Raw genomic sequence first — 64,135 nt, forward strand, 5'->3', positions numbered from 1 at the left:
ACAAACCCACAGCTTGCAATGAGGAGTCGGCTCGCGTCGTTCACGTCAAAGACCCGGCTCTAAGAGCCGATTCATTCGCGACCGACACATCACTACCGCCTGGAGTTCAGAGAAACCACCCGTCATCATCCTCTCCGTCTCCCTGGAATCCTCTCCCGCGGACACTCACCCCTCCCTCCTGTTCCCACGATCCGGTGTTCTGGGAATCCATCCTACCTGGAAAAACATCCTACCCAATGTTTCTGCGCAGATGCGGCGCATGTGCACAACACCAACGCCAAATTAACTACTTTTTCTCTCACCCATCCGGAATACTTCTTAATTAAGCCCCAACTCCCCCTGATACGGGGGCAAAAGGCAGGAGATCAGTTAGGCTTGGGGCTTAAGAGGTTAAGGTTATGGTTAGGGTTATGGTTAGGGGTAAGGTTGGGGGTAGGGTTAGGTTTAGTCGCAAGTCACCGTCAAATTATAATACGGGTAGGATGTTTTGTCAGAGTAGGATGGTTTCTCAGAATAGCTCTACCCCCGTTGTATGCTGTTATCTCCCTGCTCCCCGGTAATTCTCTCCCTTTTCTGCTGCAGCCTCCCACGGTCCTGATCACAGCGTCCCCGAATCCTTTATCTCCCGATCTCTTCTTGTAACACTAAAATAGCGTGTTTTCTTTGGTTATTCCAGGTTACCTTTAGTTAAAAAATAAAGTTTATTTTGCGTGCATTCCTGCGTATTGTGTTTTGCTTCTGGGTCCAGCTTGTGTGTTAGAACTACGGTTCTTGACAACAATGGGTTCATAACATTGCCTTGAATCGCATGAAAGTGTTGTCTCATTAGTCTGTAAACCACAAACACTTTTGGGTGGCGATGTTAAAGTTTAACAAGGACAAACCTTTGTTATTTCTATGGGCATGCTTATATGTGTCTACAGATTATGACCCATCCAGATAAAAGCAGTTGTATAAACTGGTAATTAATCTTGTACAGGAATCTGGCAGAAGTCCAGCACATCCGACAGATGCTCAATTGGATTGAGATCTGGGAAATTTGGAGGCAAAGTCAACACCTCGTTGCTGTGCTCCTGAAACCATTCCTGAACCATTTTTGCTTTGCGGCAGGGAGCATTATCCTGCTCAAAGAGGCCAAAGCCATCAGGGAATACTGTTTCCATGTAAGAGTCTTGTGGTCTGCAACAGTGCTTAGGTAGGTGCTATACGTCAAAGTAAGATCCACATGGATGACAGGATCTAAGGGTTCACAGCAGAACATTACCCAAAGCCTTCCACTGTCCCCCTCTGAGTTGCCTTCTCCCCATAGTGCATCCTAAAGCCAGGTGATCCCAAGGTAAGTGACGGACACACACACAGAGTACATGATGCAAAGAAAACACAATTCATTAAACCAGGCCACCTTCTTCCATTGCTCCATGTTTAAGTTTGGATGATGTGCCCATTGGAGGACACAGTCCAAAACAAACTGTGATGCACTGACACCTTTCTATCAGAACCAGCATGAACTTTTTTGGCATGGGTCGGACCACACAGGCCAGCCTTCACTCCCCATGTGCATCAGTGAGTCTTGTCAATATTAAATAACTTCTTTTTCTTACAGAGTCTGTTGAGAAAGAGTGGCCCGTTAAGGATTTCTGACATGAACTTCATTGTGCTCAATTTGATTGCAGCAACTATATATGTTAAAACCTAATAGAAGCTAACAATGTAAAGTGCTACTATTTAAATCACAGTGGAAACGTGCGTGTGAATAAGCAGCAGCTGGCTGTGGCTCCCAGGGTGCTGCTGCTACAAACTCTCAACAACTGCTCATTTAATGCGTGAAATCAAAATGGCACATTCACAGCAACGTGCTGTTTCTGTGAGTCCCTAATACTTACAGAGAGGTATTTTTACTATATTCAAAACACATAAAAATCCAAAAATAGAACATACAGTTTTGTTTGCAAGATCATGAAAAATCCCAGAGAAAAAAATGTTTATCCCACAAAATGTTCAGAATTCCTATGAAAGCGTAAGTCCAGGGCCCAGGCAGCTGTTCCACATTTATGAGATCTACAGGGAAATACTCATCAATATTTTGATGTTTATATATTATTTTTTATTTGAATGTTGGAATTGTTTCCAACAAACATCATAGCTGATATGAGTTTGGCTGATCTCAAGTTCAAGGTCATATTCTTGTTCGCCTCTGGTGTGTTTTCAGCATCACTGCTATTTTTAGGTCCCTCTGTATCATTCCATTTATGTCCCTTCGGACTCGTGCCTCTGCTGTATGAGGCAAAACACTTATCCTTCAACTTGAATTTCATTTTCAAGAAGTGGAAGAAGTGGCAGGGAGGCAAATCAGGCATGTGGTCCAGGTGGTGAGCAAAGAATTTTCAAAAGCCCCTGAGCTGGCACCTGAAAGGACTTTGCTGCACACCACAGTTCACCCTGTTTTGGCTCAATGTTCTCTCCAGACTCCTCAGGACTCCCCAGAAGTCCACGAAATCAGTCTCACCCCGGGGGGAATAATTCTCTGTGAACAGCTAAATGAAGCCTGGAAAAATCAGACACTGGCTGCTCCTTAGCTGATGTGCTGCCTTTTGGGCTCGGAACCAGTGGCTTCTTTAAAACAACTGGAGGCCCAGCTCTCCAGCTTGAAACAGAAACACACTTGTGACGCAGAAACAGTGAGCATGCTGGACTTTGCCTGGATATGCCTGAGAAGATTACCTTGAATTGGAGATGAGAAATTTGAAACTGTGTTTTTCGAGATGTGCTCCCAGAACTTTCTGATCAGACCTCAATTAAGCATCACTTTTAGCATACATTTGATTCAGATAATATTCCCAGTTTAAAGCAACTCCTTCTGGCCACATTCCTAATTTCCTGCAGATAAATTCTGCACTCTTAAGCTAACATGTAGTTTTCATTTTTGTGATACTGAACATTTTCCACATGGCCGTCCCCACTCTTCGTGTATATGGCAACAAACTTGTGGGGGTGAACTCCCTATAAGCTCTCCTGGAGCACTCTGGTGTTTGGAAACCTGTCCGCATGTGACCTTTTACTGCAGGTAGGAATAAAAATGTCCCTTTATTTGTGGAAAACCTAGATGCTCCACCAGAAATGAGTTTCTTTTTCCATACTGTTTTGCATTGGCCCGTGTGTTTCTGTCTATCATATTTCATTACAGAAGCCTGCTTGGATCAGCTCTCCGTCATCCTGGCTCCAATTCACCCCCCCCCCCCCCCCCCCCCCCTCTCTCCCATGAATTCACTGGGCTGTGCAACTGCAGTTATTAGGAGCACAGATTAAATGGATGGCGCATCCCACGCTGTTTGATCCTATTAATAATTAAGCAGGGCGAATATTATACAGTTCGCATACTTAAAACATAGAGTTCAGTGAGTAGGTCAAGAATGATTACACACTGCAGGCTGACAGGCAGCGAGAAACCATTTGTTCAGCAGTAATTAGCCTAAATGATAAAGTAATATAGCCCCATTAAGGGAGAGAAGATCGAGCATCCAGGAGAAGGGGAAAAAAGCACAGGAACCCACAACAGCCCGTGCAGCTTAAGGGTTTATTTGCTTAAATCTGAGCGTACTCCACTCAGATGCATACATAGTTTGTCATGTGATCTTAGGAAGAAAAACAAACCCTACAGTCAAATCCAAATAAAACTCACAGCGGTCATGTTTAATGTATTTCCCGCCTCAGTATCATGTCTAAACGGTGTCAGAGAGCAGCGAGCAGGCCCTGAGGGCGAGCTGTGACATATCAGAAGCTGAATTTCTGACCTCCAGGTGAAGCGTCTCTACCAGCCTCCCAAAGCTCCGGGGTTCATCAATAATTTACTGCACCGCCGGTCATGTTAACACTATCCTTAAGCGTGCTCATTATGTGCTCTCCCTCTCTCCCCCTCTCTCGCTCTCTCTCTCTCTCTCTCTCTCTCTCTCACACACACACACTCACACACACACACACACACACACACACACACACACACACACACACACACTTTCAATATGTGCGCGCAGACGCTTATGGATACGCACATATATATATCGGTCTGAGGTTATAAAATGATCCTCATTATCTTGTATCATCTTGACAAACCGCAGATAATAACAAACAGGCCGATCGCTCTTGTGAGCGTTTACAGTGAAGCTTGCGGGGTGTGTGTCCCTGTGCGTGTGTGTGGTGGTGGTATATTGAATACTCCCTCATGTGCACAGTTGCCTGCAATGAGCATTTCTGTTTAGCTCTTGGCATTAAACAGCAAGAAAATATGTAGCAGCTGTAAAAAAAAAAAAGGGGGGGGGGGGGATGTCCACCCGTGGACAGGCTGAAGGGGAAAACACAAGAGGGAAAGTTCTTCAGCGGAGATTTACTGTCCCACTTTATGAGCATCGGGCTGCCGCTCAATAAATCCTTTATCGTCCACTTTTTATTGTGAGATTTGATCTCAGCAGACAAAAAAAGTCTGACTTTGTTCTCTTTGTTCTGCTACTGCGTCGTTCGCGCGCGTACTGGCGCACGATCGTACATGGCAGCCCACTCTGATCGTGTCGGTGTGGTTAACACTCACGGCTGAGCGATGCTCACTCATGCGGTGAGCAATCACGGCTGAAGCTGGAGCTTCCCCGTGGACCCCCGTGAGCGCACGACTTAACGCCTGGACTCCGGTGCGCGGCACGGTGTGTCACTGATTGAGACATGTTCACGGGCTTTGTCATAACAACGTCAATAGAATTACACCACGGAGCTCTTTAGTCAGACGTCTGCCCATAAATAGACATCTCGGGGATGAGCTATCATCACTGCTCAGCCACAATTGCACAGCGCTGTTTGCAATGAGAGATCCGTTCCCTCAGAATGAAGGTCGATGTCACGTTGATTGATGAACGCCAAATAAGTGTTTCCCTCTATTGTTTACAGCTGTAAAGGTTAAACAGGGACAGCTGAGGTTTATGTCTCACAATGCACTTTTTTATATCAGCTGGTTCGTGTGAGCCTGGTAACAATGGCAGTGATTATATGTGTGATCTTTACAGCTTATCTTTATTGGGAATCTGCTTATCACAACATTGATCCTCAATGACAGAAAGAAGGGCTGATTTCAATGGTTTAAACACACTGATGTGACCTTTAAGTACCATATAAAGCTTGTCTAACAAGCTGCTGGTCACAATAGCCACCTCACATGAAGAATCCACTGCTCCTCCACCTTTTATTATTATTATTTTTATCATAAAACATTAAAAGATTGGCAGTGGGAGAGGGGAAAGTAGTACATGTTTTAGCTTGTTTTGGTCTGGCCCTCTTATGGAGGTGGGTGGGTTGGCTGTGGGCAGGCTTTAATGTGTACAAAGTGTTGAGTTTTTCATAGGTTTAGACCTGGGCCCTGTGCTTCGTACGTCGCTTACTACATCCAAGATCAAATGAAACATCCAAGACCAAATCATCGCGCTAACTCTGAGCTCGCTATTCCGGTTCCCCGAACACACCTGTTGTTGACGATTAGTATAGCTGGATGAAGTAATGTGAGATCACTGGGTGGCCCAACAGGGGCTACGCATCGATAGTAGAAACATTGATCGGCAACCCTTTGATTGGTCGGCGAAAATGTTGAAGGAGCGCGCTCGGTATTTTTCGGCAGCAGAGCAAGAACTCTTGAGTGAGGGATTTCAGGAGTTTCAGAGTTTAATTAAAACGCAAGGGAACACTGCAAAGGCTGCAAAAGCAAGGAGAGAGGGCTGGCAGAAAGTTGCTGACAAATCAAACTCGTAAGTAATTCAATAATAACAATAATAATGGAGTGGATTGATATAGCGCTTTTCAAGGCACCCAAAGCGCTTTACAATGCCACTATTCATTCACTCTCACATTCACACACTGGTGGAGGCAGCTACGGTTGTAGCCACAGCTGCCCTGGGGCAGACTGACAGAAGCCAGGCTGCCATATTGCGCCATCGGCCCCTCTGGCCAACACCAGTAGGCGGTAGGGTAGATTTATCATATCACACCATATTATCCAATATTATATTACATTATATTATATTATATTATAATATGTTATATTATATCCCCTTTCACATTAGAGCCACAACAGGACCCACTAGAACATGGGAACAAGTAAAAGTGAAATATAAGAATATTCTACAGAATGGTAATATTTATCACTTATATTGCTTGTCGTCTCTTGGAAAGAGACCCTGGAATACTCTGTTTGTTTGTTCATAACAGCAACCAAGAAAAGGGCAGAGCAAAAAAAAAAGACAGGTGGTGGTCCTGCACCCCCTCGTCAACAAGTTGGTTAAGTGAATAATACCCTCACGGGAAAATCGATATCTCTCTATGAGCACACTGTCGCGCTGAGCTAAAGGATCCTGTCTGTCCCGCAATATACGCTGAATTCTGAGGACTCTCCTTATCAATCTTGCACCTTCCGCAATGGGTTGCTCGCGTAAACAGACAGGATATGACTGCGACAGACTTCCCAAATCCACCTTCGCTTTTATAGCCGTGGTCTCTCATCTTGATTACACGAAGTAATTTACAATTACTACTCTGAAATATGAATTACATCTGTAATAATCACATACATGTAATAGAATGTTAATAGTACATTTCCCTTTTTTAGGAAATGACCTGTGTGAAATCAATAAATGGATCAAGTGCTGCATTATCTTCAGTTACATTGATGTTATTTATTTATGGTGAAACAGTGGTGGAATATCGCTGTTGCTTTCGTATGAATGACGCGGGCATACCTGCGTGGCCGCGATCTAATCCTGTTTACATAAAGTAAACCTGCTCCCCAGCAGGTTTACGCTTACGGCTCTGTTGCTATGACAGCAAGTCCCGGATGGGCTTCGGGGAACCGAACGATCCAGGATCACGCGAAATCGTCAACAATCTAATCCAGCTAACTCACTTAGCGCGGTACGAAGCACAGGCCCCTGGACTGGTACCCGAGTGTCTGCTAAATGAGTGCACGTTATCAAATAAAAATGGGTTTCACGTCACAAGTGAGTTCCTCGCTTTCAGTATATACTTACACCTGCCAGATGCTGCGAGGGTAGAGGAAAATATGGTCACATCCCAGCTGCTAATAAGTAATATCCTGTTTAATAAAAGTCTGCTGTAGTATGAACAAACTCAGTAGTGGGTTTATGAATAACTAATCTGGGAACCCATCTGCAAGTCTGCTGATGCTCCTCTGGGCACAATGGCTGATATTGGTGCTTCTGGAGTAGCCAGCTGATATCAACACTTTCAAACCATCATTGTTATGAATTTAGGTACTTTTTGAAAAGCCATTTTATATAGCCATTATATATAACCTGTGATTATGGATGTGATCTCCAAGTGTCATCCTTTTTTGCTCTTTACCTGCATCAGAGTCCATCTGCAAGTAAGCCACCCTTTAGTGCCTTTGGGTGCCTATTTGAATCATCATCTATGCTCACGTTAATTGCAAAAGATTCCCAACACATGAATACATTCACCTTGCTAGTACTTCCACAGCATTTGGGTCCTCTTCATTGCACAAATCTAACATGGAGCTGTAAACATTCCCCCGAGAATTTGGTCTATATTAACACGACAGCATCAGACAGTGCGGCAGATTTGTTAGCTTCATCCAGATTGTGAATCTCCCGTTCCACCACATCCACTGAGGAGTGAAGGCAAAAAAAAAAACTATTATTAACCGATGATTTGAGCTTTGTGACAGAGCAGGTTATCCTACAGCCACCATTAGAAGATGGTGCATGGTGGGCATAAAGGGATGGAGATGTAACAACATTCAGATAGTTTGTAACAATTAAATCCCCCATACCACCAGGAGCAGCCTGGACTGTCGATACAAGGCTGGATGTGTTGTTTTGTCCACTTCTGCCTTTTCAGTCTTTTATCATCTAATTCTGGTTAGTCTGTGTGAACTGCAGCCTCAGTTTCCTTGCCTTAGCTGACAGCACTGGCACCAGGTGAGGTCTTCCGCTGCTGCAGCACATCTGCTTCAATGTTCCGTGTGTTGTGTGCTCAGAGATGCTCTTCTGCATACTCTGCTTGTAAAAAGCGGTTATTTGAGTTACTGTTGCCTTCCTGTAAGCTTGAAGCAGTATGGCTATTATCCTGTTGATCTCTGACATCAACAAGGCACTTTCACTCAGAGAACTGCTGCTCACAGGAAATTTTCACTTCTTTGAACCATTCTCCGGATACTGTAGAGATGATTGTATGGGGAAAATCTCAGTAGATCAGTAGTTTCTGAAATACTCAGACCAACCTGACTGGCACCAACAACCATGGCACATTCAAAGTCCTTAAACTTTAAGTTTAGTTTATGTGAAATAGAACAAAAATCCAACTTTTAATGTGGCTTTTTAAAATACTAGTTTATTTCCCATCCCTGCTTTATTTAGAAACTACTACACTTATTGCACTTAAAGAGGAGAGAAGTGCCAGGCTGGCTGGTGCTACCTGCTGAAATATCCCCCCAAAAAAGGAAAGAAAAATCAATTTCAACAACAGAAGGAACACAACAGAAGTCTGCAAATGTTTTTGTTACCTAACAGTATTCCTGGGGTGTTTGTATTTCATAACTGTGAGCAAGCATACAGCTAAGATGCTTCAGTATCAGGCACAACAGCGGTTACTTGACAAACACGCTGTGGCAACACCCAAAGCATCCACTCAGAAGTTAGCGTCGCCCTCAGAGGCAGGGCAGCGGTGTCCACTTCACGATATCTTTACACAAATTTTACCGGGAGATTTGAAACTTTTGAAGACTCCACTGTGTCAGCAGTGAATCATTCGTTTCTTCATCACTAACATAGATCTCTTTTGTTTGACTGTAAGTGGTGGATCTGCTGTGGCACTTCTGGACAGCTGGACCTCGCTGATAAGGAAGGCGCGGACGGCGTAAATGATAGGGAACCTTTCCTTTCAGCATCGGAAAAAAGCCTAAAAACAGCAAGGTGAGCTGCTTTATCATTTTTATTTCTTTCTTTTTTGGTTTAGTTTTGCTTTGACAAAAAGGGGTCAGTGCTGCCCTTTCACAAGGGTACACCCTGCAGTGTTGAAAACGCACACGCTGACTGGTTATCCACGTGCATGCAAATTTGCATGAACAGGGCTCTGCCCACAGAGCGACCATCATTTTTACCACCACTTGTTGCCAAGGTTTCCGTAGCCTCCGTCAATAAATGTCACATCTTGCCAATCTGCCAGCAAACCCAGACTGGACCTGTGCGAGGACTGTTTAACGTTTTCTAAAGTACTGGGAGAAGTGAACAAGTGGAGCTGAGATTAGAACCAGTAGTAAAGCTCAACTTTCAAAGTGTCACAAATGAGAAGTCCCTGAAGTGTTCAAAACAGTTGGTTCAGCTGGAAACAATGAACCACAGGTGAAAGAGTGAGGGCGGGAAAGTCTAAGAGTAAAACCAAAACAATACATAGAAAAACACTAATGTTCGATTTAAATCAGCAAGAAATAACAGACACGAGTAGACTAACACTGAATATGATGACAGAGGCAGGTGAACGCAGAATACAGTGGAAGAAAAAGAACACAGACTAAGAACAAGGAGGTGCGGCACATTTTATAGGAACTTAGCTAAAGCTCTCATTTGACTCTGCATTGCTGCGTTAGCCATCCGGATACATCTGAAAATGTCTAAAAATGCTCTGTCGTTTTCAATTGTTTTCATCCACGCTGAAAACTCTACGTTCCTGTACTGCGCATGCATGAAACGTAAGACCATTCGACCTGCGTCATTTCCAGCTGCCGTTTATTTACTTTCCGGCTCTTTGAAACGTCGCGGCAAAATGTTAAGGAAAAGCGCCGAGTTTATTTGGAGCTATCTGGAGCATTTACAAATGGATATTAATCTTTAATAGCGCCGTCAAAATTGAGAGTAAACAAAACAGCTGCTGTACAATGCCGTAAATCCCCACTTCCACTTCAGCTATGAAAATAACGCATTTAGAGTCTGGTTTATCTTTAGGGTCTTTGTAGCTAATTATCCATTTGTAACACATGTAGCGAGGACATTTTGGACGTGCATCCACAGGCAGCTGTAGCTGATCGCTGTCTGCTAGGCTACAGTGTTATTACTTGAAAAATAACACAAGTTTCTGTGCAGTACAGACCATCCAAGGCGTCTCTGCTCCAGTTTCGGTGAGTGAAATTCAAGTACTGTATTAGCTTGTAAGTTTTTACTAAAAACAGGCATCCATACAGTTTATATATGCAGCGTGTTTACTAATCTTGTTGGCCTAAATGTGATAACCGTACATCTAGTGTGACTTCTGGTTTAAGAAATGCCAGCATGTCACTGTCGATGCTTTAAATTGTGGAGTCCTGAATCTAGTAGCTCATGCCAGAGTGATTATGTCCATCTTTTATATACAGTTTATGGGTGCTTTGTCAGCTGTTCCTCAGATGATTTTGACAGTTCAACACAGGAAATATTGATTTGTTCGTTCAGCTTGGTTGAAAGATGAAAGTGCAGCAAAGATCAGAACTGCGCGTTTTTCTCTTTCTTAGTGTTGCCTGACAAAAATGCACCAGCACAAGCTTTGACAGCTGTTGGTGCTGGTTACCATCTTCCTGGAAATATTGTAGTTCGAATTTTCCCGTGTAATGCACAACTAGAACCGTACCACACCTGATTCTTGAAATTTTTCAATATCAGTTCAGTGGTGTACAGCTAGAGTAGCGTAGTGAGTAAGAAGTGGGTTGAATGAGTCATTCAAATTTTCCTCTTCCCGACTGCGGCTCAATAAGAATAAACAGCAGTGCACTGAAGTCGTCGATGATGTTGCACAGTTATTTACATCGTCTATTTTCCTGAGTATTTCCGGCACGTGAGCGCAGAAACCACTGTAAACATCTCAGATTCTGTGGTGTGAGAGGAAACATGGCTCGCTTCACCTTCTGGTTCACACATTGCCAGTGTTCTGCACCAGGCGTCTTGATTTCCTTTTCACATAAAAGTGGTTTGCTTATCTGCAGATGTTTAACCCTTCCTCAACATATGGATCTAGTCACAGTATGGCAGTTTGAGCTGGCAGCCGGTTTAAGTCTGCTTGGACCTTGACCTGAATGGAAACAGTTTGAAAGAAGGTCTTTGATCTGAAGCAAAGAAAGAAAGAAAGAAAGACAGAGGGGGATAAATAAGAGCCAAAAAATTAAGACCTAGATTTCTCCACCTCATATTTCTTCTTTTGCTTTCCAGAGAATACACAAATGGATTATTAATATCCTGTCTGCTCTGTTTGGATACATTTTGCAATATGTGAGGGAAAAATCTTCTGAAGCAACATCAAAATAAAGCACATCCCATGTTCACTTTTTGCCCTTGCTGCTTGGGAAGTGACCTCAGAGCAATGTTTTTATTAAATACTCCATTTATCCCTCAAGGGAGTCTTGTTTCCTAAGCATCGCTGGAGCAGGTAGGTTAAGACTCAAGGCTCAAGGATAGATGAGCACATGTAGCTCGTGTATATAGCTTTTTGGTATTGGAAAGAATACCAAAAATCTATCCTGCCTTGGCTGAAGAACTGACACTCTAATCACATTTTATGTCATGAAATTTACTGTCATGAAAAGGCTGAAAAAATCAGGTCATGAAGGAGGTACTAAAAAAATATCAGGTCATAAAAAGCTATCTAGCTACTTCTCCTGGTGCATCCAGCTTCCAGTCTGGCCTTAAACACCCTCTGTACTTTTACATTTTGGGTTATAGTTACGGTTGGATTAGGTTATCCTGAACCACGCACCTTATTTATGTTGCCATGGTCTCCCAGGAGACCTTCCATCATTAACTGAGCTCTTCTCCATTCTGTGTAGTAATAAATGCCACTACTGCATAAACAAATTTCTGATAAACAATGCCTGAGATACAGGTGGAGAAAACAGCTCAGTATGAATGATAGCTCATGGGAAGATCAAAGAGAGAAGTTGTTTTTGTGGCTCTGTGGAAAAAGGTCCAAAAAACCCTAAAAGAAGAAACACCCTTGTTAGTCCAGACTGCATATTTCAAAAATGAGGTTTTCTGTTAAGAAAATCTTTCTAATGGAGTATTTTCATACAAACTGGAAACATAGAAACTAGTGAGGAAGAAACAGCTCTCTTTAGGCACTGGGGCTCGAGGATGATTTTACATACAAAGGTTATAATATTCAGAATTTAAGTGGTCTTGATTAAAGGGACAGGAGCACATGAAAACTGTGATTCTCAAATCTGCTAATGTCACGTTACTCTACGATGCCTCTCGATGATTTATGGTATTTGTTGCTGCATGCAGTAACTGGCTCTATTTGTCTGTGGGTGCCATTACACTTACCAGCTGCTAATTTCATTGTTCATTTGAACTGCCTGCAGCTGAAACATGTCTATTATAATGAGGTGTCCAATTATTAAAAAACAAAGAAAGTAAAAAATTTAAATTTAAAAAAAGAATGAGAGGGTGTTAGTATCATCATGTTGTTCTTAACGATTTCTTAGATAACACTTTATTATATAATCATTTTAAACATTGCCTAATAACACTGGAGTAATAGCAGGACAGCGAGCAGAAGAAATCAGTGGTTGCCTGGTGACTGTATTGCATTTTTTCACTTTAGGCAAAACTGTTGCAAATAGCAGTAGCAACCAAGTGATCGCTCCGAGGTTGAGCATGCAAAACCGTCAGCCTCTGAACAACCACTTTCAACCACAGACTGAGGGAGTCTGTAAATAACTGCCATGTGAATTATAAGTGCAGACAGATTGCCACCATGTTGCACTCAAACTGAGCCATTCAACACTAACGAGGGCAACTCATCTGCAACGCTTCACTTTGCTCAACTGGTTGTGTTCTAGTTATATTCCCATAAACATCACGATTTCAGAGCATTTATGTCATGTGGCAGGTTAATCGCAGTTTTTCAGCAACTACATCGCTACATGTGAGATGCCGACGTGATCCCATTTAATTGTAAGCTGATAGCTGATTGGCTCTGGCTAACTGCTGTCTTCACACACCAAAGACTGTTCGGAGACGATAACTGACTGCATGGTTCCAGACCTGGGCCCCATCTTTGAAGCAACCATTTCAAAGGCAATGAGATCGTAAGTTCACGGGAAACAGTTGCAATCATTTTTTCCATATTGCAGTCTCCAACCATTGTTTTCACCAGTGTGACTGCAGCATAATGCAGATCAGTAAGCCCTCAAACAGAACATTCAATTTGACCCCAGGACAGCAGTAGAAACACTAGAGATTTTTTGTATTATATGAAAACAAACTATTGTAATAAAAAATGAAATTTCATGAAGAGAAAATTAAGTTTTTGAATGTAACTTTTTTTTTTTAACAAAGAAATATTAAGGAACCCAAAAAATTGTAATAACAAAATAATAAGAGATTTTGGACAAACATTGCTCTGCATTACCCAGAGGGAATGAGCCATGTTCCCTTCATGGGTAATCTCATCACCAAAGTGAATCTACCCTTAAAACAAACGTGAGCTATTCACTTCAGCTGACTTTCTTATCTGTACAGATCACCAGCAGTGACAGAGGAAAGCAGTCGTGGGCTGGAGCTTTTAAATGCTACATTAGACGCCTGCTAACCTGCCCCTGGAGGGAGATGGAGATTGAAAGCTGTTGTCAGTATGAGGGCTCCCTCAAGTCATGTGTCGCTACACAGTGGGAGCTGCTTCCTCTCTTACAAACACACACTCCCTGCGACATCTCAATCAATAGTAGCCAACTCTGATCCATATACACGTCCCATTATCTGGCAGAGAGCGCAACTAAAGACATGGACTAAGAAGCACCTGTAAACACAGGGCAGTTTTTTTTTTTTAAAAAAAAGGTGTGTATTACTTTATGCAGTATTCTGTTAGCACACTCTGCCCTGCATTTGCGACATGCAGGTACCCACACGTCAGCAGAAATCCCTGTCCAAACAATGAAACAATGCAGTCATGTGAGCAGGTAAGTACATCCCATAGAAACTGTTTGACATCTCTGAACAGTGTCTACATATAAATATTGATATAGTCAAACAAACAATACAGAGTAGTCAAATTCTCAATACATAAAACAGAGCTGATGTACGTCACGAAAAAAGAAGCAGCAATATCCCCGAATAACATCTCCAAACCTCTGAAATTAGAATCAGACCAGATAGCAACATTGGCAGCGAACGAGGCTGACATCTGCAGTTATCTATGGGTCACATCTGGCCATGACTGTCAGCGCTGGCTCAGAGTCTGGATGCCTCAACTCTGCCACAGATCTACATAATGTAGGCCAGATGTCAGGGGTGTTATGGCATTTAGGGTGATATCAGGCCTATGTAGCATTTGCCATAAAACCCACATTTGGCAGCATCATAACTGAGCTGTAGTTTCCAAAAATAACAGAGTTTAGGCTTAGACTGTCAGGAAGACCCTCTGCAATCCAGTTCATCAACTGATATTGGTTTCGAGTAGAGGGCCAAAGATAATTCACAGACCAGCACGTGTCAATCATGGCCTGCATGAGAGATAAAGGCATGAACGTTCCTCTTCAACTCGGTCTAAACTAAGCTGTCCTGGTAAAGTAAAATAACTAAAACTCATCCTCGTTTCAGTTTAAATGCATTTGTCTGGTCGAACCTCAGCACTGGATAATAACTGTCCTGGGGCAGGCCCACAGGTCATGCTGGGAGGGTCAACAAATGAACCCACATGCTCAGGTGTAGTCCTCCAAATGTCCACCGTTAAGATTAGGGGTTGAGATCCTGTGGTTAGTGGTTAGGATAAGCTGTCAGGTTGGAGTTAGTTTCTAAAGTCTCTGTTTAAGGTTAGGCCTTAAAAAACGGTGCTTAGAGAAGATGACCAGGCTGGATGCCCATAGTCCCCTGTTGCCAGATCCTGAAATTGTTCTGTAGGCTATAACTGATAGTAACGCTCCCAGGAGATCCCGAGACAGCTGCACAAATGTCTACGCTGTTTTTGAAAGACTTTTTGGCTGTTTAGATCAATCAAGTGGAAATGCCATGTGGCTGTGCCGTTACGAAGAAGTGTGACAACCATGAGATGTTCTGTGTCATACTGACTGCTTGGAATTTGTTGTACACCTGCTCAAAATCAGCCACCAGCTCCTTATCTTTTCTCCACGTTTAGCAGCAAGTTTTCCTCAGCAAGACTGTTCTTTCCCGGGAGCTCTCACCGCTGTTTGCAATCCAGTTGCAAAAATCACTGTGATGTTCTCGCTATGTCTGTGGATGCGGTGATTGGTGTGCAGCATGAACAGGAGGGGACTGAGCACACAACACTGGGGAGCTCCAGTTTTGAGCACCACAGTGGGGGAGGTGTGACTGCCAACTGTCACACCAGGAAGTGTGGCACTCAGTTTGCCAATTAGTTTCTTCAGGGAGATTCTATTAAATGTTGGGCTCAAATCACTGTATTCAGAAATAGGTGTTATTTTCAAAGCGCGGGACTATAGATTTGAGGGCAGCGGGAGTTGGATCCTCTGCGGATCGATTGTTTATAAATGCAAAGCGATGAGGGTCCAGGCTGGCTGGGATGCCAGTCAAAACAACTCATCCGAATTGAGGTGATTGCCACAGTGCAGTATTCATTTAGACAAGACACTGCAGACTTTCCAGGTATAGGGATAATGGTGACTGCCTGGAAGCAGGTGAGATGCCGGCAATAGCATCAGCTAGCTGATCGGCACATGTTTTTAGTACACAGCCAGAGATGTTTTCATGCCCAGCAGGTTTGCTCATATTCACACTCAGCGGGATTCTTCTCACATCCACTGCAGATACTGATCATGCCAAGATCCAAAGAGCTCTCTAAGGCCCTCAGAAAAGGCTGCAAATGCCCATGAGATTTTATAAGATCTCAGAATATTTTGAAATAAATAACTTTAAGGAACTACTAGAGGTCAAGATTTCACAAGCGTGACCGTTTTCAGGACTGGTTGGTTGCCGCAACAAATTTAGCCCAATCGCAGACTATAAAAAGAAGTCTGCAACAATCCCAGAATCTCATTAGAGCATCTGCAGATAACTCCTACAGCTGATCTTGGTGGTGATTCATCTACAGTCACAAAGATATTTTTACAGAGTTCAACCACATGAGAGGTGCGCTTAAAAAAGAAAACACAGAAAAGAAACTGAGAAAAAAAACAGATTTGAAGTGAAAACAGCGGTGCATGCTTGAAAATCGTCAGACATATCGCAACTGGTAGGGAGGCACCTACAAGTTACTGCTGTGAACTGGGGCAGAGTTACAAGCTTCTGAAGCCAAGGGTGTATTTTATTTTTCAAACATCACATCATTTGATGTTTTTGACAAAGCAGTAGGTGCGATCAAAACGTTTTAGGATCATCTTCATAAAAATCAAGAACCTAGACTGAAATATATCGGCCCGGTCTCACAGTCAGGGTCACCTTCATGGGCACGTCCAGACGAATTCCAGCACCGCTGCTATTTTTAGGTCTTTTCCTGGAAGAACCGTTTTACCACCACAAACTGCAAACTTGTACAGAGAGGGAATATAAGGTGTGTGCTTAAAACCCACTCGAGTTTCATGTGGAGTTCATGGAAGCGCTGGTCTCCAGTTACGCATGAGCAGTTTTCAGTTTCCAAGCCAGAAGGCAGCACCATCACGTGAGGATGGAGACCAGGAGAATATTTGCGTGTATGTGTTGTATGAAATCATCCCTCAGGCCAAGACTATCAAGCAGATTTCTGCTGTAATATCCTGAAGCATTTAAGGAAGAACATGGGGTCATTGAGGCAGTGTGTGAGTGCATTGGAGTTTCTTGGCCACACCACTGCTACGTTCGCTCTCCTCCTGCTGGACTTGCCAGATTTGCCTCCCTGCAACTTTGTCTGCTTCTTGAAGATAAAAGGAAGCTGGAGGATTCTGAGGCAACGGAGGCGACACTGTGCAGAGGAACAAGTTAACAAGGAAGACGCTGGCTTTCCACAGGCACATCTAAAGATAGCACCAGCACTGAAAACAATGATCTTTAATGGCAGACTGGCCAATGTTTAAGTTTGGTATGGTTAATGACTTTTAGGCTTTTCTCACATTTAAAAATGTGTTCAAAGAGCCAACATTTTTTTTTTGTCCTTTCTCAAGAAATTCCAATCAACTCGATATTGCCACTCTTCAGAGTTTGTAGAGTGCTTTGTTCCCGTCACGTGAACAAACTAAGATCTGCTGACGTTTGCTCAAACGTGCATGAAAGGGTTTTTTTTAATGTCCAGTAAGTAAAAAAACTGAATAATCACTAGATCAGTAAGTAATGTAATGAAATCTGATTACTGACTTAAGGAAAAGCAATGTCGTGCATTTGCTGTAACATAAGCACTGCAACGTGACTACAATGCTTTGTAACCCCGAACACTATACAAAGGACACAGAACAGCCAGAAAATAGATAACTTTAACAATTTTATTTGTGAAAAACTACAAGCAAAATTCATAAATAGACATTTCTATTTGAAGCAGAGGAAAATGATCGGGTTAGCCTATAAGCGCAAAGTCGTGCACATGCCAGAAACATGTATTAGTTCAACATTATAAGCTAGACAAGGAGCTGTGATCTGCTGAAAATGCTGAGTACATTTCCACACCAGGAACATAATGTGACCATTTCACAAGGGAAAACAATGACACATCAGCTATAAGTTTAAAAAAAAGAAAAGAAAGAAAGAAAAGAAGAAAGAAAAAACTAAAACTGGATTAAACAAAGAATGGATTATTGTTCTCTCCCTACTTTTTTTTTTTTAATTTTTCTTTTAAACAGAGCAATAACTTTAAAAGCATTGTACAAGACATCGTTATAGGAAGAAATGAGTTTGTATAATACACGTAAGTGGAATTCACGGTTAAGCTTATACAGTCAGTAAACAAGCATTCTATATTTGGGTCTGACAAACAAAGCTAAAAAATGTAACCATCTTTACACAGTAAATTAAGGTTACTGGTCGCACACAAGAACAGAACTGCTTGCGCGGGAAGGAAACAGGAAACAAAAAAAAAAAAAGACTTCAGCTCCAATGCCAGTATTTATAGTGTTTGCTTTTGCACCTTTTTAAAATTCTATATACAAGCAATAATTCATATACTCAGCAAATGGCCCATTTGTCAATAATTTAACCATGAATCCTTTCTGTTGGGAGTACTCAGTCAAAGTGAATGTGGTTGCAGATAAGGCAGGTGAAAAGATGGCTTTTTAGGCCCATTTCTAACCGATTGCATTACAAAGCAGGGTTTCATTCTCTGTAAAAATTGGACAAAACATTTCCCCTCTGACCAGCAGTCCCACTTTTTTTTTAAAGTTCTATTCACATTGCTTTTCCTCACTTTGAACACTGATTCCATATTTGAATGCAATAAAGTACATAATTACATATTAACCATCGCTCAGAAGCAGAAAAAAATAAACACATCTCCTGGACTGACAACACACATGATTATCATCCCTACGTGTGACTCTGGAAAGCGTTTGAGTGTACACAGATCAAATCCTGCCCCTCACTTCCTAGGAGGGTTTTTTAGTTTTGGGGTGGAGGGGGGGTAAAGGAGGGGACGGTTACCTCTCGTAACCTGGCTTTTAGTTGCTCTGGGAGCGGCTCAGTTTGTGAGCTGGGGCCTCCGTTAGGGGAGCTGCATGTACAATGGTAGTCCAGCAGAGCGAAGAGGGGCTCGCTAAGGCCAAAGTCTTAAGACCCAGAGCTCTTCCCACGCCCACACTGCTTCTCACTGTGTGCACGACGAGGCAACATCCACCACTGCGTGTGGAGCTGTGGTTTTCCCTCGACTCCGCTCACAGCATGATGACCTCTGCCCCAATTTAGCCACGCACAAAGATGAGTGGACAATAAGAACACCATTTACATGGATTATATTAGTCTTTATTTAAACTGTTATTCATCTCACACATTAGATAATTGCATTTCAAATTGTTATTCATCTGTCTATGTATCATGTCATTATGAAATTCCTTTGGTCCTTCAATAAATAAAACTAAGATATCATATACACATTTATTCTTTATACAATTTCATACAGTTAAAAGGAAATTATGTTGGTCTAGTATCAGCTAAGGTGAACGTGAATTAAAACCCTTAAATAAGCCTTGCTGCATTAAAATTGAAAGAACAATTGTCTTCTATTTAACTACTGCAATATTGTTTTGCCTTCAATGACAGGAGTCTTAAATTAATACAAATAAAAACAAGTCAATTGAATTGTCAGTCTTTGTAAATTGTTCTCGTCTCTGCACTCTGTTTTCTGGGTGGACTTCAGGACCACAAAAAAAGAAAAGAAAGAAGGTGGAGGAGGAAAAATAAAATAAAATCGACTCACAACAGCTTGACACAACAGGTCTATTTTTACAGCTCGATATGGTTTTACCAAGTGGAACTGCTTTTAACCATCATTCAGTCACAACAGAAAATGCTCTGGCTCCTCACCAGCTGAGAGGACAGCTCTGCCTGCAGCCAGAAAACTCAATATTTAAGTACCAAATGCAGAAAAATATTGACAGCTTTTAGTGTTTTACACAACAGCCTACACTGTACAGTTAAAGACATAAGATACTGTATAAGAGATCTGCTATAGCATACTAAATCATAGACAATCTAGTTGAAAAAGTCAGGTGTCTGAACTTTAGGTGACCTTCTTCTGATGCACAATGACCTGTACAGAAAAAGTAGACGGACCTGGAGGTCCCGACAGTGTTCAGCGAGACAGTGTTGTTGAGAAAAGTGAATGAGAATTTGATTCATCAGCACTTTGTCACATTGAGCGAATGGGCAATCCCAGATCTGCAAAACCGCTTCACAGTGTATCTAGCACCAGTGTGTGTATGTGTGTGAGTGTATATGTGTGTTGTATCTGACGTGTGTGTGTGTTGTCCTATTGTTTTCAGACTGTAGTAAAAACACTGAAGGAACGATCGATCTGCAGAGCTACACAGCAAAGCTTCAACATAAAAAGGAGAATATCAAAGTATACAGGTGCAACAGGTAATAAATAAAGGTAATAATAGTTTTAAAGTTATTAAAAAAAGTGGTGGTTATTGTGCCCAGCGGAGAATTCTTCTTTACAAAAACAAAACAAAACAAACAAACAAAAAAAAAGTTGACTTGGCCTCACATCCACGTACAAATATAAAACAATACATACAAGTGTCTGGATGCTACTGGGGAGGGGGCTGAGGGGAAGGAATGAGGGTGTTATTCCGTGTAGGCCACCTCTCCTCGCCTGTGCCACAGGTGTAACCACGAGGGATATTCGCCAAGCGGGGGGCGCTTGTTTTCCGTAAAAGATGGCACCTCACTGTTCCTCTTAGCATCCAGGGGAGATCGTGGAATGAAGGCGGGTCGGCGATGGGAAAAGGTGAAATCCCTCCCCCTGTGGGATCCATAGTGTCCAGAAACATGGGGAAAGGGGGGAGCGGTGCAAGGGTGGGTCATAGGTGGTGGAGGATGGCAGCGGGACCTCAGAACGATTCGTCATGCCCCACAGAGAGATCCCCTTTTGGGGTGGAGGCGCGTGACGAGCCCTTGTCCATGCTCTCGGAACCGGAGCTCTGGTGCTGCTGTTCGGAGCCCGCGCTGGATGTGACGGTGGATGAAGATGTGGAGGAGGAGCGGGTCTTCTCCTTAAAGTCTGTTATGATCACCGTGACGTTCCCTACGGTGATAGCCAACTGCTGGGCAGTACTCCGGTCAATGTTCTTCAGTTTGGGCCTGAGGAGAAGAGAAGGAGAAAAACTAAATATTAGTAGTCACAATTGCCAACTACAACATGTGCATCTCAGCAACAACAATGGGAGGCTTCCAGCACTGTGGGGGTGGTTACACTAAATTGCTCAATTCATCGGGTGACACATGCACAGTCAGAACAAGTGCATCAAAAGTAAGAGTGGGCGTTTAGTGTAAAAGATCATTTGTGAATCAGCTGAGCTTTCCCACTAACCTTGTGCTAGATGAGTTTCTCTGACCAGAACTACTGCATAGTCATACAAGTTAAACCACGTGCTCTGTGAAACACATGCAGAGCAGGGGAGTGGGCTACGCACCTGGAAATGTGAGAGTTCTTGTTGGTCTTGGTTGCTGATTTGCCAGACTGTATGCTGTGTTTGTCACTGGGTGAACTCTGATGGCTGTCAGATTTGGGTCTGGAGGAAAACAAACGCACACAAGTGAGGATTGATATCAGCACCACTGCAGGCATGCAGAAACATGCGCTGTGATTCGTACGCTGACCTGGTCTTTTTGCTGCTGGGCTTCTTCGTCAGAGCTGGGCTGATCTCCTTCTCTCTGTCGGGTTTGTCTTTGATTGGCTGCTCCTTGTCGCTCTTTTCCTTCTCAGGAGTGTCTCCCTCTGGCCTCACTCTCTCTGGACGTTCGACCTGTGGGCGTCCTTCTCCGTTGGCTCGCTCTCCTTCACCCTCCGGGCGCTCCTTGTCTATGCGCTCGCTCCTCTCTCTCCGCTCCTTCTTGGGTGGGGGAGGCATCGGGTATTGCTGAGCCACCTGCTGGGCAACCAGCTGGGAGTTGATCCGGGGTTTCCTGTGGAGGAGATCCAAGGCACAAACATGGATTAGCCTTGTAGTAGAGCTGTGAACTGACTTTGGCCACAGACCAACGTGGTCATGCTACAGCTGACGAAGAGAAGCGACTGAACGTGGAGGTCAGCGGGGGGGAAGGCTTGTTGCTCCCAGCTGCTGCACAGGCAGGTTTGTGCAGCCGCTTCCTGGCGGAGCAGCTCTATTTTAGGACTAATCTCATTAGCTCACGGTCATAATAAAATGAATGCACAGGATCACAAGGTGGGACATTTGCAGCACGTCACTTAGGTCCTCTAATCTGATTACTGTAGGGTTGGCCCAATTTGTCACAGATTGAGATTCAGCTGGACGTGGTATTGCTGCTCCCTCTCAGTGAGCTCACCAGCAACCACAGAGCCCTTTTTTTTATAACTCATTTGAAAACACAAATAATCACAAACCGCAATCTGACTGAGCATTCTTATTCAGCAGAGACAATAAACACAAGGAAGATAAATGTCACAAGCAACTTCTAATTAACCAGAGAGGGAGGTTCACATAAAACAATTTGTTCCTGAAAACATCTTTTCTGTGGTCTCACGCCACAGAACTGCTGAATAGGGAAGTTGCGAGGTAACCCAAAGTCGGAGGGACTGAGCCAAAACACACACCTGCTGCATGATGAACATCAGCTGACAGCATCTGGGGGAGGGGGGGGGGGGGGGGGGGCACTCGGGGGAGAGGGAAAGATGCCTGTAGTCTTCCAGAGACTCAGCAGAGACCAAACCGCAGCCAGCAACATGGATAATCACAAGCCAGCACTGGGCAAGCGTGGTGAGGAGTAAACCACAAGTACGATCACACACACACAAACATGCACTCGAAAAGCTTAGCGTGCAAACAAACAGCCGGGCACAGCTTAATGGCTGCTCAGGGGCCCTTTCAACAGGAACAAGTTCTACTAGTTAGATGTGTATACCCAACCTTTCCAAAACCATTTCTAATCTTGGCAGGAAGTTTCTTTCTTTCTTTCTTTCTTTCTTTCTTTCTTTCTTTCTTTCTTTCTTTCTTTCTTCTTTTTTTGCAACAATACTCCAGCAGAGCAGAAGGCAGCCCTCATCCCTTGACCTCTGACTGCTTTAGTAAACCTGTGGTCACGGAGTGAGGCTTGAAAGTTGTAGAAACTCTGCTGGTCCAAGTATCAGTCCAGACAAACAAGGGTTACTGCTGGAAAATGAAGCTGTAGTGTGTCAGACTGTTTTAAGTGGCTTGCAGTAGAGAGTGGTTTTCAGACAGCAGCTTAAGTGGCAGGCCTCAGTGTTTCAATTTAGCAACATCATATTGCCACTCCTGTTACTCTTGTTTCTGCACTTAAATCCTCGCACATCTTTCACAATTGAATCTCCGCTCTCCAAGTCTCCCAACCTTTTAGTGGCCCGCTGCTTATAAACTCAGAGCTGTGTCCATCTTTTCTGTTTTTTTTCTGCTGATTCGCTCCCAATCCTCAACTGCTCCATCAAGCTCGTTTATTCTCCTCCTGCTGTGAACTATTACAGAGTGAGAAGGAGAGGGTGGGGACCCGCAGCTGATCAGAAGACAATCAATTGGGGTATAATAGAGCATCATGTTGTAATGCTTGCACTACATTTCAATCAATACAGCAGCTGTGCTGAATGCTGATGAGCCCTGGGCTGTTGATCCAGGATCCATTAGCTGCTGTGGTTCTCTGGAGCCCGTTTTCTTTCCCCTCCTACCTGCTGCCCCTGTGTGTGGCCTCGTTTTGGGAGTGTTCTGTGGGTGAAAATTAAAGCTGGGAGAAATCTCATCTTTATAATTGCCAACCCTATCCTATTCCCATCAAAGAGATCCCAATTCCACTTTAATTTGGAGTAATTACTTCCTGTGCTGAGTATGAGGTCCTAATTGGAAAAGCCAAACTAAACTCAGCAAAGCTTTTAAATACAAAGTGATGAATTTAGTAACTACAGTAATGGACTGGATGTTGTGTGTCACATCTCCAAGGAGATAAAGCGTAATGTTCGATGACATTAACATGAATTCCTGACATAGGATTTTCCTTGTCCTGTCTCGATGGTTCTCTCTATGGGAATTCAACAGATCTCTGGACCTCATTCAGTATCATCATCATGCTGGAAATATGCACAGCTAACAAAATATGAGAACGTATTGAAGGTTTTAAATCTACTTCTTTAACCCACCGCCACGAGTAAACAGACAGGATCCAACAGGACCAGATATCATTCTTTGTGGCAGCCAGTGCTGTGAGTCAAGGAGGTGGTGAATGAGTGAGTGACTGATAAGCCCATTGCAGAATTGATGCCCTGGTCAGAGCTTGAGATTTGTGTCGACAGCACTGGTGGCAGCAGAAGCCGTCCTGCTGGTTAGCCGGTGATTCAGTGCCAGCTGTAAGTCAGCCATGAGCTGTTGCTGGCATGACAGAGCCACTGCTCTCTTTACCCCATTATTTATTCACTGACCATACATCGTGACTTTGCACACTGCTGCTCTGTGGCTCATTAACACGCCGCTCTGCATGACACTACGGTGTGTGCTACTGGATTTCATGAAATAATAGAGGCCCTGAAAAAGTCTCCTGCTTAAAAACCATTACGGTTCATTACTGAATTATTCCACATTGTTGAACATGGGAGTGTACTAATTAAACTACAACACCGCTAAAATTACTTTTACAAGTGAATATCCAAATCAAATAAGAAGCATCTATATAGCACAAAGGAAAATGGATACTGGGAGTAGGACCAAAAGTAAACCCCAGGGTCCAATTGCAGAAATTGCTCCAACCTCCCACTGCTGCCAATATATTCCTGGTAAAGTGTGTGTGTGTGGGTGCGTAGGTGTCAAGTGTGTAAAGCCTGCTGTTGAATCATTTCCCACTGTGAGGGCTTACAGCATATTACCTCCCCTTCACACAACAATAGGCTGTGATTGACAGCTCCTCCCATGCGTGTCTCCAAATTCCACAGACCGGGGGGGAGGGAGGAATGGGGAGCCTCCCTCTACGGGATGCCCTGAAATAACTATCATCATGCTTAAAAGCTCCTAATTCAGTCAGACTGACACCCATAGTTAGACTGCTCCACTCAGCCTGAACTGTCACAGAGGCAGACACACCTCTGCTCAGCTGGTGCTCTCACTGGTCAGAAGCAGCCGATACTTGCCAGCCAGGAGCAAAAGCTGAGGCTGCTATTTCAGAGGCAACTCTTTCTACAGAAACTAAAAACAATGAGCCTGAGCACTTCACAGAGAGAGACTAATGAAGAGAGGGAATGAGCGATGGAGAGTGCGATATACAGACGGACACAGAGAGTGAGAGAGAGAAGGAGGAAAGCCCTCATTAACACAGCTCTTTTATTTGAAGTGCTGTGGAGGACAAGCAATTATTTCCTGCCAAACTGAGTGAAAGCAGCGGCAGACAGCTGAGCGAAGAGGAGAGAGAGAGTGAGACAACTAAGAGACAACAGAGTTCTTTGGCCAAGGCCAGCCCGCTAAAGAGCCAGGCTATTAAACGTCACCCACTCCCTCATTCAGATATCAGCGCAGCAACAATGGGGGCTTCCTTTTCTTCAGTGATCTACAAAGTTGTTCTGCAACTTGAATCCTGCATACATTCATGGCCAACCTGAGTTTCTCCACTCACAGCTGAAAGACTAGAGAGCCTCAGCCTGGAGCACATGTTTCAGATCCTGCATCTGAGAATGTCACGGGCTTTTAACATCTCGATCAATGGAAATCACACCTTATTTTTAAGTAATCGATTGTCCCACTCTGTTAACCTCATTATTCTAAATGATTCACAAACACAATTAAGAGGCTGATATTTGCTACACGTTAAATCATATTATTCTAGTTATTTTATACATAAATGATAATAGACCCAGAACTAACAAGATGTCGAATGCACATCTTTATGTGCTTTTATAAAAATAAAAACTACATCAACTGGTTATCCCAGCACTATAACCACAGAGTAATAACCAACAGGCTTCATGTCCTGAGCAACAAATTCCAATAATCATCCTGTGACATCACCTTCACGTTTTGATGGGAGAGGAGGCTTCGAACTAGTATGGTTTGAGGATAGCTGCTGCAGCCAAAGCATATTCAAATATGTAAATTACAGGATGTTCACACTCAAAGTAGATGAGTTAGTATACAGGTTTCTGATGATATGACTGTAGCATGCAAATTGCTTGCAAAGTTTTATTCATTAGTTTATTTTTTTTTTTAGACAACCCCTTTTAACAAAATGCAGCCACACTGACAGGAAAAAAAAAAAAATCTTGTGCTCCTCCCAAAATGAAAAGTAACACAATCATCCTGCAAGGCTCCATCCATTTTATTCTTGTGAAAATGAGAAGGACAACTGTCTGACTAATAACAGCTTATGACAGCATACTGCCAAGTAATCAACCCCAAGACCTGGAAATTATAGCCCTACTGATGCTCTACATGCACACATATTTCTCAGCAGTTCCTTTATGCTTGGATCTTTCTGTAGACTCAGTGTTTGCCACCCCTGACTAGAGTAAGCACAGGCCAAGAGGTGACAGTGCTGCCATGAATGTGGTTACTATAAGATGGTGATTTGTCTGCACAGTTTCTCAGTCTGTTGTTTAATGCTCGTCAGTCTCTCTAGACTTTCTATGACAAGCAGCTCATGGGACCTGCCTACTAAACTGTTTGGTCTAACTGCTAATAAGATTTTCTCTGAAATGATGCGTAAAGTGGTATCTTCATGTCTAAGGTGATAAGGTGAAAAAAAGTCATAATTCCTGTGGATTGCATGTTATTCATCTATAGCACATCCCACCATTATATTTAAGGAAAGTTAAAGCAAATTCAAACATAAAATCTATCAGCAAGATTTTTTTTATTTTAATGAACTGTCACTTTGTTTGGCTGGAAAGAATTTACTTTAACTAGCAAATAATTCCTTCAGGCAAAAAAGAAAAAAAAAAAACATTTACAAAAATGTGTAATAAATAAGTAAAAGTACAGGGCGACAGCTTCAGATGTCAGAACAAAACCCAAAGACGTTCACTGCTTAGCACTTATTAAAGTCACCTCATGCTTTATAGTGTTCTTGTTCCGCACAGCTGCCCCCATTGAGCACTGCATGGTACCACATGAACCAGAACCCAACCTGCTACAGGTTAAGACGGGAACTGCAACTCACAGCAAATCTTTCAGAGGTTCTGAAGCAGTGAAGTTTTCAGTAACCAGACAGAGACCGACTGAAGAGGCAGCTGACTAAACACTGATCAGAAAATCTATGCAATCACTAAAAATGGCATTTTCAGTCTAAATAATCACAAGATCTGTCACCAATTGCAAAATATGTAGTTTTCCTTAGTTGCTGTAGTAAATCCAACTGTTGGATCACGCATCCCTGGAAGGCTATTCCAGTGAAGTTTCACAAAGAACGTGACTTTTGACCTTACAGATTTATCAAAAACATGACAGTATCATTTATCAGCAGAAACTGGAAGTGGGCGGCACCTCCCTGCCTGCGAGTACAAGTGAACCTTGGTGCCAAGAACACCTCTCTCAAGGCGTTTCTGAGATATTGCATTGACAAGAATGATCAGCAACCTGAAAAATAATGCCTTCGGCTCACGACACTCTTGCATAAATATGTGAAAGTGGGACACTGAATATAATTTGATTCCTTTTAATATAGCTTCATAGCCCACCATGGTAAAGAATGTGTGAGAAACACTGGCCTTAACTGACCCAAATACAGTACGTACCTTATTTAATGTGAATTTAAATTGAGAAATTACATATACAAATTCCACTGAAGTGCAGAGCTTAGGCTCCCAGTGATGAAATTTTGCACCTGAAGAGACTGGAGCAGTGCTGTCACCTCCAGCCATCCATGGGTAAAGTAATGTGTGTAAGTGAGTGTGCTGCAGAGGCCGAAGCACCTCAAGAAGAGCCTGGGGCTATAGCACTTCTCAAATCATTCTCACTGCCCACCAGAAGCATTAAGCATTCAGCCCTTCATCTGCTCCTTCCACTCAGGATTTTGAGGGCTTAATGTTCGAATCACTTCTTCACTTCTTGTCTCTACCACAAACATCTTAAGAAAAAGCAAGCAGCCAGAAATAGTATTTTTCCCAGTGGTAGCTACCATATAATGCCATATCATGTCAGTTAAACTACAGGCTGCAAACAATCACAAGGAACTCTGATTCAACAACCCACTTGTTTTTCAGTCAGCTTTGACTTGACTCTAGCTTGTGTGTGTGTACACAAGCAAGTGTTCAGATTTGAACATGACTGAATACAGTGAATACCTGTTTTTATTCAGTTTACTTAAAACTACTTTTCAGTTCAACTACTTTTAAATTTCACACTTTGTGTTGGCACATAAAGCATAACTAGTTTTGTTTGATTATATTAGAAAAATAAACACAGAGAAGACAATAAAAAGGGAGGAATAAAACGTTCCTGCAGAACACTGTGATAACTGTTAATAACATGAACACACAAAGAACTGCCCAACATTATTTAGCTAGTGCAATGATATTTTACAGCCTGCAGCTACAATCTGAAATTACACGAAGAGCAGTAGATATGAAATGTTAATTATTGATAGTTAAGCTGGAACATACAGACTTTGCAAACAAATTCTACACAACCCATTAATCTAAATTTTAAAAGCCTCTGATTCACAACTAGGAGATAAATTAGCACAAAAGCCCAATTAGACATGCATTAAGAATAAGGCTGCCTGTTTTTGGCAAAAAAACATAAATGGTATGATATAGCACAATTTTTCATAAACTTAAAATTCAGGCAGTTACTGATGTTTAAACAATTCTCTAAATATAATTAAAATGAAAAGTAAATGAATGGATTATGGTTGCAGAGAGCTTTAGTCCTGGATTAGCAGGTCTTTTTGACAGTAAAGAGCATCTCCTAAGGGCAACTGCCTATCCCACCCAATCTGCTTCTGTTATGGGGAGTCTTGAGGGTAAAGACAGGAATGATGAGAATCCCAGGCTACAAAAGGCTTGTGTTCCTCAGGAGACCTGCACTGTAGCCATGGGGCAAGAGAAAGAGATGAGCCGGCAGCCAACTGCTGCGCACCGCTTAAACTGGACTGCATGAGAGACCCTGAGCGATCCAGACACAAAGACAGCTGCAGGCAGCTACAAATCCTTCCTCGGGTTCAGCTACGAAACCCTGAGAGTTTTACTTCCTCTAGACTCATCTTGTTAACTTTCAGTCAGCCTGACTCAAGCTGTAAATAGAGTACGTTTAGGCTTTTAAGTAGGGGGCAAAGTACACCTCTGTGAAGGAAAGGCATGCACTTGATTTATAACAAGGAAAAAATCAAAAGAGCTTTGCAGAAGAAGAAAATCTGTTACTTGGAAAATCAGAGCAACAGATCAGCGTTTTTTTTCTAGTTTCTTTTAAATTTAATCTATAGCTTAAATTAAAATCAGATTTCTCACCTTACTGAAAACTTTAAAAGTGTCCTGTATTTTCTTTTGCTATAAATACCTGAAGATTTGCCGTTTTCTGTGTATATACACACATATATATGTGTACACACAGTGAAACAAAGAATGCTTTTATTGTGGGTCTGGTCTCAGTTTCAGAACCACAGACATTACCCCCCTAGTTTCTATGAATTAAAAAAATAATCTACTCATGGTCCTCTGTGGATTTGCCACTGTGTTTCTATCAAATTTTATTAGGTGTTCTATATAGACATTGGGTTTCTTGAAAGCACTGACACCTTCATCCTCATACAACAATAGAACAACAAGAAATGACATTCTGAGAAGAATTCACTGAAATCACTCCAAGATGTCTCAACTTTTCTCCAACAAGTGTTTTGCACCATGCTGACTGCTGTGGGCATGCATTTCTGCTTCTCCCAACAGCCCAAAGAGAGTCTGTATACCTTTATGTGTGTTTTAAAAGATAATATAATGGACAAATTTAAAGCACAGAAGTCTAATATGTGCAAATAATGCTTTATCTTCACTTTAACTAGCCTTTCCATGACTGACCTTTCAGGCTATGAACAGCGAGGCATCAAGCAGACTGACAGCAAGACATTGCAAAAGCACTGAGCACATATGAGCTTCCTCCATCAGCAGCACTGTCACATTACCCTGTATCACTCATTTGTTTTCCTCTCCACCACCTCTCAATCATTCTCTCTTTGCTCTTTTCCCCACTTCCTCGTCACTTTCTCCTCGTCCATTATCCCCCTCCCATCCTCTATAAATCCTGCAGCCTTTTAACTACGTCTCTTCCTCACCTCACCTCTCTTCTGTTGCTTTGCCACGACTGTTACCCGTCAACTGGATCACTGTATCATTACTGCTGTCCTATCATATTCTTACCCATTCACTTTAGAGAAAACACAGCCTGGTTTGGAATTTCCTGAGGAAAAAAAAAATCACTGCGCTGCCAAAGGGGACACAACACCTTCACAGCAGGCTTGTGTTCTCCTTGTGTTCTACAAAGGGAACAACAGTTATCAAGCAAACAAAAACAAGATGTGAGGGAAACCCGACATCAAGAGGGCAAAGGTTCTGCCAAGCACGGCAGCCAGGACTCTTTCTGCAGGATTTATTATGCACTATAACCCGTGGCTTGGCAAGACCAAACAATCAACAAGATCAAACCACTAGTAAGGCAGTCGATTCCTAATTCGCTCTCAAACTCGTAAAATTTTGCTGTTCTCTTCCCATGGATGAATAGTGGTGCTAGTGGAAATGGAATAGGCTGTCCAGTCTTTCCCTCCCTGGGAAATGATGCGCTTCACTCTACTTTATCCCCCGGAGACTCTTGGCTCAGTGAGCACATCCCCCTTACAGCCAAACCCCCTCTCTCTTAATACACACACATAAATGTCCAGACATAACGCTCCCCTTCTGTCCCTTTACTGGTCCATTTCTCTCCTGTCCTCTCCTTACTTACACTTAACAACTCCCCCTCTCTTTGTCCTCACATGCTTTCATTCCTGTATTTTCAGAGGACTCCTCGCTCCCTCACTGTCACAGTCATTTGCGTGCCTCGTCTTTTTCCTGAATGGGAGGAGCCCCTGGATTCAACAGCTCTCTCAACATTTCTCCGTTTTGTCAGATTGCCAAATTGGCTATTGTATTTAATCACTCACACTGCCAAATCCCATGAAGTAATTAAGAACTTTTAAATCCGGCAATTAACATGTAAAGATTAGGGCTACCCGCTCATGCTCAGGGCTTTGGTGCAGATGCTGATAATGCTGGATAAGCAAAAGCAGTTTCCTCTGAGTGGGGGCTGCAGTGGGGGCTTGTGCGAGGGAGTGCGGATATAAATTGAGCGCCCTCTTATGTAATTCCATTATTCCAGACAATCTGCCTTAATGTGACAGTGCGAAAATCCACGTTTTATAATAACCATTTCGTCATAGCATAAGACAGACAAAACACACACAGAGACACATGCAAACGCACTGACATAATTATACTATGTGTGTATAACATATACATATACAAACACTGATGGACTTTCCTCATTTTTTAACCCTATATTAAGATTTTAGAGCTAGATATCATTTATATTCCAGCCACTCTGAATCTCCTTGAGGACAATAACTGAGAACATTTGACTTAAATGCAGCATGTTTGCAACAGTCATAAGACACAAGACGAGGTAACATGAAATGCAGCTGACTGGAGAGAATTAGCTTGTTTTCACTTAGAGCCTCACTTGTAAATGTGTGTGTGGGGGTGTGTCATATTTTTAGCTAAATCAAATTAAAAGAAAACAGGAGTGTTCAAAAGAGTTTACATTTTAGGCTAAATACCTGGCTACTAGACTCAAAGATATGTTTTACTTGGAACGCATCACAAAGGATGAAATTTTTAATTACAGTGCTATACTTTCTTTACTTTCATGCTTTAACTTGTCCATCTGCAGTCGCTGCGTTTTAACTAGACTTAACCCAAGTTGAATATTTTCTTTTAAAATGATTCATTAGAGTTTGAGAATTAACTTGTAAGACCTTTGAAAACTACTTTTAAAGGTTCAGGTTCTGCCGCCTTGCTTGAGTCTACGCATCAAATAAGCTGCACATTTGCATTTAAGCTTTTTTAAACCAAAACGCAGTACTGCATTTTGCTTACGTGTCAGAGACACCCATTTATCCTGTTTTATACAAAGCAGAGATGAAAGCTGCTTGAAATGGTTGACTACAGAGTGGAGATAACAGCGCAGCAGTCAGAGACTGAGGTACCTCAAGACTTCCTGTGATCTCCACCATCAATCAACTTTAGAGGGCTCCTAATGGTTTCTCTCTAGGCCCCGGGGCTGCCAGAGGTTCATACCAAACACAACCACAAAGCAAACTGATGCACAGCAACACAGTGTCACATTCACACAGTGATCAGGTTCAGATGCCAGAAACATTTAAATATGATAGCGGCCACCACAAGGGATGCTAATGCAAGACCTACTCCAATTACCAAAGGAGCGGGCACTGAATGCAGAGGCTGAACACCCGGGCTGTTTGGACTTGTAGATTAGCAGAAGGTCAGGTGCAAAAGCAGGGGTGCTTTTTGTTTAAGAGTCAAGAGTGGCAGAGGGTACATTTAGCCTACTTGGGTATCATGTTTCAACACTGAGCTGAACTGGGTCAACAGGTTCGAGTACTCGACTGGGGAAGACGGGGCCTCTCCCTGCATGCTGATGCCACAGTCTTGCTCTTGTTAATGCACATTTTTGTCTCCATTAGCATGAATCACAGGTGAATATCTCACAGCTAACTACGTTTCCTTTCGCTGTCAGGGGACAAAGTGTGATTCAGGTCACCATCTCCAAATCTGCAAGACCCATGTCACTTGTGTGTCTCCCATCAACACCAGAGGGGTGTATAACGAAACATGATTGACACGGCCAGGATTTTTTGTATTAGCCGGTTCAACGAAACCGTAAAACCACATGTGCAATAACATGTATCACAACAGTGACTAATAACTTTGTTAACCCAGGCACTCTTCTTCACTGTCTGTGGGTGCTCACATTAATGGGGCTGTCTTATGCGTCATTTACTCGTCCACAGAAGTAACACAAAATGGATCAACTATGCGTATTGAACAGATTTATAATGAATAGCCTACACCCCCCCCCCAAAAAAAAATGGCAAAAGCCAAGCCAACACTGGTACTGCAAGTAAGGAAAGAAGGCAACAGAGCAGAAAAAAATATTAATACGTAAATATATTTATATCTTCACTCAGTGCACTGTCAGTGCTGGATTTTAATTTGTGATTTGACAGCTGCACATTAGAGCTCTGGCACTTTCAAACTGACACATTTAAACATCAGTGCATTCAGCTCTAACACGGTCTTATAGCTGAATGTTAAGAGATGTAGAAATCACTAAGGTTTTTTTTTTTGCCAGATCGTAGCTAAATAATTTAAAGTGATTTATAAATCCTGCTGATAAATAGCCTATAAACAAACTGATTAATTTCTAATCTGTGTTTTATGAGCTGTAATTCCTGCAGTGTAAAATGGACTTGGCAGCAAATTAAAAATCTACGTAAACACATATATTATCTCTGAATTTTACACTGAAACTCTGAATATAACCTGCATTGGACCAGGTTGCATGCTCAGCATAAGTTGCTATGGTGATCTAAGCAGGCAAAAGGAGAAACACGTGCATGACACTGAAAACTCCCAACATCGATACTGCTTTGTAGTACAGCCCTCTGGTGTCTGGCTTCGTGCACACTGTGAGGATAGGATGCATCAAATTCAACAGAATGAATTTTTCTGATACTGGATTCCCAGACCCCCCAGACTCAATACGTAACTAGGAAATAGATACTTTGTTAGCTGGTTACTACCTGTTGTACCCAAACATATTCAATAACAGAGAGTTTTGTGACTGACCAGATGTTGATGGCCAGGACACAGAAAAGGAACTCTATATCGTGGAAGGAGTGAAAAGAACCAGCTTATGCACAATCACCCTGCGCAGAACAAGCTTTTTCAAACTTGCTTTAAAACACAATCATGTCACACTGACTGAATAAATCAATACCCAGCTTCGCTCATCTTGTAGCAAACACAAACCGGCGATCCAAATCAAACTTCAGCAGCGAGGAGCTCTAATTAGCAAACACGTGTGTCCTCATGCATAAACACACATCCAAAGTAGAGCCCCAGATAAAAGCAGCAAGACAAACATCCACACACAGCCTTAAGTGTAAATCATTTAGCTGAGAGCATTTTGCTTCGTCCCGAGCTTTGCCGGAATACATCAAACAGTGAAGAAAAAGATGGCTAATTAGTACTCATTAGAATAAGAGGCAGCCCCACAACTACACAGCTGCATTAATCAAAGGTTAACTATTCAGATCAAACAGGAATGTGTGACAACCACACCGATGATGTCATGCGCTTTACCAAATAGAGAAAACTGGACTGTTGCCAAATCTTGGTAAATGGGGATGGAACAGGAAGGCTATGACACACTCGTCTCCGCTTCCTGCTTTCATACAGCGTGCTCAGCCTACATCATCAGCTGTGGTCTTAAACTACACGCTGCTGGGAAAAAAAAAGATCAGGGGGGAGGGGAGACTTACAATTAAGATCGGGCTCAATCTTTTGGATTCTCAGCAAACCAGTCTAGTGTTTTCTCCCCATATGTGCCAGGAGTGTCAGACAAGCCGCTTATGGTAAACCACAGCTGTAAAGGTTAGAATGCGAGGGAACTTGTCAACAAACCCACAAATGACTCATCTGTCTCTCCATTACCACCATGCGACTGGTGACATTAGCACACAAACACAGGTCACGGCACACGCAACTTATCATCAAAAACATTCCCCAGAACAGAAAGAGTAGGCGTGAGTATACACAAAAACGAAAGGGAATCCCGTCAAGAAATTCAAGTTACACAATGATTTCATCTCAGTTTCCCATAAAACAATGCCTTCTGCTGACATCACAGATTTTATTCTGAGTTAAACTTAGGGGAAATGTCTGGAACAGTCACACAAACCCGTTACTATAAATGTTGACATTCATCTAGAGCAATATCTGAGAGCAGATTAAGGAGAAATAAAACAAGTTTGACTTCTGGTTAATAATTTACATATTTTAGACTGACAAATATGATTTTCAAGACACAAGGCCATGCTTTGAAATCAGAGTGCCTTAAACTACTTGGCACAGGCAGTAAAAAAAAAGTCTGTTAAGACTTTTGAAATGCCAAAAATTCATGTTTAGTTTGCATCCAAACGCCAATCATAACCACAAAAATAAACTTCCCATCAGTCTCAGGCTCAATAAATCCGACTGTATGAGTGTTAAATGACAATCTGCAATCCTACAGGTAGGTGAAAGGCGCGCAGACACATTCACCTTGTTTGACTCGATGGGGGGTTAACAAGGGAAAAAAACAAAATACAGCTCCTTCGATGTTGTGGATGCATCGTAGCTGTACAGCTATCATCAAGGACGGTCCCTCTTCCCCACCCCACCCCCTTTGGCTAGTGAAGCACGCAGCCTACCTAGACGGATGCATTAAAAAAAAACGCGAAATACAATGTTTAGCACGCATAAGACGAGAAACTACAGATAATCCAGACAGCAGCGGGATGTGTTTGCAAAGACTGTCCATCAACAAGTCCCCATTCACTCACGGACAAATAGGCTGTCGATCAAAGTTGTCATTCCCATAAATTGCGATGCAATGCTGCTGCAGCCAGGCAAGGCAAGGCAAGGGGGGGAGGAGGGGGAGACGAGACGCTCAGACGAGTGGGAGAGCGAGGGAGAACGAGAGCTACGTTACCTTGTGGATGTGCCCTTCCTCACATCGCAGATGCTGCATTTGAAAGCCTCGGCGGTGTTCCTGAAGGTACAGACGCTACAGTCCCAGTAGCCGTCATCAGCGGTTTGTTTGGCTTGTCTTTTTGGCCTTACAAACGACACAAATGTTAAGGTCAAGTTAGTTTCTGAAATACCACAGATATAATTCACGAATAAACAAGAAAGGGGATTGTGACAAACAGAGCGCGTTGTGTAATAAACGAGCTCCTCAGCAAAGCCCGGGGCATGGTGGTGTTGTCATTAATATTGGGTTCGAGTCCCGGCAGTTAGAGCTCCTTGGTTCATAAATCTCCACAGCGGCGGAGCGAGCGACTATCCACAACGTCCGATTGAATCGCCAGCTAGGCTAGCGGGCAGGCAAGCACTGCTAAAAATTTCGGCATCGAAGCTTAGCATGTCGGCTAACAAAACCAATATCAAATAATGCCCATTTCGACATTGACCCTGCAAAAGGCTTCGTCGAGACGCAAGAGCGTTTCAGGGAATGCCAGGCGTATCCTCGGAAAAAATTCCCTTTGTCTGTTAACTGACTGGGCTGTAAAGCAGCGAGTAGCCGCCATAGTGACTGCACTATTCTAGCTAGCTGTGGCATACCAACTGAAAAAGGGAGAAACGATCCCTGTGTGAGAGAAACGCATCCAAATATCGAGCCCAAAACGCGCAAAACAAGTCGAAATCGACAGCGAGCGGTCGCATTACCTGGTAGGGCTCTTTTTGTCACCCATGGTGAAGAACAGTCCTCGAAAATAAGAAGAAAAAGGGCCTCCTTTAATTGTCAGTGAGTGTAGTATGGTCCTGGTAGAGCCGCTGTTGAAGCTGTTGGCAGACAGGCTCCACTCAGTGCTGGCTCGAGGCACGGCACAGCGACTGACTGCACTTCAGCACGTGACCAGCAAACAGCCAATCACATCTTCCATGGGTTTAAAAGTCTGGCTTGGATATTTAGTAGCTATTTTAATAACTACTACAGATATTTGACAGACCGCTCCTTTACCCACACACATACATATCTACAGATTGCAGCGTTGCAGCGCTGATACAGCTTGCAACTCTTGTGATTAAACAAACATACACAGAACTTGTAAAGCGCATTAAAAGCGCTTCAGAAGTTAAATGAGGAAAGAAACAATACAGGGAAACAATAAAGAAACGGAAAGAAACGTTACACTGAAGCTATTCACAGAAAAAAACATATATATACACGACATAGGTTTGCCAAATAGACAAATGTGTGTTTTTTCTTTTTTCTTTTCTTTAATCATGTCAACAATTTGATATTTGCTCCATTTCAATCAGTTTTCACCTTCACCAGGACTGCTTGCTGTTATCTGAATGAAGAAGCCCAGGTACGTGCAGGTGAATCTCCATGGGCACGCAAACATCATCACGTAATTAAGCCCTACACTTAAACTCTATAAAAAGTGTTTTCACATACATTATGTCCACTTAAATATGCACTGTTTGTCACAAAAAGCAATGCTCTTGCATTTAAAATACATCCACTGTGAATAGCCACATTTGATCATTCAGTCTCATGGACCGTATTACTCCTCATCAGAAAATGCCTAAGTGGGAAAGTTACTGTTTACTCATGCAGGCACAAGTAACTCTCTGGGTCTCCTGACTGATTCTAAACTATACAAAGACACAGAATCCTTATACAAGAGAAACTTTTATCCACTGTACCCTCCCGGCTCTAACAGGCTGCATCCTGGAATGTGCTGGAGCAAGTAGTGCACCTCTTGCGCGCCTCCACTCTGCCCAGGACAAGGCTCTCTGTGGGGGAGGCCAAGCGTGAATCATGTAGGCTCATTAGCTGCTCTCCACGACTCCAGGTCCTATTGTGAATCCCTCGCCTTTTCTGTTTGGAGTGAATATCCATTCCTCCACGTTAGTTTGCCCTCCGCCCAGTGATTACCTCTGCTTAGCTCATAGCATGCTGCTCTAATTGAGCTTCATCACGGTGGCCTACTGATAACTACAATTCAGTCAAAACAACATTACGCATTGCCTCGCTGCTTCTGTAATGAGTTCCTGGAAAAAAACTGTTTTTTTTTTGTTTGTTTGTTTTAACTTGCAAGTTATACACCGCTCACTCGCACAGAGTGTAGTGAGTCGAGTTCATTTGTATTCACTGTATGATTCCTTGGAGCAACGTTTTTCTTTTTTTGGGGGGGAAAGACCACAACATTTGTGCAGGCCCAGCTAATTTATTGATACAACACAGATGAAGAGCATCTGTGACAATGACAATAAAGAATATTCATTCATTCATTAACAGAACATCTGGCCTGAAGGTGAGAGAAGTGCTCTTATGATGCAGATTCTTCCCTCCCTACCTGAAGGAGATTAGGAATCTGGAGAACTGGTGCCAGAGGAACAACCTCCTTCTAAACGTCAGTAAGACAAAGGAGCTGATAGTGGACTTCAGCACTAAGCAGGAGAGGAACTACCAGACCCCCGTCATCAACGAGTGCCCAGTGGAGAGAGTGGACAGCTTCAAATACCTCGGAGTTCACATCACGCAGGACCTGTCATGGTCCTGTCACATCAACACCGTGGTGAAAAAGGCCCGACAGCGTCTCTACCACCTCAGACGCTTGAGAGACTTCCAACTGCCCTCCAAGGTGCTCAGGAACTTTTACTCGTGCACCATAGAGAGCATCCTGGCGGGAAACATCTTAACCTGGTTCGGGAACAGCACCATGCAGGACAGACGAGCTCTACAGAGGGTTGTGCGGTCAGCTGAGCGCACCATCCGCTCCGAGCTCCCTGACCTGCACTCAATCTACAGCAGGCGGTGCTGGACCAAGGCCAGGAAGATCGTGAAGGACCTCAGCCATCCCAACAACAGACTGTTCTCTCTGTTGAGGTCAGGAAAGCGATTCCGCTCCCTGAAGACCAACACAGAGAGACTGAGGAGGAGCTTCTTCCCGCAGGCGATACGGTCTCTCAATCACACCACCACACAGTACTGACCCACACATATGGTTCTTACACACACTGGACTTTCTGGACATTGTTTTTGCACAACACTGGTCACTATATTCTTCATTTCCAGTTAATACTTGTACAGCTGCTGTTATTGTGTATATATTTATTTATATTTAGATTTCTTCATACATTCTTATATAGTTCTATATTGTGTATTGTGTATTTTGTTGTACAGTTATTTTATTTTCAACTTTAATTTATATATTTTATCTTATTCTTCCCAGTTAAATTTACCCTTCATTCTAATTTGTGTTGTACAGTTATTTCATTTTTAACCTTAATTTATATTTTATTCCTTCCTAGTTAAATTTACCCTTTTTAATTTTTCATATTTATTTCCTATCTTATTCATAGCCTTTCCTTTTTTTGTTTTCTTTAGGTCACCAGCAGTTGTCCAAGCATTTCACTACATATCGTACTGTGTATGACTGTGTACGTGACAAATAAAATTTGAATTTGAATTTGAATTTCCCTCATCAACTGCAACCTTAAGCAAGGCGCTTGCATTACTCGCAGACGATTTCACAAAACAAACAGTTAGCCCTCATCCATTATTTATGAGAGGTGAGGAGCCGAGTTTGAACAGCATGGCATTAAGGTGGTGAAACAAATCAGGGGTGAGCTACGCAGAAAGAACTTTGAAGGCATTTTATGATGCCGAGGAGGATGACAGTCATGCCAATCACGCCGGTGCAAAACTGCAAGAAATCTAATTCCACCAGGCTCGAAGAAAGTGCGAATCGCTGTCAGATTGTTGGTTTACCTGCAACTCAGAACTGTTGAGACTCGATCTGACTGCATCCCTCATCTCAAACAAGCACTTTGTTTGAAGCGTGAAGCAGCCTTGAATTCCAATAACTCCAGAGAGCTGCAGAGCGTCTGAGAGTAAAAGATTGGGGTTGTACTGCTTCTAGGCATGAATGTGTAAAATCTGAGTAATGTCGGGTGTTTGGAGGAATCACGGGTTCAGTCTCTGCAGCAGCCAACATGCTCATCAAAAATCATTGCTCTGTGACACAATACACAAAGACACATACACGCCCAAACCCCCAAACAACGATGTCCATATTGAAGAATTCCACACCTCTTTGTTTACCTCTAACACTAAGAGTTCTTGCCATGGCTGAAATCAATGTATTCTCTATGTAAAAAGGTGGAATGATAGGTTATGAAAAAGTCACTTGTAAGATTTGATGTTCTACTTTTTTGATGCAAATACTCATCCTTAAAGTGGACTGAATAGCCACGATAGAAAGATGAGGACATGGGATAGAGGGTTAACAGTGCAGTGACCTGTCCACGGTGTACCCGCTCTTTTACACTATAACAGCTTGGATAGGCTTGAGCCCTGCTAGGATCCTAAACTGGATAAATGGTTAAGAAAACGGATGGATGGATAATGGGCACATTTTTGGACCATCCAAAGGGCAAATGGACTGGTTCTTATATAGCACTTTTCCACCTGAGCACTCAAGAGTATTTTATACAACTCACTCATTCACCTCATTCACCCAAGCACTTTTATCTACACCTAAGTGCTTTCTTTCTAACATTCACACGCATTCACACTCCAGCAAAAGCATCGGAGAGCAACTTGGGGTTCAGTATCTTCAAGGATGCTTTGGCATGCAGACTGGAGCAGCCAGGGAGCAAACCACCAACCTTCTGTTTAGTAGATGTCTCTTGTGCTGTTCACAGCAGTGTAAGAGGTTGTAAAAATGGAAAAAGAAAGAAACAGTTGTGTCAATTATGACCAAAAAAAAAGGAAAAAGCTCTGAATCCTGGCTCTTTTCTCACCTATCAGATAGCAGCCAACCGACTTGTTGAAAATGTGGATTTGAGTGTGGTTTAGAAGCTATTCGTCCAACCAGCCATCACTCACGTGAAGCCCAACCCGTTGCCAAACACACTCATCCAGAAAACTCTAGTTTGCACAAACCTGCTGTTCTCGTTTGTCCTTTTTTTCCCCCTCGCCACAGTCGGACCTTAACCCGGTGTTGTGATTGCCTAGCTCTAATCTAATCATCATGCAACAGTTTTCCTTTAACCCTAAAGGTCTCTCCATGTTTGAAGTGAACTACTTTGTACAGTGTGTCATCCGACCGCATCTTAAGAAAAAGATGTTTATAGCTGTTCCAAATGGCTCACAGTCAAAAACAGGGTGAAAACCCTGCTGTCAGAGAGAGTGGTGAGACATGATATGCATTTAAACGGGGATAAAAGCATAAACTGTCAGAAGGTTTTTCTCCTCATAGGCATTCACAATATTCTGCCCATTTGGATATTTGAAAAGTGAAAAACGCTTCAGTTCAAACACCAAAACGGGGGTCAGGGATCTCAGATGTTCCGCTATCCAACAAACACAAGAGGAAAGCCTACGGGACACCAAATAGTAGCTGCTGTGGCCAGATACTGCATATAGAGAGAATAAAAAAACAAACTGGCATGGCTGCAGTAAAACATGTTGAAATCGAATGTAATCCACAGCTTTGCAAAGTGTGTTAGTGGTACCGTTAGGGTGAAGGTGAATGTGTACTATGATGTAATGGTTGGAGCTCTGCATGTCAATTCAAGGCTGGACAAGATATCAGTGCACGAGAGAAAAACAGAACAAGTTCTCACTTGTAAAAGAAATATTGGAGATGAAGTCCTGTTCACTGAATCCTTAGACTATCCTGCGTGTCACGGTGTATTTAAGCTGAAAGATTACACCTTTATTAACAGGACAAAAACAAATCAGATGTCTCCAGGAAACCTGCCCAAAGCTTGAGTAGCAGTAAAACACCATCGCACAACAACTGCAATTGCACTTAGTGAAAAATAAACCTTCTTTTGTCTCAAGCACTTCGGTTTGCATCGAGGATCAGAAACTCCTCTGCAATTTCACCACAGGAGCCCACTGTGCAATTTCAATATGCCACTGAACCGTTTATGTGTGGGCACACAGAAAGACGTGCACGCTGGTGAGCACAGCCACACAGGAAAACACACCAGAAATCAGTTTCTGAAAATCTCTGTATGGGCCATTTCACTCTGTTTACTCATTCCTTGAGAACATTTTGAAAGTGGGAGAAAAGATAAGATTGAGATAGAGGGACAAAGTGGGAGAAATGGCTGATAAAAAAAAAAGGCCATGGGACTGCAGATTAAGGACACCTCTTCTCTTTCTCGCTTTGGCACTGTTCCATTCACATAGAGGAGAAAAGTGACTAATGATCATCTATCACAGAATTCCCTACTAACATTCCTTCAGTCATCCACACCTTGCATCCCTGAAGAGAACTTTATTTTACTCATAATTCAAGAAATTTTATCTAAAAGTTGTTCTCTGTTACCAGTGACTGCTGCCTGATCCACTCTCTGTGTGGGGGAGGGGCCCACATACACACATACGTGTTCAGCTATCGCAGGATGTTCACTTAAATGAAGTTCAAGCCTTTTGTCTTTGCTTTAAACCTAAACTAAACCTAATTCTAATTTCATAACATCAAATACAAGCTTTAGTAATGAGGTTCTTTACATAGCACTTCTGAAGGGGAAGGAAGTCACAAAGTGTTTTACAACAAATACCAGCCAATGCCAAAAAGCAGAGTGGAACCACACAAACTGAGCCAAATGACACAAAACATAAAAATTATACCCGTCTGACCGGGATGACTTTTAAGCTGCGTTAAGCCTTTTAAAAGAGGAAATTGAGCCAAGGGTGCAAAGAGTGAGTGGCCAGTTTTAGCATTTAAACGGGTCTTTGAAGAGGTGTGAAAATATAGGTTTAGAAAATACATATAGGTTTTTATTAGATTGTGCTTAATTGTTTTTATCCTTGGTTTCCTCTGCTAAAAGTCTCGATGCATGCTCAAGAGAAGGAAATCCCAGGAAATTGATTCTGGTAATCTGGACGTAGCGTTTCAAAGCAACTGAAGAAGAAAAAAGTCCAGTCTCAGTCCGACACTGAAGAAACCACTTAGCTGAGTGACGAAACTTTGCTCCCTGTGAACATCCAGATGACCAGAATCAACTTTCTAGTTCAGTCATGAAGTTTGGACGAGAGGCTCTTGAGAAACCTGCAGTTCACAATCTCCTGCACGATCGCACTTAGAAAAAGTACAAACATGCATGCAGTGAGTGTATGCTTCTGGCGGTATTCTTTTCAAAAAACTAACTTCACGTTTTTTGCACGTGATGCGTTTAGGGCGCACCTGTAAATTGTGGCTATACTAAATTAAGCAGATGTAAACTCTCCAAACAGGCTCTGCACTAGTACATAATCATTTAAGTGATTTAAAGCCTTCTTTCTGCTCCCCACCTCCCTTTAGTGCAGATTCCTTAATGGATATCACCACAAGTCCTCTTCCCACTTTGCCATAACAGCTTTTGGACTCCTGTTGTGTCTGTTCCATTTCCACTATGTTACCACGATTGCATGTAGTTGACCCATCACCTGCAGGCAGTTCCCAGGTGAGTCTTGTTTCTGCTTCTGTATTGTTCTCTCTTTAACTCGCCCCATTTATCAAAATTACCGGCAGCACGGCCGTTGTTATTACTGCTTTTACCCAGATCTGCCGTCTGGTTTTAAAGAGCGCTCGTGCGATGTTAAACAAATTTACTCTTGTAACAGGCGCATAACAGCCCTCCAACAGCTCTCTCAGCGCTCTTCAGTGTAATGCTTGCTTTTCTGCGAGCGCTTTCATGGACTACTAATAAAAAAGAAATAAATTTTGAAAAACACATACAGTGGAAGAACCTCTCCAACATCTTACACGCAAGTGGGGTGAATGAGCACACTAAAGAAAAGTTGAGACTCCTGCTCTCAAGCCAAAAAATTGATGTGTGAGCACATGGTGATAAATCATGTGGAATAAGCTTATCACAGATTTCTTTACAACATTAATCTTCAATCCTTCTGGTTAATGCTCTCTCTTTCTCATACATTCCCATGCACATACTCTCTCCCACCCCTCTCATGCATAGTTATGCACATACTCTGTCTCCCACAATTTCTGTTTATCTCTCTCACACACACACACACACACAGATGCATGCACACACCCAGACTTGCAGCCCTCTTCATTTCCATCTCCATGCCTGTGCTGAATGGTTGTAGTCTGTGCCCGCTCTTGTGGTTTTTGTGCTTGTTTGTGTGTGTTTATGTGTGCTGATTGTCAGATGGTCAAGCCCCGGCGGGGCTGTGTGGGTTGTGTGGAAGACTCTTGGTTGGGAGGGGCTGGGAAAAAGGGGAGTGAGAGGGGAGCTGCGGTTGAGGACAGTTTCCCTCAGTGGTGGAATGTCTTCATGTTCCTGTTTGGAGAGGCTGCTCACAGCTCCCAGAAGTTGGCAGGAAACCACATGCTGCTTACACTGGGGCCGATAAGGAGGAGGAGGAGGAGGAGGAGAAGGAGAGAAGAGGGGAGGAAGAGAAGAAGTGGGGTTGTGATGGGAAGGGAGGGAGGGAAGCAGGGGTGCTTTAGCAAACGTTCAGGAAGGTAGATTATCCCACGAAATGCTGGCAGAGCTTCAGCCTTTGTGTGTGTGTGTGTGTGTGTGTGTGTGTGTGTGTGTGTGTGTGTGTGTGTGTGTGTGTGTAGAGGAGAGAATGAGAGTGTGACAAAAAAAAAAGCTCCAGCTCCTTCAGCTCACTCAGCAGTGGAGAGTTTCAATGAATCCGGGGCAGTCTCCACAAAGGGCTGCAGAACAAAAGGCCTGCAAGCTGAGAATGTGCAGCGTGGAGGCACGGCCCAATCTCACGCTTTGTTAACTCTCAAACATAACACTGAATAAAGACTAAGACAGTCACACCTCACTTGTCAATTACCTGCCTGTTGATTAAAAATCTGACAGCTCAACACCTCAGACTGGAGGACACGGCGTCTGGCGGCTGCGCTGCATCCCCTTGAAAGCTTTTTATGAGTTTTACAGCGTTGCGTTCATGTCTCAGTCTTCTGATAACTAAAGGCTGAAAAAGATTTGTGCTTAACTTGCAGACATTATCTTTCATAAAGAAGTTATCTATTAAAGAATAACTATGCCCCCCGTCCTTTTGCCTTGACGTGTCTGCTGTAACTTCATCTTGCTTGCCTCAGAGTGTGCAATCAGAGCTGCAGTGGGTACTTTCTGATTGGCTGTTTTGTTCCAGCAGTTTGAAATGCTCACCGGGGAAATTTCACCTGTGTGCTAGTTTTTGGTTAAAGAAATGCTTTTCTAAATGTGTAAAAGCAACATGGAAATTATCATTGAGGATAAAGCTTCTAAATTATTACACTATTTTAACCTTCTCCTCACATTTGTTTTTCAAATTAGATTGAAAGAAAAAATACTGAATATAAACTTAAAAATTAGTAATGTATTGGGCTTCTGCAAGAAAATAAAGGTATATATTAAATATTATTATTCTGTTTTACTAATGTATTTATTTGACAAGTGACATGTTAACTCGCAGTCTGTGTTTTGTCATTTTAAAGATATTTTAAGTATTTAGAATAACAGATTATTACTGTGTGCATATAGTTTTATTTGCTGTGTGTTTTTTTCAGTAGCTAATTCTTAGTGTCCCCGGGGACTGCAGTCCTTGCATGTTAAATATGTTGGAAGGATGAGCGTTAATGCTGCAGCTGCCTTTGGGGACAATTTTAATTACTTTCTGTAATTTTCCCTGGTGAATCCAGTCTTAAACAATAATAACACGTCTTGCTTTATTGATTCTTTGTATTTTGTATATAAACCTGAATCAGCACAGGAGCTGGTGAAGTACCTAGAAGCAGGAGCTAGATATCTGAGGAATTTTCATTCATCCATCCATCCATCCATCCATATGTCCATCCATCCATCCATTCATCCAAATTCCAATCAAATTCAGAGTCAAAGAAGTTTTTGAGCTTTGGGCAAGAGGCTAGGAACTCCCTGGGCAGGTCACCAGTTAATTACAGAGATTCAGACAATCACTGATGCCTGCAGCACAGCAAGCTCACTGTGGCCAATTTAGAATTACCAGTTAACCTCACATGCACGTCTTTGGGAGAACATGCAAACTCTACACAGAAACAACCAAGCTGGCCGGCAGATTTGAACCAGGAAGTTTCCTGCTGTGAGGCGACGGCGCCAATCACTGCTCCACCGCGCTGCCTCACAAACTGTTTATATGCCCGTAAAAAAAAATACAGACTTTAAACCTGAAATGTGCCACCACACACTCAGGATTGAAAGCCAAATGCCATTCAGCAGTCTATTAAAAGTAAATCAAATGAAAAAGACTTCATAATTGTCATGCAAAAAGATGGCGACAATTGACAAATGACTGATCGGATAAAAAGGTCTTCATGGGTCATTTCTTCTAGCTTTGCTGTGCAGCCTTTGAGAAAGTAGATGGAGCAAGAAAAATTGCAGAGACATGACTGAGTCCACTCTCTGACCAAGCTTATCAGAGTGTACGACCCTTTATACCCCTACAATACAAGCACATGGGTTGAGCCCTACATGTTCAACCACGGGCTATGGTAATTCCCACAAGTGTGCACATACGCATGATCCAAGGGATTATAAATCACAGGCGCCTGGGAAAGGTTTCAGCTGACTATGGCTGGTGTTTATGGTTTTCTATGACTGACTCCAGCTGTTTGGAAGCGCACAGTGCTCTGGGAGGTGAAGTCAATTTGGCAGATTAGTGTATTGACAGATGGTGAGCCATCCATCCAGCAATCAATATGTTTTATTTTAATCCCTTCAATTGTTTTCTCAAGAATCTGGACACTGAACATCTGTCTCATCAGCCTCCTATTGGATGTTTACAGTACCTGCATCCTCCTGTTACACCTCTTCCATCTCTCTCACCTTTTTTCATCTTTGATTTTCTTTCCTCACCTCTTTGGAACGACTTTTCAGCCACTTTTCCACGCAAAAGCAACACTCTCTCCAGAGTGCAATGGGATACGCTCCCCCTTCGTCAAGTAGGGCAGCCAAATCGAGCAATGAGACAAGACATCCATCACTATGTTATAGGGTGGAGTAAATGACCTTGATGCAGTCTTCACACTCAATTTCAGATACCCTTGGGCTCCATTATGGGGAGATTTAAGCAGGAAAAGCGTGGCCGGCCTTCACATTTGATTCTTATGATACTGGATGTGATAAGTGTGCGATGCAGCGAAAGAGAGAAAGAGCAATATAGGAGGCACAGAAGGTGGGGAGGGTAAGGATTGTAAGGTGGAAAGGGTGAGTCAGCAGGTGATGAAAGGAGCAGAAAATTAAGATGGAGTAACAGGACTCCAGGAGATGAGAGGAGGAGATGGTTGAAAATAGCTGCGAGAGCGAGCAGGTAGGAAGGTGGCTGTGAACGGAGGAGGATAAATTGCTTTTCAAGGACTTTCTAACCCCCCTGAATAAGAGCGCTACCTCAAAAACCAACAGTACTCCACGTGGAGTAGACACAATATAAGGGTAATTTTCAGAGGGGGAGGGGGGGGGGGATCTCAAGAGTGATACATCACAGTGGAAGCACATGAGTGATTTCAACTGTGAGTGTAAAAGCCCGGCGCTCTCTTTCTCTGTTTCCGCACTAGCTGGTGGAGAAGAAAGCCAGCCTATGAAAGGGTAAGTATAGTCACACCCCTCCCCCTCTCAGCTGTCTTTACTGCTGGTGGGAGGTGGTGCTGCTGGTGGGGGTATATGCACAGATGAGCGCTCTCCAATGAAAACATGTTATCATGCCACGCAGGAATTCGGTGACATGGTCTCCATTTTGATGGCGCAAACAAAAAAAATCAATAGGGAGCACCCGCTGAGTTTTGATGTAAAATGATTTGGACCGTGCTTTCCCTATAGTTTCACTTTTTGTCCTTTGATTGACTGCGTGTTCCTCCATCCCTTCCTACCAGTCAGGAGCAATGAGCCGCTTTAGTGCGGCAGCCGTGCACGCCGCTCCCCTGAGACTTCATTTGAAAAACACCACCTGCAGCTTTGAGTGGCATCATTAACAAAGGTCAGATGTGCTCACTGTGAAATTATACACACATGAATTTCTCATTGACTTGTTAATACACCTGATTTCCTTGCCCAGGGTGACAGTTTGCCCTTTGCTGTCTGCCAGGGGGGAGAGGTAGTCGAGAGTGCACCACGTGGCTACTGTGGATTTGATTCAATTAAAAGGCTGCTGATAACACTCTGCGCTTGAGTTAATCGTGCATGTAAATAAAACTAACGGCATTAACAAGCCAAGTGGCAAAAACAAATCAATATAGAGAAGATTGTAGTGCTTCAATCCCCATCGGAGGTTGCGTGTTCTTATCCGCCCTTTAGGAATTGGCTCTGCCTTGTCAGACTAATATTAGCTGTAGATTAAAATAACTAATAACTATCTTACAGTAATGTTTGATGTGAACTGATACACGTTTCTTTATGTGTGCACACTCATTAAATAAATGATACGATTTTACCAAATCCAGGCTAAAACAAACCTGTTCACTGCCGTGCAGCAGACCTCTTCAACTACTTCAACGACTCAATTGTTTGCCTACTATAAGCTATTCTGAATCGCTTGCCGGTGTATTAATTGGTAATACTAATAAAAAACTACAAGATAATACACATTTTAGGAGTTTTAGCTCAACAATCTCTTTGACAACAACAGTAGAAGCACTTTAAATCAGTTTCAGAGAACTGATCAAGACAGAAATACTGGGCCACCTACACTTGACGTCTACAAGATCTTCTCAGCCGTGGATACCCGTGCTGTGAAGTCTCTGGTCCACAGTTTTATGTGCTGATTTTAATGAGGCAGTTTGGAACAAACTTGAGTCAGCAGAGCATTGGCTTCTTTTACAGTCTGTAACTTTACGTGGTCTGCCTTCTTATCTGAGTTCCTAAATGTTTCTACTTTGTAATAATACAACTTCCAGCGGATTGTCGAATAACTGACTTTTTACAACAAATTTCATCCTATTACACTTCCACGCTCGAATTCAAAGCTCTAAAGATCGATTCAATCTTTCACAAATGTTCATAAAGTCACATTTCATGGCTAGGTGCTTGATTTTCTACACTTGTGGCTATGGGACTGAGAGAAACTGAATTAAAAGATAACAAGGTGTGGTGTTTACCAGTATATTTGTCCATGTAGCATGTGTTCACTACGTTCTAAACAAGTAAGGCTCATTGTTCAGTTACTCTGTGGGATCCACATGCCTACACGTCTCCCGTTGGCATAAACCTCCTGTGACCAAGGAAGTTATGACTGGATGAAGCCTCACTGAAGAACTGGGCAGCTCAGCTTCGATTCGCTGTTCTTTCTCGAGTTATTGCTTCATGTTGTCAACGTCCAGTGTTGACAACTTGCAGTAGACTTGAGAAGTCTGAACACCCTTTAAAAAAGCTAAACTGTAAGGCCAAAAACCAAAACTGGTAACTCGGTTTCTGAGGCAGCTTCTTGACATTTTGACTCCTGAAATCACACAAGAAATGACTCGGTGAGAGGAAGCTTTGCGTTATTGGCTTTGTCACAGATTTACGTCAAACCTAAATAACTTTTCTTCTGTTCTTCTTCTGTTTGTTTTGTTTTTATTAGAGAAGTTCATTTTGGGGGGAAGAAAATGAGAAATGTTAAATTTACAGGCTCAGAGTAGCAAGCTAGCTAACCAGTACCACCACATTGCAACAAGACTTCTGGTTATATGGAAGCCTTTGGGAAAACAGCCCTTGGCGCCCTTGTACTGTGACCGCTGTAGACATTTTCCTAATAAGTTTATGGCTTTGACTGCTTGCTCCAGGTTATAATGAAGAAAAAATGACATACATTTTGTAAATTATGGTCCTTGGTAGAGTCAGAGAGGAGAGTTATTCAGAGTATGCTTATTGCTGACGACTAGCATCAGTCACAAGAGGTGTCCTCTGTTTCAAAGTAGTTCCCACTTTTTTCTTTTTATACCTTCTTTTAAACCTTCTGTGTCTTAATCGTAGCTTAACATTTGGCTACGGACAAAAAGCCAGTGATGAATTTCAGTGGTTTTCCACTCAACAATCAAACACAATCAATGCCAGCCTCATATTGATGATAGAGATAAGGTGATAGAATCTATCTTATGGGACCTTCACAGTCTAGAAAACCTCCATCATCCAGATCAAAGACTGGACTACAAGGATTCCCACACAGAATAGATTCTTGAGTTTTGTTTCAAGGGGAAAGACATCCATAAGCTTTTTGCACATTTCTGTACATAGCACAAAACATATAGCTTATCACCAGAGAGGTCATTGTGGTAATTCCACATACAGTATGTGTGCATCCCTCTAATGGTCTCACATAACACGAACAATTTGTGGTCATAACATTGTGTGAAGGGCTGTCGCGATGTGAAATGCACCATTAAGATTCAAGCAGCTGTGTCAGATCAGACTTTTACGCTGCCCGCTGCTTTCGTGTACGAGAAGGTTGCAGCTTGTCCTTGTCCACTGAAGCGAGTGTTAGCACAGTGGAAACAGGCCCAGGGCATGCTGCGTGTGCTCCACTCATCCATGTGACTGTAACACATAAAATCCTCCACGGTGCTTCTACTTTTCTGCCCTGTGAGTAAGTGTAAAGCGTGGAGGTTCATGTGGCTGAGATGTAATCGCAGTCTCACGGTGGAACGAGATCTCTGCGTTATCGCCGCGAAGCTTGTGCCGAGCACACGAAGCGTGGCTCGTCCCGCAGACGACACAATCGTCATTTGGATGCAAAGTACGCAATGACATGAGGAAAAATCATTTGATCATTTGAAAGCACAGATATATATACTGCCTTACTGATGTAAGTTAAATCAGACATCTCCTAGCAACTACTCTGAAGGCATCCACCAGTAGGGCTTTATGTCAGGTTAGAGTTCATTAGGGTGAAGATTACGATCTGGCAGGATGACTTTCTTATCAACAAATCCATTGTAAGCTCTGTCAAATAGGAGAGCTGCATGTGTTACAGCACAGAAAGAGAGGTACGGACACTATGCTCCCACTTTCTAAAACTGAATGATGCAACTGGGATGAGGTTTTAGATTCTGTGCTTCTGACATCCTTCCTGTCCAGAGGATGAAATAAAATGTACATGTTGATCCTTTGACTTTTACTCCAGTGTTACAAATGGGTCAAAGCTTTCACTTAACTTAACTTTCACTTGATCTACTGAGCTACGGTCAGCCTGTTCTCACTACAAACCTGTCACACACTGATGCCTGGTTAGGATTCACAATGTAATACAATAATACAATGTTAACAGTGTAAGCTAAAGTGCACTGCTGCTGTTGTCACTGTCACAGAATTTTGACAATCAAGGAAATGGCAAAGATGCTTGTCGCAGATGAGAGATGTTCAACTTATAACACGTGGTTAAAGGTGTGAGGTAGTGCTCTTTTTTGTTTTTGCCCGAGCCTAAAACAAGTACTTGTTGAGCCTAACCGTGTGCTTCTGATGCCTAAACAGTAACAGACAAGTCAAAAGTAAAAATGGAAGTAGAATGGACGCGTAAAAATAGCAGCGGGAGTTCATGTTGTTGTTCTATCTGCACTGACATCTCTGTTGGTATTTGACATCTTCAAAAAGTGACGCTAAAGGTTTACTAACCTGAAAGAAATAAGTATAATAAAACGTGAAAAAAGGGGGTTATGAAGCGTTCTCACAGATAAGTGAGAATGTGTTGTTCTGGTTGATGGTTTGCCACACGTAAGATCAGCTTTGCATTGTGTTTAGTGCAAGTTAGCAAACAAACAGGTGGTGAACACACTGCAGTGACACTGTGGCATGCTCAGTGTATCGCAGTGCCTACAAACCGCTCTAGATGGCTATTGGCTTGTTTAAACATGTCCTTTGCTGTACTTGGTTGCCTCTGACAAGCTCCTGTTGGTGCCCTGAAATCCTTTAATCATGTACCAAGTTTCAGCTAAACAACTTCATCTAAACATAAAATCAAAGTGATGGATGGGTGAAGAAACCATCCGTTCAAAGTCTGCAGAGAGTGTTATGTTTTACTGCACGCTGCTGACACGGTTGAGTCATAATTTTAAAATGTCCAAGTCATAAAGGAAACAGCTTTTCTCGATATTGTTGCTAAGTGATGCTGTCAGGAGAAATGAACCTCCAACACAGTGGCCACACGATATGCTCATAAAGAAGTGCCCACAAGCCAAGCAGCCTACCTGCTTTCTGATAATAATCGTGCTGAACAAACACTAACAAGCTGACACGAGTACAGCGCACTTTCTCCAACAGCCTCTAAATAGAAATCTCACAGTTTGAATGACGAAAAGACGTTTTTTCTTTTTCCACTCAAAACTGTCCAAAATCAGGGTCTGTTCTCAGTTAGAGGCTGTCACGATGCCTTCTGTCACAATCCTGAAACCTCCAGCATACTGGATAAATTTGTCAAGACGTACGTTTCCAAGAACGATCGTGCTAGCAGTAGATTCCCCACTATATGTTGTTCTCCACCTTTCTCCTTCCTTCCCTCAGATAAATACTGAGAATCATCCACTCCCGTGTTTATTCACCGCAGCCTCTTGACCCTTCAGAGTGAAGGAATGCTTCTGGTCGAGTTCAACGCTGAGCACTTATCGAACTCCCCCGCATGTACAGAGAGGAACGTCACACAGGTCTTAAGATCCAAAATGGTGTGGATGGGAGAAATTTCGGTTTTAGTAACACTTAAAGGGTATCGTCCTCTGAGAAACACCTTTGGTGCAAGCAAGCCAGGCTAGCTGTTCCAGCCCTCCTGGCTCTAACGCTGAAAAGCAATAAAAACAAGCGTGTGTCAAACCATTCCTCACCCATTAAATGAGGATAAGTATGTTGACAAGGTAATATTAGCTCATCAGTAGGTCATTCATCAGCTTAATGATTTCATTTGCATAAGTCATTATGTTGTGGTGATTTTGCTGGTTTTTACTGCCATGGAGTTGGCAGCGCACGGTGCCTTTACTTCTGCTCAATAGCAGAAAAGGTCGCCCTGCCGCACTACGCATTTGCATGGATGAGAGAGAGCAGCGGTTTGCTCTAAATAATCAGCATTTGTCGTTAGTTCCACTTGGGGAAGTGACATATTATCTCATATTTGTGGGCTCTTGAGGGAGGTCCTGTTGTCTTCTGATAAGATTCACAGCAGAGTATGCAGTGTGTCCTGATATTACCCCCAGGCTCGGGAGAGGTGTGTGAATGAAAGTGCATGGTTTGTTGGCATCCTAGTAAATCCACGAGTGACGCTAACATCCCACAATACGTGAAGGCTGGAGTCTCCTGAGCTGACAGCGGGGATGAATGGTGGGCGGGTGCCTCATTGATTTTTCTGTTGGTAAGATTAGTGCAGGTTAGCGTTACACACGAGGGCTGGGGTGCATTAAAAAAGGCATATACTTTTAGTTTGAATCCTGCACGCCCATCAGCCTTCCTCTCTGTTCACTGACATCAGAGGCTGGTTGGACCAGGCTGCAAGTAGATGGATTACCAAAAATATACTTTTGAAGTCTTTTGATCAAATAGTGAATGCTAATGTTAGAAAATGTGGGTTGAATTCTCATGTGTCTCATTTAAAATGAGATCCTTTGGGCATGATGCGTTCTCTCTGGCCTTTGCAAAGAGTAAATGTAACAAAATAGGTTAAACAAACATAGACATGATCTCATCCACTGTATATGTTGTATGTATATATATATATATGTTGGATGTAACACTGCATAAAATAATACATTCCCTTAACCACATTACATTTTTTCTAATCCAAGTAAGTAAACAAATAATCAATTCAGTTGCCACATTATGGTTACAACTATGAAAGAAATGAGAAATTAGACAATTAAAAAGGGGAAAAAACTTTAAACATGTCAAGTGTCAACTTTGTCCAGGAAAGAGATAACAGCATTATACTGCTAACACAATACTGGTTAATTGCAAACATCTGCACAGACAGCATGCTAACACAAAGCAGCTTTGAGTGAAGATAAAGCAGAGTGTATGCTGACCGCAGCACGGCAGCCAGAGCCTGAACTTCAACAGGTAACAAAGGCAGTCAGGTTTGCAACACTGTTGCCTCCATTTCTTCTGTAAATGTTTCTCCAGTAGAATCGTACTGTTGATTGTTTCCTTGGGCTGATTTGTTTACTTTGTGTTGTTGTTGTTGTTGTTGTTGTTGTTGTTGTTGTTGTTGTTGTTGTTGTTGTTGTTGGCTTTGTGTTCAAACTGAAACACTTACAGAAAAATCTGTGTGTCCTCATTATGATAAAAAAATTTAACTTATTTTTAAACTATGAAGCTCAGGGTTTATATTGCCAATTGGTAATTATGTCACAGTGCATTTCAGGTCATATTAGGCAATAAAGTAATATGACAAGTAGTGTAATAAATTACTTTCCCATGGAGTATATAGGCAATAAATACTTATTTTGGGTAATAACCCCAGTGCTGGTTGTCATGTCACCCACTGGCCATGGTGTTTATTGAACTCTCAAGTGATAACATTTGGATACGAGTAGCAAGCTGGCTGAACAAGTCGCATCCTGTTTGGGTGCAAAACAGATATTATCACAGCTACTTAGGACACTACACTTTTACTTAGCAGTGTTCAGACCTTTCATTTTATGACCTTCATTTAGCAAATGGTCATTGAAAAGCCGATGAGCACCAGCCAGTAAAATCATATATGGGGAAAAGTTCTAACTCTGTCTTGCATGGATGTTGCTTTATGGTGGTTGTGAATAATTAGGTCGTGGAGTTCTTCCTTACTAGACCTACGCTGAGCCCTAGTAAGTAGTTTTTTTCTAAACAGGAATGGTGGTGTGTTTAACACGCTTCGCATGTTGAATCTAAACAGCTTGCGCTTCCTGGTCGTCAATGCCCTGTTAATATGCCATGGTTTCTATAGATGTTATGGATGACTGGGTAACGCAAAGCCACTTGCACCATCTCAATGAACCCCACTGTTAACCTGGAAGACTGTATACTGTTTTCAAATGGGACATGAAACTTTTGGTCTGGTTCTTACTGAAAACTAATGTTCGCTGCATTTGCTTTCTCATTCACTCTTTTGCCATGATAATAAAAATGGAGTAAAAACAAGGGGGTAAACTAGATTGTGCAGCTGCTGTGGAAATTTCAGTTAGAATTTGGTTTACACAAAATATGATGTTGCTTTTGAAGCAGAATTCTGGCATGTGAGGCAGTGCATCTGTATGACATTCATTATGCTTCAAAAGCGTACGTTTGTATGTAGTCTCATCAAAGACATGCATGTTTTGTAGCTGCTCCACATGCCCACATTTGAACGTGGTGCAAAGAGCTCAACATCACAGATAGGTGTACAGTGGTTCAAAGAGGAGACCCCAAACACAACACACCAGAGGGAGATTAAATACAAAATCAAAAACTTTATTGGCCAAAGGCACAATCAAACACAGTCGGCGAGGCAAACGTGGCAGCCAAAGAGGCAAAAACCAGAAACTGTCCAAAAGTCCAGATTAGCAAAACGCATCAAAAAGTTATCGTCAGAAGAGAGTGAGGAACAAACTGAGGGTATAAACTAGGAAAATAACAAGGACTCAAACTGAGTTAGTGACTGGATAACTTGATTGCAACAAGTTTGATTTCCAGAGACAACTGACAGAGATACATAATGAACAGTAAAAGGCAAATAAACTGAAAATACTGACTGACTAATAAAAAAAGAAAAGAAAAAATGGTGGAAAAGGCAGAAAGATGAGAATAAAAAACAAACAGTATATAGAGGTATTAGAAAAAGTGCAGGGTTGTGTGGTAGCATTAACATATGGGCCAAAACATGTTACTATATCTATATCTGCATTCATTACTTATAGAAGAAGAAGGTGTAGCTGGTGAATCCATTTCTCTGAGCATTTCTCTGAGCTCTGTAAACCCCACAGTTTAATGAGAAGTGAAGACGAGCCATCGGAGGTACAACCATAAACTCTGCCCCCACAAACATCTGGAACATTCAACTGGAAACTTGGAAACTGGAAACCAGGTCAGTGTGACACAAAACCGGTTTTCTTCACAGGTTTAAGGTCTGCAGTGATGAAGAAGAGTAAAGAACAGTCTTCAAGCAGCACTGGGAACAGTCTAGAGGTGCGAGAGAAGATGATCTTAAAAGGGAAACACCGAGCAACATTGGACAAGTTGAAATCAGGGAGGTTTTGAGTCTTTCAGAACCTTATGATGACACCGTTTATGGATATTTGATACCAGTCCATCCATGTGTGCAAGAAGCCAATGGGAAGTCAGCCAGACTTGGTCATGCATGGGCTTGAGCTTTACGGCCCAAATTTGCAAAGCGTGTTGAACATCTAGGCGCCTCGTGTAGGAAGCTTTGTAAACTCTAGGGTATGTGCCCACGAGCAAGCCATTTGAATGAATTAGAAATTACAGCATAATTGGTTTCTGCTTCTCTTTAATACGTCCATGGAGGCAAAGCAGTCATTCGAACACTTTCAGCCATTCCTCGTGCTGCTGCTCCTCGGGGGTGCAGGCGAAAGGTGACAAAATGTGAAGAATCAAACACACGAGCTTTTCAGAGAAGCTCAACTACTGGTTACTTTTTCACTTCAACAGGCGCACACAATCTCAACATTAATTCCAACGTTGGAAAGAAATGAGGGCAATTTCAGCTGGAGCATGTAGTTAAAGATTTCCAACATGATAGCGATTGTTTTATACTATCACCTTAGCTTTTATATTCTTTGTTAGAAATTCTTAAAATAAAGACGGAGATAATTCTTCATTTCAAACTCCCACAAAACCAATGCAAAACACTCAGCTGCTATCAGATCAAATCTTTCAGCACACTTTCAGAGAGATCAAAGTCCCCACTCAGCACACACACAGGTACTCTATAATCATCCCACGCCATTTGGACTAGCTAAAGGTCATTTACAGCAGACACTCTGCCGGGGTGCAAAGGTCAACAGCCTCCTAGTGTACAAGTAAATGGATCCAAGTAAATGGAGCCTTTATCTTTTTTTAAGTGCTGAATCACTCAGCCTGTAGGTCATTTTAACCACATTATCATTTCTTATCTGATCAGACGCTGTTCCCAGAGTTGACACAGCATTAACGTGCAACACGCATATTCTGTAGCTCAACCGCAGGACAGTCCAGCAAGCTGCCACTCACACAAGTGTAGAAATCTCGTCAGGGCCAAAGCGCCACAGTCTGCAAACCTAATGACACTTTAGTGATGCTCTGCTCTTTGTTAACATGCTTTCTGAAATGTTTTAGCCTCAAATCAAATCGTTTGTGAGAAGCAGCAAAATTTCTCTCCAAGAAAAGTGCAGGCAAGAATGTCTTTTTTAAAGCGTGCAACCCCGACAGTGATTTCCCCCCCACCTAAGCCCCCACTTTTTTTCCTACGTTGATGCCGCGTGTCAACTGGGAGGCACGGCTCGATACCACGACGATGTAATCTACACCTCTCCGTGCCAGAGAAACGCGGCGGGCTGCCGATCCGTGACATGCTGACAGGATCGGCACAGCAGCACATGTGGGTATCTGCTTTCATGCGACACATCCCGGGGGAGGCCAAGTCATTGCGATAGCGGTGAAAGGAAGAGGTGCTGCACAACTGGGTGGGACTGCACATGCTTCGCCTGACATCAGTGTTACAGATATTTGGAACGAGAGCGAATTTAAGATGGGAGAGGATAAGTAAGGAGGCCATAGGCAGAGATGAAGTCCATCACATTTCAGCTATAGTGAGAAAAATGCAAGAGGGCCTACTTTTATGAGTGAATCGTGGTATTAGATACATGAGTGTTTTGAGACAATCATAGAAAACAAACATATAGTCTTTTCTGTTTCTCCTAATGGGCTGGATTTAAGTACATGAAATAATCCCCTGCACATTTAATATAATCAATATTAACAGGGGTCTTGTTCCGGAGTCTGCCGTGTTTATCTGCGTGAAACACTTTTGCAACCAATTGAATTGAGACCGCCAGTTTTTAATGAACAAAATATACTGTTAGAATGACTAAACTACGTAATGTGTTATGATGCGCTAACGGGGGAGCAGAGCCTGCAGACAGCTAAGGCATACAGCAGCAGACCGAGATGTTCTGTTTTTATGAGCCGGGAACAATGAAGGCTTCAGTTTATATTACTGACAAGCTCTTAGGGTAGTGTTTACCGCAAGTTATTAAAAAGCGCAATAATTGAACACAGTGTTCATGATAATTAAAAATTGGAAACGGTAATGTTAACCCTCTGGGAAGGGACCTGCAACAGGAATTCAAGCAGTCCACGCAAAGCCAGTCTGACTGGTAATTCAGTAGAACTAAATCTATGCATTGATTTTACCACACAATTAATGTCGCCATAGGAAACAGCTGTATTATACTGTGAAATATCAATCACTAATCTTCACTAGTTAATAGAGCATGGCTAATATAAGATTTGTAAGGCTGTTACAGATGTTTAGTGATTTAACACATTTCTCTAACAATGGTTATGTGTAGTTATATAAAAAATCTTGAGGTTGATGCAAGACTACCTATACTTTTGTCTGCAATGTTTTGTAAGAAGAAACTTATCCTGATGATAAAACAATAATTTGACTGACCAAGAAACCTATACGAATGCTGAATTTTCAAGGTATGCTTTAGCTATTGATCCATCCAGGGTACACGCTGGAAAGGTCGCCAGTCCGTAGTTGAACCTGGAAAAAAACTTTGTTTATTAGTTATTAGACTAACATGGATAGCCTACAAGACACACAAAGCTTAAATGAGCATGACTGAGCATGAAGCAGAAGCCTAAAGAAAAAGCAACTTCACAAAAACATTTTAATTAAAGCGAACATATGCTACATCATTGCAGTGGAGATAAGCATCTTGTTTTAACTACCGTTACTGACTCAGGCTTTGTAAGTCTGGAGTTTTATCCTGTGGTTTGGTTGCTTTTTCACAAAGAGAAAAATCCAAGTGAACACCAAGCAAACCAAAGTGCGTCACTAGAAACCATGTGAGAATGCCCAGTCCGCTCATTGGCCAGTCTTGGGCTGGAGCAAAAAATATAAATAGGAAGAAGGCACTGTGTTCTGGACTACTGAAGAACATGGAGAACATTTACGCTTATTTCACGGCTCGTTGCTAGTCTGTACTGACCTTTGCACATCTACGGTACCCTGCAGCATCCCAGAATACAAAGCATATGTGTTTAAACCAGGAAGGTGTTTATCTCGAACTTGCAATGCGTACCAGAGTGGAAAATGAGTTTGATTTAAACGGACTAAACATAGCCGGCGTGAAAACACCCTTAGTCTCTCTTTCGCTATGGCCTCTTTTTCTGTGACGGTCCATTTCACTGTGTAACTTTCAGCAGTGAAGCAAGTAGATGTCATATGACTTGACTTGAGAGTCTCTGCTGACATCCACACCCACCTGCCATGGAGCCTATGGCAAAAGCTGACAGTGTATCGTGCTTGCTGTGTGGATTCTGGGAGGTCGGCCAGCTCATTCCTGTTTGCTATTTTATTCCTGCTCAAATGGATCATTTGTCACACGTCACAGTTTGGGTCAAATTCATGTGCGGGTAATGTCACTTGGCTTTAGGGAGTTTTTTTTCTTGTCTTGCATCTGTGTGATGTCAATAGGAGGCGCTGTCCTTAACGCAGTGATTACACAACGTGAACTGTCAGTCCAGAAGCCCCTCCCACCACGAAGTGGGATGGGTTTAGAGAGAGAACTCCTAATTTAAGCCCCGTCCACCGCGCAGTGGGAGGGACTTAAAGAGAAGTCAAAGCAGCTTCACACTGCAGGCGAAAGCGCATCAAATTCGACTTTTTTGACCCTGTGCGACCTATATCCGATCATGCTATGACAGTGTGAACAGCGCAAATCTGGTATTTTCAAATCCGACCCGGGTCACTTTCGTATGTGGTACCGAATCTGATACATATCTGATGTTTTAGAAAGCGACTGCTGTTTGAACGGTCATGTCGCATTAAATCCGTCTTTTACGTCACTGACACAAGACAGACGCCAATTATCAGCGCCCGAGAAGACATTGCGAACGCTTCCTGGCCATCCAGTGTAGATTTTAGTGAAACTGTTGGGAAGACAACGTTGGAGGAATGTGAACATTTTATTTGTACTGTATAATCTGCAGATTGTGACAGAAATCTGTAACTATCCTTTGAAGCACCGCTCCTCTAAAACAGCAATAAGGATCATTATTAGGCCAAATGCAAAGAACAAAATAACTTTATAACTTAAAGCAAAATTGGGAAACGTGAAGTCTGAAACAAGTCTTTATATTAAGGGCCATCAGTCAAACAATAGTGTTTGGTCTGGATCTAAACAGAGCGCGTTGTGTGTGACGTCTTCTTTTGCGCATGCGGGCCGCTTTGAGGGTTCACACTAGAGTGCGTTTGCTGTCACATTTTATTTGTAGAGTGAACAAAAAAAATCAGATTTTGATCAATATTAAATATTCAATTATTCTGAACTGTGAATCATTCATTTTTCAGGCCAAACAGTCTATGCACGTGTTCGCTTGGTGCATGCTAGCAGAGGCACTGGAACCAACGGGGAATTTCTTTTTAAAAAAAGTACCTGAGTGTGTTTCTGTGTTTACATGTAAGCAGAAGCTTTTATCTGTGTCAAGATGTTGTTGCAGGCAATAGCAGGGGAGCTTGTCTCGGAGTACAATCATGAGAAATCTTTGTTCCTCGTCTGTTTGTCAGCGTTCTTATATCCGTGAGGCATTGTTAGCTCGCTCCGCTCTAAAGCGGGACGGGGAAGAAACACGGACATCACAGAGAGGCCAAAGGGCACGTCCTGTGAACAGAGCAAACACCGTCTTGTGGAAGGGGTTTCGACGGTGGGGGTGGGGTTCAGCTCAGAAGTTCTTTTTACCTCATCTCTGGAAGGAAATATCAAAGACCCTCCACCTGTGATCGTTCAATCGACAGCGTATGAAGTGATACACCTGGCTTATTCTGATTTCACATCACTTCTTCATTTCGGGGAGTCACGAAAGACTTGCTCAACTCCATGAAAGCCGAACCGAGGAGGGGGTCGAAGGCGAACGCATACAGCAGACAAAGCGGGAGAAGACCAGAAAGCAACAGTGTTGGTTTGTTGTTTCCAGCTCCCCTAGCACTTAGACTTTCCCTCAGGCACAGTCTCTCGCTGAAATATTAATCGTGTTTGACAGCTGTTTTAGCTCCGAAAACAAACACAAGACCGAAGCTTGTTTTTTTTGGAAAGCGCAGAGACATATGCACGAGCGTGGACTGGCTCAGATAAGGAACAACTGTTGTGGACAAAAGAAGGAGCAGGCTCGAGACAGCACAATGTGGAAGCAGCCTCATTAGGAATGTGCTGTTGTTTACAAGTGTGAAATTATGACAAGCTGTACTGTCTCTCAGCTGTCATGTCCTTGGGGGGAGCATTGTAATGCAATAAGCGGAGGAGTCGAGCGTTTATGTTCGCGTATCAGCGGGTCTGAGTCGAGCCTCGTGCCTGGCTACTCTTCCAGATAACTCTCCTCTACCTTAACACCATCCCTGCAACCCCAACGCACTTAACAAGGTGGTACAACGATGAGAGGCTTTCTCGCTCTCTCTCACACACACACATACACAAACACGGCTCTGGCGTGGTAGAGGCAATTTGCAGCATTAAGCTGCCTGATAGCACATGTCCACTGAGAGTTAGGGAGTGATTTAACGGACATTGCTCACACCAATTAGAGTGAATCAGCCAGGCAACGCTACTGACGACAAGTGGATGCCGGCGCTGTCAACACACAGCCACACACACACGTACGCTCCCACACACTGCGGAAAGGGGGGTGTTTCAATGTTTCTTTTGTGATTAAGAGCATGAAAATAGCCCATTTAGATAATCCCTCCCTGTCAGCACTGTCAGCCTGAGAGACACATCCCATGCACTCATTCCCTCATTACCATACGCCAGTCATTTTAAGAGGACCGAGCACAAAGCGGGAAGACTCAGCCGAAGGGGAAATGCTTCTCTTGCGGTAGTGTCCGACCGCCGTTCCCGTTCTCGTCGCCTGCCAAGCCTCGGAGCGACACCAGTCAGTATGGAAGGCCACAAACGGGAGAGCTGCGGTGGGCCGGGCGAGACAGAAAGGAGACGGTACACAAAAGGGGTTTCTATTTGCACGCCCACTGGAGGAGTCATACCCTGAGGAGCACCTGATTCATTTCTTCTAGAGGGCTATTAATCTTTTCAAGCACCAGAATCGCTTTGCCTCTCAGGAGCAGGAGTGGAGATTGAGTTTTCTATTACAATCAACCAGAGGCAGTGTGTCACGGGGAGAGGGGGGCCAGTGACAACACTGTCCTTGGCGCTGCCTTTCCCACATAAAACAAAAAGCAGGGAAGGAATCCCTACCACATTAGTGAGATTATTTTTATATCTGTATTCACAGTAAGGCCAAGCAGGGTCACTGACGACCAGCTGCTCTAGAGCTTCTTTATATAAAATGCCACATGGTTAGTTTAATCTTCACAGATTAAACTGCAAATTAATTCACGTGTTAGCTCTAGTCTTCTACAGAGGGCACCTAGGGTTCTCACACTTACTGTTAGCCTTTGCGTCACTTTTCATGAAATGTCAAGGCATGATGTCAATGTGAGCAGGAACTAAGGTACACGATGGTGCATTTAAGTTCCACATATATCGGAGTTAAGCTCCAAACCTACCTTTGCGACTTCATCCTTAAGGGGTATTCTGGAGAAGAACTTTCAATTTCCTTTCTTGCTCTTGGAAAGATCAGTCCAACATCATATCTGCCCACTAAATATAACGCTACCCCAAATATAACGCCAGGAGATGGTTAAGCATAAAGACTAGAAGCAGGGAGAACAACTACTAAGCTGATGAGTGTGTCAAAAAGGCAGGCATGTTTTTAAGTTAAAGTTAAGACAGGCACTTGATTACTGGGAAGAAAGTCCATGAGCTTGGGAACAGGAGATCAGATGGAGGTTTTGGGAAGCTCCATCTGTACCTGCCCCTGCTGAAGGCTGCAGCAAGAAGACACTGATATTTGCCCCTGCTACATGAGTTTTGCAATCAGAAAATACTTCCTAGTCTAGGCCTCACCCCTGACACCTCCAGCTAAGTGAATCCAGGCAGCCGGCTCCAGAAGATGATGGATTTAACACCAGAGTGTTGTTATTCCCAAGTTCCAACACCTGAGGTATCTGGAACGTGATGTTATCTGCCATCCGTCTTAGACTACGTGAAGGACGAGTCATTCCCAATGATTGCACAGGAAGGGTGTACTCGAGTAAGACATTCAATCTTTTCATTGATGGCTCAATGAACGCAATCACTGGATGGGAAGCACTGGACAGGTCAGTGTGACCCTCTAAAGCTCAGAAACAGAGTGAATAAACAGAAATAGCAACCTCTTCCTTCAAGACTACATCTGTGTGTTAGAATCAGCTCCCACTCCCATTTACTGCTCATGTTCATGTTGGGATAATAATTTAAAGCCTAGCAGGTCTGGACTGTGAACAGATGATTTTTTTTTTTACTTAAAAAGATAAGTCGAGTGATAAGGGCATGAGAAATGGTGCTTGTGCAAGATCCTCTTACTTAAACTTATACTACTAGCTTTAATAGAGTTACCTTCACTATTAGTCATCGGATGTTACTAATTGGCTCTACACAGACCATCCTAATTAGTCTTGCAGGTTTTTTTAGAGCCCTGCAAGTCAAAGGGCCACACTTACTACACTGGTAAGTGGCTGATTCATCAAATTCAAGTCAAAATAAAGCACACGTGTCACATTAATTATTGCCTTGTTTAATTAATCAGATCCGTTCACTTAACCGCGGCCTAGCCTCTTGAAAAATGTCTGTCGGCCGAGAGTATTAATTGCAAAAAGAACCAACTGAAGTTGCGAGCTCAGCCGCAGGTCTCTCAGTCAGGCTCCAGAACGGCGGCACTAATGGAGGAATACGGAGGCCACTTTAAGATGAAAAATGGCAACAGAGCCCCGTGTCACTTAATCAATATGAAAAAGCCAGTGGGGAGAAGGAAACCACCGCCTGCAGGGGCCACGCGGTCCCAGGTCTCATGTCCCCAGAATGATATGGGGTGTTTAAAATGGGCCCAATTTCACACCGTAACTCATCTCAGTCGCAGTGATGATGGCGCTCGTCCCCAAGGGGGTGGTTGCGAGGGAGGCGATGCCGTCTTGGGAGGTGCTTAACAACAGCATCCATCTCTGTAACATAATACTACAGACAGCTCCAACCAAAGGAGCCACCAGCACCGGTGGCTCTAGAGTTGCCTCCAATCACACTGGATGAGATTCCTCATGAAATCGCCTCGGGCAACGCTGCAGCTGTGCCACATCAGTCACTCTGCTCAGTTATAATCCGAAAGGATCACAAAGCCTGATGAATTCTGCTAACGTGGGTCATTCCTGCATTTTTTCTTCCGCAATTAAATTAATCAAGTCCCACTCGAGGGAAATTTATTTCCACACAAAGAGCGCTAAAGCAGAGAGGACACCGCATGCGGACATCTTCAGGGCTAAGAGTCCGGAGCGTCAGTTAGTCTCCGCTGGCCCTCTGCCCCTCTATCTTGTAGCTCCCTCTGGCCCCAGGGTGCTGTTATCTCTCAAACAAACAGCTCCTGTGCCGCAGCCCCGCTCGCAGACCTCATCTATCTGCATGACATGTGCTTCCCT

At 42.8% G+C, this 64,135-nt stretch overlaps 1 protein-coding gene across 1 annotated transcript; it reads right to left on the reverse strand.

The window, feature by feature from the left end:
• Window positions 1–17,441: 17,441 nt before the first annotated feature.
• rybpb (RING1 and YY1 binding protein b) lies at window positions 17,442–36,345 on the reverse strand. The gene is made up of 5 exons (XM_082534692.1): window positions 36,160–36,345; window positions 35,423–35,548; window positions 21,282–21,587; window positions 21,095–21,193; window positions 17,442–20,762 (listed from the first exon to the last, which is right to left on the reverse strand). The coding sequence occupies exons 1-5, from the start codon at window positions 36,183–36,185 to the stop codon at window positions 20,513–20,515; spliced, it is 807 nt and encodes a 268-aa protein (XP_082390818.1). The 5' UTR covers window positions 36,186–36,345; the 3' UTR covers window positions 17,442–20,512.
• Between the last annotated feature and the right edge of the window lie 27,790 nt (window positions 36,346–64,135).

The sequence above is a fragment of the Aulonocara stuartgranti genome (genome assembly GCF_965226115.1).
Source record: "Aulonocara stuartgranti genome assembly, chromosome: 5".
Lineage (NCBI taxonomy): Eukaryota > Metazoa > Chordata > Actinopteri > Cichliformes > Cichlidae > Aulonocara > Aulonocara stuartgranti.

Bases quoted from the DNA above. Each gene is read 5' to 3' on its own strand.
- rybpb (XM_082534692.1), bottom strand. From the start codon at position 36,185: ATGGGTGACAAAAAGAGCCCTACCAG. The intron at 35,549-36,159 runs GTAATGCGACCG...GTCGTTTGTAAG, and splicing joins GACAAAAAGAGCCCTACCAG to GCCAAAAAGACAAGCCAAAC. The intron at 20,763-21,094 runs GTGCGTAGCCCA...TCTTCTCCTCAG, and splicing joins AAGAACTCTCACATTTCCAG to GCCCAAACTGAAGAACATTG.